The sequence below is a fragment of the Vitis vinifera genome, chromosome 15 (genome assembly GCF_030704535.1).
Source record: "Vitis vinifera cultivar Pinot Noir 40024 chromosome 15, ASM3070453v1".
NCBI classification, from domain to species: domain Eukaryota; kingdom Viridiplantae; phylum Streptophyta; class Magnoliopsida; order Vitales; family Vitaceae; genus Vitis; species Vitis vinifera.
In genome coordinates this window covers 6,411,986-6,472,933 of record NC_081819.1, presented here as the reverse complement: position 1 = coordinate 6,472,933, position 60,948 = coordinate 6,411,986, and the positions used below count along the sequence as shown (strand labels likewise).

The following is a 60,948-nucleotide window of genomic DNA, read 5'->3' as shown; positions in this document are numbered from 1 at the left end:
TGGAGAAATAGAAAGAAGAGATTGAACTTTGATAGACATAGTGAGATTGGTGATTGGTTTCTCATTACTTCCCATATTATTTGGGGATATATCTTAGAGACTGTGTAATACCTCTTTTTCTAAAGAGGTGTATCAATTTATAGGATATTTAAGAGGATTTTAGGATCATTACTTTATAGTCAGATAATCAGAAGGTATTTGTTGCTACAAATACCATATTTCTGATGAAGACTATATGATATGTAATAAGGCAAACAATAATATAGATTGGAGAATACTATGGATCCAGTACCAACCATTCCCATTTCTAGTACACTGATGCCTCATCATAGTGGGTGTTTTATTAAATAACTAAACCGATTCATGTATTTAAGAGAGTCTTTCAAGGCCATTCTAAAGGAACATGAGATCGATCCCATAGATTACGATGAAACAATGAGTGATTTGGATGCACTCTTTTTGAAAAAGGTTATGGAGGTAGAGTTAGAATCCTTATGATTCTAATGTAGTCTGGGTTCCTATAGAAGCACTTGAAGGGATAAAACCCATGGGTGTAAGTTGGTCTACAAGAGGAACAAAGGAGTAGATGGAAAAGTTGAGATTTATATGGCTAGGTTGTAGCTAAAGGTCATAGTTTGAATCATTATTTCAACTATAGGAAACCTTTTCACCAGTAGCCATACTCAAATCCATTAGAGTACTCCTATCCATTGCGGAGTATCTCATTAATGAGATATTGCAATAGGATGTCAAGATAGTATCCTTAAACAATTATCTTGAGATTAACATTTATAAGATGTAACTAGATCTTTTCATAGCAAAGGGCCTTGTGTGTACAAGAAACTGTAGGGAAGCATGGTAGTGTTCTAGGATCTTGTAGGTAGATGACGATCTACTCATTGAAAATGATGTAGGGATATTGTCATCAATCAAGATCTGGTTGTCTACTTGGTTCTAGATGAAAATCTAGAAGGGGCACAATATATTCATGGGTTTAAAGTCCTTAAGGATAACAAAAATAGGAAAATTGTGCTATGTCAAGCATATACTCAAATATCTTTTAAGAATGAGGGATTATGTGTTTTTGCTCCAAATTGTTGAGATAGCTTAAAGAGTGACGTGATGGTTGATAAAATACCATTTATGGAGAACCTAGTGGATCCCTTCATCAAGACATTAACAGAGAGAGTCTGTGTTGGTGATAGGGATGACATAGGTTTAAGATGAGTATTTGGCATGCCTTATAGGCATGATGCTTTGAGGACTAGTGGGAGAATGTTAGGATAGAGTCCTTAAAAGTAGAACATGATGTAATAAATTTGGAATTCGTTATTTATTTAATGATGTTCCAATTTCGATTTTATTAATCTTTATTTCATGTATTATACTTTATGAGTGTTCTTGTTTGCATATTTTGCATTGTATTGCACAATAGATCCAAGTCATGGGTTTAATGCAAATAAATGACTTGTTCATAACTGGTTCATGGGTCTAGGCAACTCATTAAAGGTTGTAGTGCACCATCTCCTAATTGGAAGGATGGTTGGTCTTGGCTATCGAGATGAGTTTCCCATGGTGTGTGCACCAGTGTGTATGGTTATACATTAGACAGGACCTATGGTGAGTCATGACTTAAGGCTATCAAGTAGTCATTACCTCACCAAGTTGCTTCATTGTGTTATCTATCAACCTTGAGAGAATATTGAGCTTGTGCTAAAGTTAGCAATGGCTTTGACCTATGGGTGAGATCGTAAGTTGATCATATATTCCCCATGGATTGGGTCACAGTTGATGAAAGCTGATAGCAATAGGTATTCTCAATAAAGGCACTATGATATCTCATGGGATTGAGAAAGTGTGTCCTCTTGAGTGATCCTAAGGAGGTGTGTTCATGGAAACTATGACCATAGTAGTTCCTTAAGTGGAACTTGACATAGGCTCTTTGAGAGCTAAGACATGTCAATTGAATACACAATAGGAGAATATGTAATTTAAGGATAGTAGAGGCAGTCTTGAAAGTTTGATAGATTTCACCTTGTTAGACTATAGACATTAGTTCATGGGGAGACTGGACACAATGGATAGTAGGTCACGGACCCGAGCACGTAGTGTCTCTTTGATATTTACATAGGATATTGGAGTTTAGTTGATTCTTTGTAGTGGGATGTTGAATCAACTTTAGAATTGAATTCTGAGGGAGCCAGTACTCCTATGGGTCCCAATGGTCCCCGCTCTAAGCTCATTTACTTTGTTGGCATGGATTATGAGGGTTGGATTAGCTCTAGGTTCACTTTTTTGCATAAGGACATTTTGGTAATTACGTAAGATTGCACAGGGGTAAGTGAATAGGGTCTCTGGATTGGGCTAATTGATTAATTTGTAGGTCCTATTGGGTTAATTAATCAATTATGACCCATTTTAGGCTATATTAAGTGACTCAAGCCCATGTGGGCTCAAGTCATTTAAGCCCAATTAGGAACCCTATAGATACCCCATAGGGGTTAGGGTTTCCATAACTTTTGTCTTCCATCATCCAGAGAGAAAGAGAGCCATAGATTACACCCTCCTTTTCTTCCTACCAGAAGTGTACCAAGAACAAGATTGAGTCATTGGGCGGAAGATTGTTGGTTGACGAGACTTCCCACAACTTGAAGGTTGTCTTCAACACTTGGAATTTAAGGTTTGGGAACATCCAAACCTAAAGGTTAGCACTTTAACCCTAAAAAATCATTTTTTTTTTTTAAATTGGTATTGCTTCCGTTTCTTAGATCTAAGATGCCAACAAATACAAGTATAAATAGCCCATCCAATTGTAAGGATTAGGAGTGATAGGGGGAGAGAGTTTGACAGTGTGGATGTTGACCTCTTTTGTGAGTTTAAAAGAATTAAACATGAGTTTTTAGCCCTTAGAACTCCTCAACATAATGGAGTGGCTGAAAGAAAAAATAGAGTCTTACAAGAAATGGCGTGGGTGATGATTCATATGCATAATTGATTACTACCCAAAAAGTGCTATTTTACACCTTTAATTCATTATGTTTTAAGCACTTTTGTATAGTAATTCTCCATCTTTATTCCAATTGGCATGTTAAGGACCTAGCAATGACTTCTAATCATATTTGTGGCTAGTTTTAGTGTTTTGACAGCCTTTTGGATCATTAAGACAAGCCAAGTAAAGGAGAGAAGCAAAGAGAAGCAAAGAGGAAAAGCAAGCAAAGTGAAGAGAAGCAAAGAGGACAGCAGCTTCAGTCTTCTTTCGTACTTTTGGAGCACTTCCCGAAGTCAATTTTCTACACGCTATATACCATTTCAAAGCTCAGGAAGTCAAGAATCCAACGCTTCAAACCGTGTACGATTTGGAGCTGAAATGAGGAAGATATGACCTTCGGAAGACAACTGCTCCAGACTTGTGCGAAATTTTCGCACAACACCTTGGTTGTGCGAACCTTGTGCGAAACTCGCACAACACTCGCACAACACCTTTAAAATTCGCACAACCCATGCGTGGTGCGAATTTTCCTTTGTTTTTGCCGACTCCACTTTAGATCTTTTCCTATGTAATTTTTGATGTAATTTCCTTTCTTATCCTTGTAACTAACCAATCACAAGCTTTTGCTTTTGTAAAGACTATATAAGGGGTAAAAATCACCTCTTGGGATATAGATGTTACGTTTTACACTTAGAAATATACAGAGCTCTCTCGTTTCTCTTTTTTCTTTACTATTTTATTTTTTCTTGGAAGCCAAACAACCTCTGAGGATGTTTTCTCGAAGGATGAGAGGCTAAACTTTTGGTTTCTTGGAGTGAAGGAAGCTAGGTGAAAAGTCCAGATGCAAAGGTGGAAAACTCCCGTGCATTAAATTCAGGTAGTTGGAGTTCATAAATGGCTTCTAAATCCAAAGTTTTGCTTTAAATCCCTTAGAATCAATTTGAATGGCCAATACATGGTAAGCTTCAGGTCTCTGTGGATGCTTATTGCTAGATCCATATCAGTCCATTAGTTATCATGTACGAGCCATTGGAAAGTGGTTCAAGGTGAAGACCCATAGTGTCTAAGGCCATTAATGGACCTTGACTACCATTTCTATTGACTTTTTATGGATTAAATCTTCATTGTTAAACCTATACTGGTTCGGGAAATAACTATAGGTTAAATCCCCAATGCGAGGAGAAAAATCCGAAATTTTCCACTTTGCATTCTGAACTTGATCCTAGCAACCCTTAGCTCTAGGAGACTTTCTTTCTTCCATTTTTACTTAGTTTTATGTTAGTTTAGTTTCAAACACCTTTCAAAACAAATTTTATTTTCTTTTAAACTTTAAGTTTTTGATAAAGGAAATCATTAAATTCGATTTCTAATCTTGAGTATATCACTGGTAGAATGAAAACCCATCCCAGAGTTCGACCCTAGAGCCACTATACTATAGTAGCTTTGCTACGCTAGTATGAGGTCATAGGTTTTATAAATGTTTTTGATTAAATGACCCAACTAGAGTTATACGCGGAATCAATAATACCCCTATGCAATTTTGGGTAGAAATTGTTAATACAACATGGTATACTGTCAATTGGATTTTTCTCAGGCTAGGAACAAAGAAGACATCTTATGGATTATGGACTGGGAGAAAACCTAATCTTAAATATTTTAGGACTTTTGGTAGTGAGTGTTATATACTTAGGGATGGCAAGAACTTAGGGAAGTTTGATGCTCAATCTGATGTAGGTATCTTCCTAGGCTATTCTACTTCCAGTAAAGCCTATAGGGTTTATAATCAAAATCCACAAATTATTCGAGATTCCTCTAATGTGGTTATAAATGATAATGGGTATGATTAGGATATAATTGAGAGACAAATTTTAACCCAAGAATCAATTGGGGATAACCCTAAAGATGTGGAGATCATGAAAGATAACCCCAACGATATCCCTAAAAGAGGCATTGATTCCAATAAGGATGAAATTGTACCTTTAAATGGCACTTCTAACAAAACGAGGAATAAGCATAGATCCAGAATACCCATTAACCACCTAATCTCAAATGTTATAAGTAATGTAAATGAACGTGTAGGCTTCTAAGAGACAATCAAGAATAAATGAGATGGGTCTTGTATGCTATACCTCCTAATTAGAGCCAAAGAATGTGGATGAAGCTTTAGGTGATGAGTCTTGGACTATCACACTCTACGAAGAGTTAAATCATTTCATTAGGAATGATGTGTGGTATTTAGTCCTTAGGCCTAAAGATAAACACGTCATAGGTACAAAATGGATCTTCAAGAACAAACAATATGAAAATGGGGTCATTGTGAGAAACAAAGCAAGGTTGGTTGCCTAAGTGAAAAATGGGTATTGCTTAAATACCACTTCAATAATAATAGAAAGTCCAATAGGGAACACCTAGAGGGAGGGTGTGTTGGTGATTTAAAAAAATTTAAATAAATTATTTATAAAATATGTCAAAACTTTATCTCAAGATTTCGTCTCAAATAAAGTGGGTTTTATGGTTAATTGATATCCAAAGATGAACAATATATGTTGAGATATGTTAGGGATAATAATAATAGCCACCAAAATAACCAAAACAACCAACTTAACAAAATTAACGATAATTTTAACAAATTAATCAATAATTTGTTATGGGTATAACTACCTCAACCACCAAGATAACAAATCAACTAACTCAATAACCAATTAACCAGTTAAACCAAGCTATTCAAAGTCATCAACTAGAAAATAAGTAGGAACAAATAGCTATGCACTTTTTAGGAAAACCCTACAATATATTAGGATTAATCAAATTAACCTAATCTAGATACTTTAAACATAATAACAAATATAAAGAAATAGACAATGAGGCACACCATTTTTTACGTGGAAAACCCCACAAACTTGTGGAGATAAAAAACCACAAGGTTGAAGACTCACCAATCTAAATCCACTATTCAAAATCAAGTTACATAGATTTACCTAGCCATTTTACCCTAAATACTTACTCTTCAGTACCTACAACTTGATCCATGTTCGTGATGCAACAACTCCTTGTTGCTCCCTAGTAGATCCTTTGGTTCCTCCGAAGGGATTTAGGTTTTCAACTAAAAATTCAAAGATCCAAATCCTTGAATAAGAGAATGAGAATGGTATGGAAATTAGGGTTTCTCTAAAGGAATCCTTCTTTAAAGAATGAGAGGTCTCTCAAATGATATATTTTCAATCTCTCAAAAACTTCACAATCTCTAAGCTTGAATCTCTAACCTTCAAAGGGTTATAAGAAAGGTATTTATGGGCAAAATTCATAAGGATTTGGGTATCTTAAGTTTCCAAATTTGAGTTTGAGTGAAATTCATTCAAAATATGTTTCTAAACTCAGTAGGACTGACATGACCGCTTGAGTAGACTTAAATCACTTGAGTGCTCTACTTGAGTGTTCCATGTTGAGCAGGCTAACCGCTTGAGCGGGATTGATTGTTTGAGCATCCCCTACTTTTGAAAAATCGTTTTAAAAAACATTTTAAGTCCAAAAATGATAACGAACCTTTTTATACCTTAAAGAAGCCTTATATGACATAAGCCAAACCTTTTTAGATGTACAGTGACTTCTCGATTGGAAGAACAACAACCCTTGATTTCAATGGAGAGCAAGTCACTATCTAAAAAGACTTCTATAGTCAGACATAAATTGGAACAAAATTTCCAACATATAAACAAGACTCAATGTCCTAACACCAAGGATACTCAGATTGGTTATGAAGAGACATTTGCACCTATAGACAAATTAGAATCAATTAGGATACTTTTGGTAATAGCATGCTCCTTGAGGATAAAGCTTTACCAAAAGGATGTCAATAGTGCTTTTTTGAATGAGATTTTTAATGAAGAGGTTTATGTTGAGCAACCTAAGGGTTTTGAGGATCCAAAATTCCCCAGTCATGTCTATAGGTTAAAGAAAGCCCCTAATGGATTAAAGCAAGCTCCTAGAGCTTGGTATGGGAGGCTCACAACTTATCTTTTAGAGAAAAAGTTTGACAATGGGGAAGTTGACAAAACCTTGTTTATATAAAGGTCCAACGATGAGTTGTTAGTGGCACAAATTTATGTAGATGATATAGTTTTTGGAGCCACCTTTAGTGATCTTGCCCTTAATATTTATGAGGAAATGAAATCTGAATTCAAAATGAGTATGGTAGGTGAAGTAACCTTCTTCCTATGATTGCAAATTAGGCAACTAAAACATAGGATATTTTTTTCTCAATCCAAGTATGCTAGGGAGTTAGTTAAGAAATTCAATCTAGAATCCACCAAGCACTCTAAGACACCTATGAGCACTACCGCTAAGCTTAGCAAGGATGCATTTGGAATAGATGTTGAGGAAAAACTCTATAGAAGTATGATAGGAAGCTTCTTTACCTCATAACAAGTCATCTTAACATATCCTTTAATGTTGCAACTTGTGCTAGGTACCAAACAAATCCCAAAGAGTTACACTTCATAAATATTAAAAGAATTATTCGTTATATAAATGGGACTCTTGATTATGGTTTATGGTATCCCAATGATTCTTCTCTTGTGATTGCTAGTTATTTTGATGATGACTTGGTAAAAAATGACGAGGATAGAAAAAACACATATGGTGTTTGTTTTTTTTTATTGGTGATTGTCTTTTGGCTTGGCTTAGTAAGAAACAAAATTCTCTATCTTTATCTACTACCAAAGCTAAATATATTCTTGCTGAAAGTTTTTGTACACAACTCTTATGGATGAAGCAAATGCTTAAAGACTATGAAATTGAGCAAGGGACCATGAACATACATTGTGACAACTCTAGTGCTATAAATAACTAAACATATTGAAAATTTTCATCATTTCATTAGGGATCTAGTTGAAGAAAAGGTTGTCTCTCTAGAGTTTGTCCCCATTGAACATCAATTGTTAGATATTCTTACCAAACCCTTTGATTCTCTTTGGTTTGAGTTCCTTAGGAAATTCCTGGGCATATGACTAATCGACTGATCTTCAAAAGTTATAGGCTTCAAAGGTTTTTAGCTTATTGTCTATTTTCCGTTTGTTTCTTTTAGCTTTATTTTAGTTTAGCTTGGGCATATGATTTTTGTTTAATTACTTGATATATTAGCATGATCTATAATATCTTGAGTTTGTGAACTAGAGAAATATACTAGATCTATAAGACTTGATGTGGATTAATTCATGGAAATTTGTTAATCACTATTGACGTACTTGATTCCTGATAATTAAAAGTCTTTGTATGGTGACATTTCAATCTTACTTACATTTTGTGCTTGATCTAGAGAGAGACTTCTTAAGTTTAACTCATAAAGTAGACTTTGTTCACTTCGGAAGAATCCTTTGTCATGGAAAAATCTTATTATCTACAGGCTTTGTTTGACTAAGATCATTATAATTATTTCCCGAAGTGAGTCAGTGCAAAATATTGAATCATGTGTTAAGCATAAATCTCATACTCTTTCCAACATTCATGTTCTTAACTGTAAGTTGCTGCTCACTTGCAACACTTAGACACAACCCCAAAATGGATACAAAGGCAACCATGAATGAAAAAAAAAAAAAAAATGAAAAATCAATATTGATCATGGTGTACAATACCTCAACTTTCAAAATAAAAAGAAAAATGGTGTTAAATTAAGGGGAGTCAAGTTGTGCTATATGCAAATCAACGACGTTGTATTAAATAGAAATTTGGCAATCTTAAATCAAAATGACTAGATGTGTACTTTAATTCGACCTAAAGGATGATTAGATCTTTTCTAAGTTATCGGCCTCGAAATATAAAACTAGATAGTAAGTCGTATTTCCTTGAACTGATATACTTATGTTTCTATGTTGACCATTTTATACATTGATGGTTATGCATTGAGTTTTGAAACTAAGATTATGATTAACTTTGACCTTTGAACTTGAAACCTCATTCTTGATGGATTGATGTGTAATATCTAAAGTAACTCGATTTATTAATGATTAAACTAATCTTGTGAGTTCTTGAACATGATGATCTACCTAAGTTGTTTGCTTTTAGGTTTCTTGTGTCATTTTCACTATTTCATAGTTTCTAATTAACTTTGTTCAGTTTCTTAGTTCCCTTGGCTTGCTTTGAACTATTTTGTGGCTTCAAGTGCTCGAGCTTTGTTGCCAATGTTCATGTGCTCTATCTAACGCTATTAGCGATCAAATGCTATAAGTTGTTTCCAATGCTTCTTTGAGGAGTTAAACCGCTTGAGCTCTATAAGTCATATCTAGCGCTACTTCTAGTGTTCATGACACTTGAGTGCTAATCTGGATTGAGTGCTCCTGTAGGCTATTTAAAGCCATCCATGTGCCATTTGTTCATTTCACTCTTTCCAAGTTGTTTCAAGTGCTCTATGTTTTTTATTCTTTACCTTTTGAGGTTAGTTCATTTCATATTTCTCATTTCTGTTTGCATAGTATTGTTTTGGGCATCATTTTTAATATTCCTAGTAGTTTAGTTTTCCTTTGGATTGCTATCAATTTTATTGCTTTTTCAGTGTCCTTTCATACTTCACTTTATTTATGGTTAGTCATAGATGGTAGAGAGAGGTGACTCTTCCTAGGTCAATTGAGCCCATCCAAGTCATTCCGTTCTAGGGTCTTTTCAACATAGGAACTCTTTCTTTCAAATGCTTTCATTGACTCCTCACCCTATTCTATCTTATATTATGATTGTTGACTTCTCCAAGCCAGCATGGTTGCTTGCTACTTTTTTTACCTACTCCTTCTACTTGTCTGCTCATCGGACCCAGATCCGTCAATCGTTTGCTCGATTCATTTCATACTCTCTAACCAACAATTCGACATTGGCCAATTGATTTTGGACATAATGACTCCTCTTCATGATCCATCTTTCCGAGGAGACATTCTTCCTTTCACCCTCTCGATCTCTCGTATCTTGGAGGAAGTAGGCTTTGAGATTAACTCAACTCTAGGGGTCCAAGCTACACATGCCCTTTCAGATGGGAGCTCCTAAGCCAAGCACTATAGCCATGTGTATGCACTGGTGACTCCTCCAACTCACCATGTCCATAGGATGCAGCCTAGCAGGCTAATCAAGAGGTAAGAACTGAGAAGGATGAGCTCCAAGCTATGGAGTAAGGCGTAGTTCCCAAGGCAAAGTATTCCAAGCCTACTGCGAGGGCTCGATTTAGTCGAGGTCGTGCAAGTTCTTCTCAAGCTACTCACGAGGCATCTTCTTTTGTTAACCCCACTGCCCAAGAAATAGAATTCCCTAGCTCATCTCCATCAGAGAATAGACTCACGGGATCTTTAGCTTCGTGAGATTTGAGGACAACTTGATTACATCATTTCCTGGATCCACTCTTAGGGTGCCTCGAGCTCTGCTTCTCCACTTCCACCTAATGCCTAGTTGTTCATCTTATATATTTATTTTGTATATTTGATTTGAATGCATTTTGTATTGCATATCTTTGTATCCAAAATTACATTTTGTTATATATATATATATATATATATATATATATATATATATGAACTTATTTCTCTTTATCTCTTGTGTGCTTTTCAATGTTTATAATTCATATACTTTTCCATTTTTATGACAAAAAAGGGGAGATCATTAAACATATTAACATTTGATTCACCTAAATAGGGAGGAGCATATACATTAAGATAATAGAGAAAATATAAAAAAAACTCTTACAAAAATAAGGAAAGTTAATAATTTTTGAATTATTTATTTAATTCATTATTTTATTCATTTAATTCTTAGGGAAAATTAATTGAAATATTAGAGGAAATTAAAACTAAGACATTAGAGAAAATTAAATCAACTAATTAAAGAAAGTACAACTTAGAAGTTTAGGAGAGATACCTAATACATATGTTTCCTGCAAGATATTTATGTTTGAATTGTCCGTCTCTATAACTATTTTGAATCATGGAAGCTTCTTCACATGATTTTCACTGCCTATTTTCTAGTTGGAGATAGACCTCAAGGCATTATTGTTGATCTATTGTATCTTATCAAGTTTTTATTATATTTAGTTGAATTGCATAAATATATATTCCTCTTGAGCTTAGTTATGTACCTTGGTGTCACTATAGGGATCTGTTCCTCTTATATGCTTTCACAATGCATAAAGCAAAATCTCCAACTATCCTATTTTGCTATGTTGATCATATCTTATCCTACACATTACTTTACCTTTGGTATAATTTTTTGTATGTGTGCAGGTTATAGGGTTGGAATATAAGTATTACAAGATGATGCAAAGCATTCTCTTAGTTGATTTTTAATTGAGCATTAATGTATGTTATGTAAACTCTGAGTTCAGGTGTGTTTATGTAACGATGTTTTATCACAAAATTGCCAAAGGAGGAGATTGTTAGGACATTGACTCTTGTTTATATGTTGACAATTTTTTCCTTTTAATGCTTGGCCATTAAGTCTCCTATAGTAACATTACTATCATCTTTAGAATGAATTTTAATTTTATCTTCTATTATAATCAAAACTTTAGATTTAGTTCCAAATTAAAGTCTCTTCTAAAATTTTCACCCAATTATGAAAATAATTATTTTGTCCTTGGTAGGATTATAGGAAAATTAATAACAAATTTTGATACACTTTAATGGTATTTTCCTACTCTACTTGGTGATTATGACATTTCAATTGACATTTAGACTCATAATGTCCACACCTCTTACATCCAAGACATTATATATGAGACTTCTATTTTTGTTTTGTTTTGCTTTGTTTATTTTTTTAGTTTTTAAGTTTTAGGAGTGTTTCTCCTTCTTCTAGAAGAAGTTTTACCTCCATCTCAATCTCTATTGATGGAGTTATTATCTCCTTCTCAACCTCATCTACAACCATGACCTTTGCAACTTTTTTTGCTACCACTACTTATAAATACTCTATTTTGCAAAGCCTGCTTCAAATTAGTAGTTTTAACTTTTTTATTTATCATTTTTTTCATGTGAACATAATAAACCCACCAATCCATCAATTGTGAGCATATAAACCTAAAGAAATCAATAACTTTTACAAATTTTAAAATAACCAATGCAAGGATCCAAACCTTATTCTATAATAACCAAAACTGAAATAGACCGACCCTTGGTCTAAAATTTTCTTCTTCAATGATTGTAACAACACATTCAAATTTTGTATTTAGAAAATGTTTATCACATGATTTTCCTTACTATTTTTTTTTTCATCATCAAACTTCTCATTATTAACTTGTAATTGATTTAGAAAGGTTTATACATAATTAAAATAATCTAAGATTGATTTAAAGTCATTCATGCATAGAAACTCAAATTCTTCTCTTAGTATCTTGAACTTCTTTTGCTTGAAATGATCATCAACTTCGTATGATTTTTGTAGAGTATTTCATGCCTTTGATATTTCTACTTCTCTAAATTTTTCAAAGGTGGATTTACTATTACTGTTTGAAATATTGCACAAAGTGCTTTATTATCTTTTTTTTTTTTCTAGAATCTTTCAATAATTTTTTTTATCCTTTAATTGTGCCTTGAAATCTATTTGATTAGTCACTTCATTGTACTCATCAGCTATTCACTAGATCCCATTAACCTTGAGATCTAAACAATGCACCCAATTGCATGGACCAATTGTCAAAATTCTTACCAATGAATTCTAGAGTTTGTGATTGGATTGAATTATTTGCCGTCATGGCCTCCCCTACAAAAAAAAAATGCAACTTTCTTGAGATTTTACAAATTTCCTTGGTATCCTAGCCCTGATCTATAAATTTTACACTTTTCATGAATTTTTTATTATGCACCGTGTTAGAAGCACAAATTTTTGGGTATTGACAATAATTTCACTAATTTTTATGAATAAACAATTAATTGACATGCTAACAAGTCTATATTTATAATAAATTAATCGTAATTGTACTATGATAAATTTAATTCATAATTAAATTATGATTCCTAAATAACACAAGAAATATAAATATATAACAATTTCTTACACTTCTCAAAATTTTAAAATTCTTACAATCTAACTTTGAAGTCAGATTATTATTTTCAATAGTTTTCAGTATATCATACTGTCCAAAATATCATTGATTTAATAACATGCATGAAATACGAGTGTATGCACTAGAAAATAACTTAGAAAATGTTATTATTTTCCATTCTTTGTTGAACATTAATAAACTTTCCCTAATATCCAAATCTGTAGATTTGTAGTACGTTATCTTGTAGAACGAATGTGCTTTGTCTAAAACAAGAAGAGTTCTATACAATACAATAGGGAGATTAATCTGTCTCTATTTTATTGTGGGGAAAATTTACGTGTCCATTCCCAATTATGACAGGATTCTAACTGATCACCTATGAGTTGTGGAAATATTTGGTTTGGGCTTGGCCATTATTAGACTATGGCTCTTATTACTGAGGATGGGTTGAGACTTCGTCCCCCATAGGGTCGCTTGGAGGTGGTCTATGGCCCTGGCCATCTTTTGGTTATGTGCCACAGTCAGAGACTGGCCAGCCTTGGCCTTGGGTGGGCAGGAGTTGGCTAGTGCAGCCTAAACCAAAAGTCTGCTCAGCCCCTTGCATAAATTACTGCAGCATAAATCAAATGAGATCGATCATTGTCCCATTGATACAAATTTGTGTTTTCACGAAGAGATTCCAAGATTTCTTATCACAACTTTGTTTAAATAATAGTATGTTACAAACTCATGCATAAAATTGGAGAGTTAATTCATACCATCTGATGCCTGCAACGTTCCTCTACTTCTTGCATGCATGGTGTAAACAAACGAAACAAAAATAGCACTAACCATTGTACAATGAAAATCAAATGTTTTTTCCCTTTCTGAAGTTTGGATTGCATCTAAATGGTTAAAAGCATTACATGGAATGAACTATATCTCTAGCTCCCCCTTTTTACATACATCACCCCTCCGATCTATAGTCTCTTCATCATCACCAACAAGTTGGAAAATAGGACAATTCCTCCAAAACATCTCCCCCTTTTGCTGACTTTTTCGACATGGGAGACAACTTTTCATCCCAATGATACTGCCGTACGTACACATTCTTGTTAGGTCATTTATTTATCACATGGTTCCAAAAGGCCTCAAAGTTGCACCATATGATAAAGACAAAACACACATTTTCAAGCACCATATCAAGAAAAGATAGAGAAAGTGCTAATAGCAAATTTCACATCCCCTGGAAATATTGTAACTTCCCATCATTTTGTATGATACCGTTACTTTAATGGAGATCAGTGCTATGGCTCCCTGCTATCTGCATTGTTATCGGCTTCCCCATGGCTAATATCACCGTCCTCTCCCACCACGATAACAGCCCCAAAATGCACCCGGCGCTCGCTACCAGAAGAATTTGCCTGAGATTCTGTCTGTGCAGTAGTAGTCGCTGGGCTTGAGGATGCAGCATTGGGTGCAACATGGTTAAACCCCTTAGCAAATTTTCGTTCTTCCTGAATGTGTTGGAAGCCAGTTTTGAAACATCTATAGCAATAGGTTAAAAGCCAGAAGAGCCATGGGATGCCCACAAGAATGAAGCCTACAATCGGGTACCAAGAAGTGTGTTGTGCTCCCGGGAGAAAAATGTACAGGCAAAGGCATGTTCCACCTGCAACTATGCAAACAAAGAAGGTCCCTGTGATGAGATGAACTCGAAAATCGTCTTTTCTTACCTCCATTGAAGATGAGGAATCTGGTGGATGGGAGTTGTGGACGAATTCAAAGCAGAAAACAAAGTAAGAGCGATGAATTCGGGTCTGTTGCAATGTCCTTAACAAATATGGCATACGATGTGCAATCTGGATTAGGTTATTATTTTTATCTTTCTTTTGTTCTTTTTCAATAATTAGAAATTAATATATTTTTTTAAAATTTTAATTTCATCATCTCGAATAATATTTTAGAAAAAGTGGAGTGGAATGTCCTATTGCTCTTTGGATACATTCCTGTTTTAATTATTTTTAAACTTAAAAAATATATATTATATTTCAATCATTTCTAAAATTTTGTTATAAATGCTCAACATGTTTTGTACTCATTTTTATTTTCTATTTTAAAAAATTGCTTTTAAAAATAAAAAGTAGAAACATATTTGCTAATTATAAAACAAAAATTAATAAAAATTATTTTTTCAATGGGATTCAATGAGGTGAGGTACTGGTTTGATAGAGAAGAATATATATTGTTGGTGTGTTTTCCTCTTTTAAAATCTACCTAAAAAAAATTTGACAATGAAAAATCTTGTGATACTTTTCTTTCTTTTTCTTCTATTATTTTTTAAATTAAATAAATTAGGGATCAATTTTTAACAAATAATTATGAAAGCAATTTTGGAATTAGTGTGGCCTCCATGACCACATAAAGTTAATCCAAAATTATTATAAAGGTTCATGACCAAGTCATGAACCTAATGTATTTACATTTCCCATACTATACATTTAATGTATGTGGGAAAATTAAATGTAAATGACACATGGAAAAATATAAGGTATCATGACCAAAGTCATGAACTAACCAAGTTGTGTACAAGGTACAATGACCAAAGACATGTAATTACATTAAAATTTTCATATACCTTGAATACTACATGGGATTAAAAAAAAAAAAAAAAAGAATTCATATATTTAGAAGGAAGTGTTCATTTGTGACTTTTGATAGAATGTCACTTGAAACGATATAAAAGGGTTCTTGGTCCCTCTCTCCACTCACCCTAAGTTTATGAGATTTCTCATCATGTTTATACAAACATCGAGTGTGAGAGAGTAAGGAAAGGGAAGATACAAGGTGTCAATACCCATTCAAGAGATATAAGTTGTTACCAAAGTGACTAAACATTGTAAACAATCTATATAAGATGATCTTTATCACAATGTCACAAGATTAGTTTACAGATCTATTTTGGTTCATTAAACTAGAATTGAAAGATGGTATTTACTTAATTTTCTAACAAGCAAAAGTTAAAACAATGGAAGTGCAACCAAGATAATCTCATCAATGAAAATATTTTGAATATTTCGGTCTTCGAATCTAACCTTTTGCCTTGCTTGGGGAGTGGGTGAGGCTATGCCTATTTATGTAACTGTCCCTAATACAAATCTTATGTTGTTTTCTCCCTCTCCAAAATCCAATAAATAAATAAATAAAATAATAATAATGATAAATAAATCTTAATGATCTCCATTCAAATTTAATATTTATCAAGCTATAACATATTGCAAATATAAAACTCACCATGATAATATCTTCAATTTTTTAGGTAAAATATAAACTTACAAAAATAGTTACAAACCTTTTTAAAACTGATATATAAAAAAAAGCAAAATATAATAACATAATTATCATTTTTTTATATTTAAAATTAAGTACTTTTACCTCTTTGATCATTATTTAGGTTTTAAATAATTTCTTGTGTTTGAAAGTATTAAAATTCAATAAAATACAATTCTTATTTGTTAATTAATGTATAGTATTCATTTTATTTTTATGGATTTATAATAACAAACCCAACTAATTTTATCTAGTACTAATAGATAAACAGGAATTGTGGGGAAATGAGAGGGGATTCTAATGGAAGAAATGTGACGTAGTAGAATTTTTAAAATGATTAGTTAATTTGTTTTTATAAGTACAACTCTTGTACACAAAAAAAGCCTGCCTTTAAATGGAATGAATGTGGGATCCAATAGAATGAAACTTCATTAGGAGGTTTTTTTGTTCTTTCTTAGTAAGAGAAGGAAAACTATACCCATAGTTGATCTTCCAAGCTCTCCCCCCGAGAGAGGAGGAAATCATTCTGTTTGGATACTTCAATGATAAGGAGTAAGAGAGCAATTATTTTAGTACATGAATCCCAGTCTAAAAAATAAATGATGGATTTGAAAAATCTCATGATAGAGAATTAATGATAAGAAGGGTTATCAAAATAACTTTGAAAAGTTTCAATAATTTAATGGAGACATAAATTATTTTGAAAATACTTTCTAAAATAGATTGTTTAATTCCTTTTTGGAAATAAAAATTTTGGGAGTTTTTATAGAGAATATTTGATCAATTAAGGAATTACTAAAAGGTTCTATTTTTGGTAGTATTTAATTGAATAAATTATTATGAAATTTTCATAGAAATATTTATTATCTTGAAAAAGTGTAAGGAATAAAGAAAGTAAATCTTATGAGGATTTTTGAATATGAGAACCAAAGTTCCTTTCTTGGATAAGGTGCTCTCAAGATTATTCAAAATCTCATAAATTGGTAATTACATTAGTACACGAGTTTCCAATTTGAAAAATAAATATTTTGAAAATTTTCTTTAGAGATAATTTATCATTAAAAGATTATTACCAAAAGTCTTATAAATTAGATGGAAATAAATTTCTTTGAAACATTTCCTAGATAAAATATTTATTAATTTGAATTGTGTATAGAAAGAGAATTCTATGAAAATAGATTTTTAAATTTTGAGAGTGGATATTTTATTAAAATTCTTTTTGAAAATTACTCTCATGGAAATTTTAGATTTTTCATGATGGTATTCTCCTATTATACTAGGTTTCCAATTAGGAAATAAATATTTTTGGAAAATTTAAAAGTATGTAATTTATTCATCAGGGAAATTACTAATGGTTTTAAAATGCTCTTTTATTTCTCAAAATATTAACTGGGAGAGGGCCTTAGGCAAGCCCAAGGCCTCCATTGTCGAGCCTATCTTGATTTGGGTTCAGTACCAACCCCACAGTGGGTTAGCCCTAAGAATCAGGAGATATAATGGACTCTCTACATCGACGAGACTAGATATATCTGTAGTGGGAGTGACCACCCCCACGGTGGGGTTCTTTACTTAGTGACATTGATAGTATAAGGACAATGGTTATACACTTGACATTGGATATAAAGTGGTAGAATTGCCCCATGTGGTCCCACCTGCATAGTCCATGAGCCAAATAAAAGTTATGTTGATCTTGCATTTAGATACCTTTATGGTTAAGGCGAGGAGATCAATCTAAGAGGGTCTCTAACTAGTGATAAGGTCATGACCTGCCCCACATAGACTTGATTCTTATGATACTAAGAGACCTAGCAAAAGGACATGTAGTATGAGAGCACTACATTTTTGCTAAATTAATTACCAAATGCCTTGAATGCTCAATTAGGTCATATGCTTGGCTATATTCTTTATTACAAATATCATGTTGGTTCTATTATCACTCTCTTTCTCATAATAGGCCAAGCCCAACTAATCAAATGGACTAATTTTATTCTGGATATAGTAACTAATTGCGTAGAATTTAGTTTAGAAAGAGTTAGCTATTCCTTATGAACTAACCTAACAAAATGAAAGAGTAGTACATCAAGGTGCTATTAGATGGATCAGAAGACCAAGTGACTAATACTTAGATCTTTCGATGATGTGTTGCAATAGAAACACATGTCTATTACTAGAGACTTTGATATTCTTTCAAGTTTGCAATGGTTATTTGGTGATAAGGGTAGGTTAGCTTTGAAAGGCTACTCTTAGGACTGTAATGAACACTAGTGTTCATATGATCTTAGAGACCTTGCCATTTTCCTTCAAAATGGCTAAGGGGATTCTCAAAGATTATAGGGTGTTCATAAGGAAGTCAAAGGTTCTTTAGGTTCTTTTACCAAGAAGAAGAAAAACAAAACCAAATAAGGAAAGTACAAGAGAAGGAATAAGAAAGCAAGCTCAGGGGTAAGTGATTCCTTTGTGACCTTTTATGACACTTGGAAAGGAATGTTCTATTTACCTAAAGGAAAAAGGAAAGCATACATTATTTTCTCATTGTTGAGTATTTAGTGGTGGATTTCACCATTTATGGTGGATATATAGGTTCCAAGCCCATTGTCTGTAAGTCCTTATAGGATATTCAACAAGTGAGAAGGTTAAATGATGGGATTATAATTACCTTAGCTTCAAATACAAGGTTAGTTATGCAGGTAAGTGGGAGGTAATATCTTTATCTATATATATATATATATATATATATATATATATATATATGTATTCCATTATCACTTTGCCAAGTGATGAGAATAGTCAGATCTCAGGATTAAACCTAGCACTAATTAAACATTTGGTTTCTAAACCTAGGTCATATTTGTTGGGAATCATCGATTTCTCCATTCCCTTATCCTGAATCATATAGGTGCATGCAAAACTACTTTAAGCCTATAGATCCTATGCAATGGAAGCAAAAAATAGATTTTTACAATTCTATGATCAAGAGGAAAGCCATTAAAGGACTTTAGCTTTGATTTGGATGTTCCTAAATCAATTTTGCTCGGAGAAGATGGAGAATAATGAATCTGAATGTCTCGTACACCCAAGATCTTGCGCCCGATGACTCGAACCATGATTTTGACACTCTAAAGTGTGGACTTTGGAAGGGATGATATTTTGGTTCTCACTATCTCTCTCTTTATTTGGAGGTGGAAGACAAAGTCTCTCTAAAAGTTATAAAAACCCTAGCCCTATGGGGGTATTTATAGGCAATGATGAAAATATCGATAATTATGGATATATTGGTACTTCGATTTTATAGATATATCGAATATATTGATGAATATTTTGACACAAAATATCGGTGAACCTAACATTGATCAAAACTTATAGAAATGTATAAAAAAAAAACCAAAAAAAAAAAAAAAAAAAAACTCTTAAAAATGAAATTAGAAGTATAATAGATATTTTAAAGTTGTTTTGTTCAAGAAATTGATATATGCATAATATAATTTATCGTATTTCATAATAATATTGTATGCATTGATAAAAAATATAAATTTTATAAGTGTGCATTTATTATTAAATTATATCAAATATTATTTGACAATAATATTGTAATATTTGATTATAATATGTCTAATTTAAAAATATATTTACTATTAAAATTATAATCCATTTAATATATGTATAATTTTTAACATTTAATTAATATATTAATGATATTAAAAACACTATGAAGAAAGTTATCATGATAATTTTTATATTTTTTGGTAATCAATTAAATGAAAATTTTTTATTTAATAATAAAATAATTATAATTAATTTGTTCATTAAAATATCATTTTAATATTATGTTTATATGATGAGTTTTAATATATATATGTTTGGTGCGGCATATATATCAAGAGGCAAACGTGGCCTAGTGGTTGGCCCAACTGCATGTTGAATTTATTGGCTAGGGTTTGAGTCCCCTCAATGGCAAAAAAATCAACATAGTTTTTACCTTTGATCATCATCCTGCATTGATCGTGTTAACCACCTCAAAATATCGCAAAAAAATGGTGAAAATTTGATAAATTTCGAAATATTGGCAAAATTCTTGATAAATTATCGAAATATTGGGGTATCGATATTTCTCTCTTATGTATCTTGTCGAGGTCCATCAATACACGATATTTCGGCAATATATCACCAAAAAATCATGATATTTTAATTCATGTTTATAAGGTTCCCCTATTGGACTTAAGTGACTTGAGCCCACCAAGGCTTGGATCACTTAATCTAGCCCAAAATGGGTTCTAATTGATTAATTAACCACACAAGGCTATCTAATTAATTAATTAGCCCAATCCTATAGAACTTGTTCACTATTCCTTGTGCAACCTTCCGTAATTACCAAAACACTCTTATGCATAAGAATGAACCAAGAGTCAATTCAACCCTCCTAAACTATGCCATCTTGGTATATGAGCTCAGAGCGGGGACCACTAGAACTCATAGGAGTACTAGCTCCCTCATAATCCAATTCTGAAGTTGATTCAACATTCCACTAAAGAGAGTCAATTGCAATATCCTATGTAAATAACAACGAGACGAAGTTCGAAATTCGTGACCTACTATCAATTGTATGTAGACTCCCAATGAACCGGTGTCCATAATCTAACAAGGTAGTGCTATTACCTATCAAGATTACCTCTCCAATCCTTGAGTTAAAAATCCCACTTATTATGTGATCAATTGACAAACTCTACCTCTAAGGAGCATATGTCAAATTTCCACTAAAGGAAATGCTATGGCCATAGTCTTCTAGATGACATGTCCTTTAGATCACCCAGGGGGACACATCGTCTAAATCCATGAGATATCAAGGTGCCTTTATTGAGAATACCTATTGCCACCAGCCTCTATCAACAGTGACCTAATCCATAGGGATATATGACCACTTTAGGATCATCTCACCCATAGGTCAAAGCCTCATATTAACTTTTGCAGAAGCTCAATATTTTCTCAAGGTTGAGAGTCCATGCAGTATAGTAGCTTATTGAATCACGACAATTGATAGCCTTGTGTCATGATTCACCATAAGTCCTGTTCAATGTGCATCACATACACTAGTACACTCACCATGGGGAAACTATCCTAATAGTTAAGACAAACTATCCCTCCAATTAGGAGGTAGTGTACTACAATTTTAGATGGATAGCCCAAATCCATGAACCAACTATGGACAAGCCATCACTCTACAAGGAACCCATGACTTGGATCTTCTGTGTAATTCCTAATGCACCCAAGTCATGTACAATGTAAGTGATGTAGGGCATGTATGCTCAAATAACTAATTAATACAAAAGAGATATTTAAGGGAAACCAAGAAACATAAATAAATATCACTTTGCTGCCACTATTGCAAAACACAAAAGATGGATTGAAGGATTTAGAGTATGTGACTATGATTGAGATTCAAAGAGCTTGGCTACCACACGGTTTGTATCCAAGATATTCTTGGTGCAATAAAAACTGGTTCCGGAAAGGCTTTGGCTTTTCTTATTCGGGTAAGTCCGTTATAAAGTTTAGACTTTAGAGTGTGGGTTGTTTGGCTGTTGGGAAAGTGTGGTAATTTGTAAAAATTAAAAACTTATTTTGCTTTAAGTATAAGTTCTGAATGTCTTGTTCTGATATGGGTTTCAATACCCATTTTTGTTTTTGTCAATAATTATTACTCTTCAATCATGTGATCGTTTCAAATTAAATTTTTATCCATTCATCATAATGAGAATGATTCATCATGCATCTGTTATGGTTTGCCTCTTCAATGTCTAATGTATATATACTTTTTTTTGAAGATCAAATGACTACATGCTTTAAATCTTTCCCTTCTAACCTTCCAATGTTTTACCCACTTTCAATTGCAATATCTACTATCTATCTATTATTTACTGGTTTGATTGTTTTTCCCCTCTTTGTTGACAGGTATTGATTCTAAATAGAAAGAGAACATCTACTCCTAATTCGAGGCAATTTTCTATTCAATGATAAATGTATACTTAATCTGAATATGTTGCTTTAGTGCTAGAATTTGATTATGTTTTTGGAAAATTTGCATGTTATTTTTTTAGTTTATTGTAATTAAATAGTATCATAACATGTTATCTTGATGTCATTTTTCCCATTAAATTTTTTTAGGTTTGTTCTTTAATCTTTAGCACTATTGAAGTTAAAGAATTAAAGTCATTGTTTTTTTCCCTTCCTTTAATTGTTGTTGTTGTTGTTGTGTGTGTCATTGTGTGTTTTTTTTAAAATGAAAAATGATGTTGCATTTTTTGGGTATGTTTAATGGTGGTGATTCATGTTTGGTTTATGAGAAAATTTTGGAAAATATTCCTCTATATAATCTTTTGTTATCTTGAGTAATGCTTAAATGAGGGTTTTTGGAAAACAAATTTTGATTGTGGTTTTGGAAAATTTGCATTTTATCTTTTTAGTTTTTGGTATTAAATAGCATTGTGACATGTTATCTTCATGCCATTTTTCCCAGTAAATTTTTTGAGGTTTGTTTTTTGATCTTTAATGCACTATTGAAGTTAAAGAACATGTTATCTTGATGCCATTTTTCCCAGTAATTTTTTTTAGGTTTGTTTTTTGATCTTTAATGCACTATTGAAGTTAAAGAATCAGAATTATTGTTTTTTCCTTCCTTAAATTGTTGTTGTTGTTATGTGTGTGATTGTGTTTTTTTTTTTTTTAATGAAAAGTGATATTGCATTTTATGGGTATGTTTAATGGTGATTCATATTTGGTTGATGAGAAAATTGTGGAAAGTGATATAGGTGGGATATGAAGTGGGAATGGTTTTAGAGAAAGAAAAAAAGCTTTTTGTTTTCTTTTTTGTTTTCTTTTTTAATTTTAATGACAAATTCAAAGTTCTATTCATCTAAAATTAGGTTTAAAAAAAAAAGGTTTGGGAACAAAAAAACCTCATAATGGGCAAACAATTGTTCAGGGGTTGATTGGGTTTGTATTATATTGTTGATATTGTTTCTGGTTGTTTCTAGAGTTGTAATTACATTGAAATTAATTCATAAATTGCTATTTTTTCATTTAATATAAATCTTAAATTACATTTATAATTATCATTTTTTAAAATATATTTTTAAAAATGTCATTCAATTCATAAGACATAGAGCAATAGAAATACATTTTTCTCATGTAGTGCAGTATTATTATAGTTCTTTTTTTATAGGCATTATTGCAGTGTAATTTTCAACCTTTCAATTACACTCTTCTTCTATGCCATTACTAACATTGATAAAGAATAAAAATGTGGCTTTATTTTTTTCCCTTTGTTATGTTATGAATGTTTTATATTAATTTCATGAAGGCAATAAAGACTGTTAGAGGCTAGTAGGTTTTAACTTTAAACACAACCCTATTAGGCTTCCATGTTCAATAGTTTCAACCATGTAATTAAATACCCACATCACCCACTTTTCTATTCATCTCCCATTCACTTTGTGACTTGTGCAAACCTAAGTTAGTGTATGTTTGATCACCTTGAAATGAGTTTTTTTTTCAATGGTTTGAGTTGTTGGGTGAATATATATATATCAGGGATCATGGTGTTTAATTATTTGCAATATTACTAATGCCCATATGTTAGTATAATTAGTACTTGAGATTACTTCATGTTTTAATTTTTCAGATATTACATTGTTAAATGTAAATTTGTAAAGATTGTTATTTTATCACGTTTTCATATTTTTCTATTGTCTTCTATTTCGAAGTGTTGATTTTGGAGCTATATTCAATTTGTTGAGCTTGATTCCACAACCAAACATTTGCCAACAATTGGAGGTACTTTGATTTCTTACAATCAAGTTTTGATTTGATGGTTGAAATGCATGTGTGAGTATTTTTAGCAAGAGTTGAAAACAAAAAATTCCAAACAACTCTATGATGAAATTGTTTTTGCAAAAGCACTATTTTATGTCTCTTTTATGATATTAGTGTTTGAATTATATTTTCTACAATGTCTTTATAGATTTGAATTCTTGTCTTATGCCTTTTGTTAGACATTGTTAATTGATTTCTTTGATATTAATTTCTTTTTCTTTTTTTTAAAAAAAGAAAAAACTATTACAACCTTCTTATAAAACACATAAACAATCAATCCAACCCCCATAATTAAACTCAACCCAACCATTAATAACAACTCTGCTCATAGAAACCCAAAAAACCAAAATACCTTTACCAATTTACTACTGTAGGAGCATGGACAACTTGTTACAACAACTTGAAAAAAAATCCTTCTTTTAATATAAAAATCTCAAATAGTTAAGTCCTCTCTGTCATGCCCCAAAACGTACTCCAAGGGCATAACAGTCATTTCACACCTCAAGCCCAAAAGTTCAAAGTGGAAACAATACAAACATTTGTATTGTAATTGAAAATTTACCATTTACCAATTACCAAAATCCTGTTCAGAATAGTAGAACAAAAATTCTAAAATCTCCATATAACAATTTTTGAAACTTAACACATCAAACCAAGTGTTATTGTGCAAGTAACTCCAAACTCAAATAATTCTAATGGAAAATACATTTTAACATATAAACAATGCTAAAAAAAATAATGAGAGTTTTGGCAAATGTCCTAACAAGCTAATTTCCCTTTCTAATAATCACTCCTCGCCCGAACTGAGGGTACCAGGAAAGTTATCAACAAAGGGGGGATGAACTCAAAGCCCAATAAGGAATATTAACACAGTTTCATGGATCAAATATTTTCAATGATACTTACAACAGGAGATATAACATATACTCTATTTATAAAACTTTTGAGTGCTACTACATTTAAACTATTCAACCACACATTTTCATATATATATAAATATTTCATATCCATTTCAAAACAATTTCTCATCAAAACCAAATCGAATGCATTCAAAATATCTTTACTCTGGTTATCAAATAAAAAATAGTGCCAATTTAAGTGGGACTTTACAAATAGGTGGTTAGCCTCAAATGTTCCTTTTAAGGTGGACGAAACCAAACACTACTAGTACTAGTAACCTCTAACCAAACCCTAGAGGTTGGGGTTCAAATCAATTACATTTCCCACCACGAAAATGTAAAGGTCAACTATTATATCTCGTTGATAACAACAAAACAAACCAGAGTCAAATTCTTTATTTTATTTATTCCAACTTACAAAAGAAGAAAATCTCAAAGTGTTTCAATATAAACAAAATAAATGTTATAACACATTTTTCCATACAAAAAATATATTTGATCCATGCTTAAAAGCAAAATTAACTATTACACATTTCAAACAACATATATATATATATATATATATATATAAATTTTTTGTTTTTTGCAAAATTTGTATTAATTTCTCTTACCTCAAAAGAAGTCCTCAAAAACTTTGAAGGAAAATAATTCTGGAAAATCTACTTTTCACCTAACAAAGTATAAGAGAAATAACCATTACTATTTATCTAAAATTATAAGTTTGAAAATCCTAAAATTTAAGGTATTCAAATTAATGTTTTTAATTATGAAAGATAATTTAATCTATTCCCATTTTAGAAAAATTAGTAAATTTCTAATTCATATAAAACTTAAATTTTATTTTCAATTTATTTCTTAGGACACAACATAATTTAATTAAATTACAATTTATTTCACTAATTAAATTCTATGCTATTTATTAACTTACATCCATCATTAGTATAATTATAATACTAAAAACTTTACTTTACTTCCTTTTATTGATAAATTCTATTCTCTCACTTTCAATTCTTTTTTGTTTCATCAAACATAACCCTGTATACACAACAACTCTCCATCATTGTTAATATAATAATATATATATATATATATATATTTAACCACCAAACACACTTCGTACATTTCTTCCTTTATTATTAATATTTTTATTATTATTATTATTTTATTATTCTTATTTTTCCCATCATGCTCATTATTTTCCACACGCTCAACACCTAAGCTTGCATAATATATATATATATATATATATATATATTAAAAGCCTTCCTCCAATGCGCACACCCCCCCCCCCCCTAATATTTTCCAATCCCTTAAGCCACATATAATAATATATTTATTTACTCATTTAATTTTTGAAATTTCATTGCTTAGATCTATTCATCTAAGAAAATTTTGAATTTCCTTATTTTCATCAATGGGACAACCTATATTCATAATTTCAATATTTTGACCTAAAATTTTTAAATAGATTAACCCTAGCCTAAATTGAAATCTTCCAAATAATTTTTTTTTTCATCTAAAAACTTAAGATTTCCCCATTTCTAACAATAAATCAACCCATAATCTTAAATTTTCAATATTTTGATATTAAAAAGAATTAAATAAACTAACTCTAATCTAAATTTTTTTCAAGGAATATCTAGCTTGTTCAGAACTAACTAATGAATATATTATATTAATTTAGGGTTAGAATCTTACCTGAAAAAATCTGAACTTCAAATTTTGAACCTCCAAACCTTGAGCCCGATCTTCAATTCTTTAATTTTGGTTGATAGGGTTTTTTGAATAAAGAAGACAAGAGGAAAATCTAATTTATACCTAGGATTATTAATTGTAAAAGACTTTTTCACCTTTAATGAGTTTAATTAATTAATTAATTACTTTGTAATTTACTATTTTGCCCCTAAAGTTAATTTTGGGGTGTTACACTCTCAAATATAGAACTCAATAGATAATTGTCCAAGGACATAAAAAACTACAAAAACATTATTTTCTAAGAACAAAAAAATGCTTCTCTAACACACTCATGGCTCCATGGCCACAAGGTTAGACTTCCAATTAGCATGTTTATTCTCTAAATCCAAATGTAACTTCTATTCCCATTTAAATAAATAAATAAAAAAACTAAGATAGGTATTAAAATAGAAAAAAACACATCTTATTTGTCATCTCCATTCATACATACTATTAGTTTTGCTCTAACTAATTTATTCATTCATCATCTGCCAGCTTACAAAAAAAAAAAAAAAAGTTTTTTTTTTTTTTTGTTTTCCAAGAATTAATTTGTATTTTATGAAATTAATCAAATATTTTTTAGTTTTTAAGGCTTAATTATTTTCTTAAACAAGAATCATAATATACTATCAAAAAAACATAAAAATAATAATAAAAAAAAAAAATTGAATAAGAGAGGGATGGAGCAATAGCCCATCAAAACAAATCTAGATATAACCAATGATGAAAATTTTTGTTTTTTTGGCCGAAATTTTGTGTTTCGGGCGGCGGCGAAACAAAAGAGAGCGAAATGTCGACGGCAGAAATATCCATAAATTTCGCCAAAAATTAGAGAAATTTGGCGATTTTTTCAAAAAATTGCCTCTAGTTGGAAAATTTAGGAGAAAAAACGTTTTGTTTCGGTTTATTTCGGCGAATTTTCGTCGATTTTTTGAAAAAAGATTTGTACCTCTAATACCAGAATCTGAACGGACGTGTTAATGACGGGACCATCGATGGTGTGGTTAAGTTACACAGCGACGGCTCAGACGGTGGTGTTAGGGCTTGGAGGAGAGTGAGGGCAAGTGAAGAGTGGTTGATTTCATGGTAGAGAGAGAGTTGAGGCGATGGGTCCGGCGAGCAGCGGTGATGATGTTGGAGCCGGCTTTGGCGAGGTCAAGACAGAAGTCGCGACCGAGGGCAGAGGAAGCACCGGTGACCATGACCACCTTGCCTTCTAAGCGGTGCCATGGCTAGAGGTGGTTGGAGACTTTGTTCGCCATTGGGTCTCTGGCATCCATTAACATTCGCAGCAGTGGCAGCACATGTAATTGTGAGGGGTGCCTTGCACCTGTTGCTGATCCGACAGCTCCCAACTTCTCCGCGTTGATCTAACAGCCCAGATTTGGTCCGAGCTCCAACGATCAATTTTATGTACATCTGATGGTCCAAATTGAAGTTGGATGTGATCCAGTGGCCAGAATTGAACCCCGACGGCTATGTGATGATCCAATGGTTAGATTTCGCCCAGATTTCGATCAAACGACCAATTTTGTTTTCCAATGGTAAAATGAGATTTCAACAGCCTTTTTGGCCCAATTTTTTTTTTCTATAAATAGCTCATTTTTCACCAATTTCATCCACATTTCATATTTGATCTCTCATTGCTCCCAAGGTTACTCATTTTGTTTTTAAGGTATGTTTGTTTTAAATTTTTATTATTTTGTATTGAAGTGTAATTAATTAGTATATTATTTAAATCTTCAATTTTATTTATTTTCTTTTCAATTGTCATGAATTAATACATCAATGTTTTTTTCTTTTCATTTGTAATTAATTAGCACATTTGAATTAATTAGTACATATTTTAAATCTTGAATGAATTAGTAGATTTTCATAGAATTAATTTAGTTTAGTTAATTTATTAACTTAATTAACAATACTAGTAGCTTCCCAATTTTTTCAATTTTTTTATTTATTTTCATTCGTAATTAATTAGTACATTTGAATTAATTAGTACATTTTTTAAATCTTGAATGAATTAATAGATTTTCATAGAATTAATTTAGTTTAGTTAATTTATTAACTTAATTAACAATACTAGTAGCTTCCCAATTTTTTCAATTTTTTTTATATTTTCATTCATTAATTAGTACATTTGAATTAATTAGTACATTTTTTAAATCTTGAATGAATTAATAGATTTTCATAGAATTAATTTATTTTAGTTAATTTATTAACTTAATTAACAATATTAGTAGCTTCCCAATTTTTTCAATTTTTTTTTATATTTTCATTCCACTACTACAAAAATTAAAATTTATGACACTTCATTCCTTGGCACTTTCATAAAGCGTCATTATTTAGTTAATAATTGGATATGCAATGGCGCTTATTAGAAACGTCATTGTATAGTGTAATTTTTTTAATTATGTGGCTTATTTAGCTATAGTTGAGTGTACAACAACGCTTTTTCGAAGGGTCATAGTTTCATTACTCAATCTTGGCCCTTTTTTAAGCGTTATTGCAATAATCTGAAAACCTTAGCGCTTCTTATAAGCGTTATCTTCTATTCTACTTTATATACCCTCGTTTTCCAACTTAAAAATATTCTCAAACCCCACCTTCACATCCTACCCAGGAATCCGACAAACCCTAGACGTTTGAAGACCTTACACATACCGAGAACTCCAAAGGGCAAAACTACTGACGAGTTGTGATTGGAAAACTTCACTAGCACTTCTAGCCAGCACTCACAGTCATCATCTTCGGTTAATGAGCCTCCACAAGTTTTATAGGCAACTAGAAGCTCACAAGTCGTTGAGACTTTTGGACTAGCAAGCTACCAATGAGCTAAGTTCAAGAAACTCCACCAAATCATGATTCTCTATTTGGTAAGCTTTTGATTGATTTAGTTTTCTCTCCTTACACAGTTTTTTTATTTTTTATTATGTTATTATGGTTTTTTTTTTTTTTTTTGTTGCTAATTTGGGATTGTGCGGATTAATTAGGAAAATCCTTCAAATTGTGGGGAATAGATTCCAAAGAAGGGGTAATATTCTGCTTCATCTGAAGTGGTTGGAAGCCCACAAAACATTGGAGATCTCGGTAAGTAGGTGCTTTGCTTCTAGAACTAGTTTCATGAGATTGGTTTCTGCGTTTAGGAAGTTTGTACTCTGTTTGGTTGGTAAGAAAACTTAAGGGTAAAAAAGGAGTGAATTTCCAAATCCATGGGCGGGAATAACGACATCTCCATTTGAAAAAAATGGGTCTTTTGTGTGTTGGCTTCACGTTCACACGCTTCTCTCTCTTTTTCCTACTATTTTGAATGAATGAATAAAAAAAGGTAAAGATATATATATTTGAATATCTCTACAATTCCCATATCTCTACTGACATTCCATAGATCTCTGCACTTCAGAGCTTGTTCTCCTTTTCTTTATATTCATTAATTTACTGGGATTGCTTAGGGTGTTAGGGCTTGCTTTTGGAGAAAGTCAAAGGTATTTCATATTTCATATTTGAAATGGGTATTAGGTATTTCTCAGGTCGCTGAATTGGATATCGACTGTTTCTTTTTTTCATGATGCAATTAGAAATGGACACTACTCTCGGTTCTGCTATCATTTTGAAATGGGTATCCACTATTTCTTAGCTTTCAATGATAAGTTTTAGCGAGTGTTGTCAATTTCTCAGTTTTTTGAAGTTATTTTGAAATGGGTATTCACTCTCTTCTAGTTTCCTGAGATAATCTTTGGTGGGTATTAGCCACTTGTCAATTCTGTATGGTACTCCCTCTCTCTATGCTTAAAGTTTGGAGGACTTGGTAGGTGTCTGTTAAATAAGTTATTCAAAATTTGTTTTTCAAGTAATTACCAATTAATTTAGAGTTGGTTCAGAACGATTTATATACTCCCACTCCAATTTCATATTTCAGGTATTATTATTATTATTTTTCTTTTCTGTTTGGAGATAGGGTTTTTAAAGCTTAAAACTATTGATAGAGACTGGATGGTTGGGGAGTGAATTCAAAGCAAAGCTGAGAATGACCAGAATAACCCCTCTGGTTTCTTGTTGGACAGTTATAGGAGGATTGATCTTTCTACTTCTGGGATTCTGCTTTCATTCTTTTGAATAAGTGTTTGGTTTTGTTCTATGGTATTTGTTAGTGACCCTTCAAATAGTATTGATTTCTTTCTTTTGAAATCTATGCAACAAAGCCCATTTGTGAGAAATTGAAAAACATAATCTTTCCTTTTGTCTACTACTTCATCTGGTTGCTTCATAAATTAAGGATCAGAAAAGGTATGCTTTTATTTCTTTCTAAAGATTTTATGAGTTGTATGTTTAATCTTCAGTAATTAACAATTTGTTCTCATACTCTGTTTTCTCTATTGATAAAATATTAAATATTGGGCACATTGTTTAGTGAGGAAAATGAGTCTAGTGTCTAGTCAGTTGACCCAAAAATAAGTACAAATGATTGATGAGAGCACAAACTTGAACTAGTTTCAGGATAATTGCCCATCTCTTGTTCCTCTAGTTGAAAAAACACAGCAAAATTGTGAGTAAATTGTAAATAACTAGCACATAGTTTGTACATTGCAAAAGACCTCTTGGAAAATAACAATTTATGGTTATTTGACTCTTTAAACCAAAACAATATCTAATAATTTTCCTTATTGTTATTATTCTTTTTTTTTTTCTAGAATATTATATTTAAGTATTTTCCTATTGCAATGACTAGATTTTTAGCTCATTTCTCTTAGATTTCGTTTCTGCAAGCATAAGCAATTTAACCAATCTACAGAAGACGTAAGTAGCACAATAATAGGGTGGTGTAGCAACTAAATGGGTATGCTTCTTTTCCTATTATTAGTTCTAATGGGTGTGTTGTTCTGCCCTTATTATATTTAGGCTCCTATTAAAAAAAGTTATTAATAATAATAAGTTCTAATGGGTGTGGTGTTCTACACTTATTATATTTAGGATCCTAATAAAATAATAATAATAATAATAATAATAATAATAATAATAATAATAATAATTAAAAAAATAAAATAATAATAATAATACTAATTGAGTTTAATAATAATTATTATTATGATTATGAATATTATTATGATTATGATTATGATTATGATTATGATTATTATTATTATTATTATTATCATTATTATGATTATGATTATTATTATTATTATGATTATGATTATTATTATGATTATGATTATAATTATGATTATGATTATTATTATTATTATTATTATTATTATTGGACCCTTATGGTTTGGGCTTTATTTCTATTGGATTTTGGGCCTTAGTCTTGGGCTTTGGTAAGGGCTTTATTTCTATTGGATTTTGGGCCTCAGTCTTGGGCTTATTATAATTATTATTATGGTTTGGGCTTTATTTCTATTGGATTTTGGACCTTAGTCTTGGGCTTTGGTAATCAGATTGGGTTTAATGTTGCACTTTATTGTAGCATTGGGCATTGAGCACTCCACTTCGGACATTAAACTTGAAACCATAAGTGTTGCTTCTGGATTCCATGAATTTGGATATTATTATTATTATGATTATGATTATTATTATTATTATTATTGGACCCTTATGGTTTGGGCTTTATTTCTATTGGATTTTGGGCCTTAGTATTGGGCTTTGGTAAGGGCTTTATTTTTATTGGATTTTGGGCCTCAGTCTTGGGCTTATTATAATTATTATTATGGTTTGGGCTTTATTTCTATTGGATTTTGGACCTTAGTTTTGGGCTTTGGTAATCAGATTGGGTTTAATGTTGCACTTTATTGTAGCATTGGGCATTGAGCACTCCACTTCGGACATTAAACTTGAAACCATAAATGTTGCTTCTGGATTCCATGAATTTGGATATTATTATTATTATGATTATGATTATTATTATTATTATTATTATTATTTTATTATATTATTTATTTATTATTTTTATTTTTTTATTAATTACTTTTTTTTTAATGGTTGTGAATTGGGGGAAGAAGCTTCTAAGGCAAGGGGTTAAATGTGTTTATCTCCTTCTAACATGGAATATATGTTTCCCGTCATTTTGTTATGGGTAGTGTATATTATTATTATTATTATTACTATTATTATTATTATTATTATTATTATTATTTTATTTATTTTTAATGGTTGTGAATTGGGGGAAGAAGCTTAAAAGGCAAGGGGTTAAATGTGTTTATCCCCTTCTAACATGCTTTAACATGGAATATATGTTTCCCGTCATTTTGTTATGGGTAGTGTATTTGTTGCCATATTAGGAAAATAAAGTATTCTAGTTTTGGATGATATTGGTCTATTAAAATCCTTATTATTATTATTATTATTATTATTATTATTATTATGGTATTAGTAGTCACTTATTTGTTCATGAAGTGATTATAGATCCTATACTAGCTTTGTTGAACTTTGATTTTCTATTACTCCATTGCTTAATGTAAATTGAGTTAGTCAATATTTAAAAATAAGCCCAAGCATTTCTAATATAATTATTATTATTATTATTATTATTATTATCACATTTTGGACTGATGGGTATTAGCAGTCACTTATTTGTTCATGAAGTGATTATACATCCTATACTAGCCTTGTTGAACTTTGATTTTCTATTACTCCATTGCTTAATGTAAATATTCATTATTCATTGTTCATTGTTCATTGTCGTATTATTTGTTTTGTAGGATAATTACTTGATAGAATGAGAGTTATGTTATTTTGTTGTAATAGTTCAATTAGTAATTGTGTTTTAATTGTACTCAACTACGCTTGCATGCAACCTTAGAGTTCCCGTTCAAGTATCATTGTGAGACAAAAGTTTTTGTTATTACATAGTAAAGACATTTTAGTTGTCAAAAGGTGAAAATAGTTTTATCTATGCTAGTTTCATGTTGACAACTTTTAAATTGTCTACCATGTGATAAAGATCTTTTCTTTACAAATGATGCTTGAATTGTCCGATTGGATAGTGTAAGAAAACATAATATCTATGAAGTTAATTGCTTGTTCTTAATTCATTTTAAATAAATTTTGGTACTCTTTCCTCTTGTTCTTTGGGTACATACTTGGACAAGGTGACATATTATGCCTTGTCCATTTTGTGTACTTGGAGAACCGTAGGGAAATGCTGTCGAAATTTCTTTAAAATGAAATTAAGTACATTGGCAATTGACACATAGGGATTATGTATTCCTATATGGGATAGGAACCACTACCTAATTAAGGATGTTGGAGATGTTAGAATGCATAAATCATGCATAAATCATTTGCTTCTATTGATTGACATCTTAGCTGCATTAGTTCACTATTTGAAATTTGAAATTGGTCGATTATATATTTTGAGGCTATTAATAGGATAACTATTAATAACTCTAATTGTTGTGGTATATAGGAGCTTTGTTTCTTTTTTGGACATAAAATGGACCGTTCTTGGATGTCAACGGATAGGGGATCAAAAGATTATACGGATGGGGTAGAAAGCTTTATCGTATTTGCATTACAACATTCCTCATAAAAAAACTCCATTAAATGTCCATGTCTTCAGTGTGGTAATATGATATTCCATACTTCTCAAAAAATTAGAGAGCATCTATTTTTCTATGGAATTGATCAAAGTTACCATACATGGTATTGGCATAGAGAAGCTGCTCCTAGTGGACCACCAACTAGTAGGGCAAAACGTCATGATAAGGTTCAATTTAATGATGTGGATAGTACAATAGAAATGGTTCAAGCTGCACATGATGATTGTAAGAATGACCCAGAATTGTTTCAAACATTACTTGAAGATTCTCAAAAACCTTTATATCCTGGTTGTAGAAACTTTACAAAGTTGTTTGCATTAGTCACATTATACAACCTAAAAGCATGATATGGATGGTTTGATAAAATCTTTTCATAGCTTTTAAGAATCCTTGGAGATTTTTTTCCTCTAAACAATGAGTTATCCTTGTCTATGTATGAAGCTAAAAAAACATTGAATACATTGGGAATGGAATATGAGAAAATACATGCTTGTCGTAATGATTGCATATTGTATAGGAATGAGTTGAATGATGCATCTTCATGTCCTACTTGTGGAACTTCAAGGTAGAAGTTAGATAGAACAAGAACTAAAAAAAGGAAGGGAGTCCCTGCAAAAGCGATGTGGTATTTTCCTCCTATTCCTAGATTTAAAAGATTGTTTCAGTCCCGAAAATTTGCAAAAGACCTCATATGGCATGCCCAAGAAAGAGAATTTGATGGAAAAATGTGTCATCCATCTGACTCCCCGTCATGGAAGATAGTTGATCACAGATGGCCTAATTTTGCTTCAAAACCTAGAAACCTTAGACTTGTCATTTCAGCAGATGGTATAAATCCTCATAGTTCAATGAGTAGCAGACACAGTTGTTGGCCTATTATAATGGTCATTTATAACCTTCCTCCTTGGTTGTGCATGAAAAGGAAGTTTATGATGCTATCTTTGTTAATATCAAGTCCTCGAAAACCTGGAAATGACATTGATGTTTATTTAGCACCATTATTGGATGCCCTAAAAATGTTGTGGGAGGAAGGGGTTGAATCTTATGATGCGCATCGGCAATAGCTCTTTACATTAAGAGTTGTTTTACTATGGACAATCAATGATTTCCCTGCATATGGAAACTTATCTGGTTGCGTAGTTAAAGGATATTTCGCATGTCCTATATGTGGGGAAGATACATATTCTCATAGATTAAAGCATGGGAAAAAGAACTCATATATAGGTCACAAACGTTTTCTTCCTTGCAATCATCCTTTTAGGAAACAAAAAAAGGCATTTAATGGTGAGCAAGAGTTTGGGTCAACTTCGCACCCATTGAGTGGAGAGGAAATTCTAAGGAAAATTGATGTCATTTGTAATTCGTGGGGAAAAAATAAGATCACTCGAGGTAAGTTGAATGTATTGACTACAAATTGTTGGAAGAAGAAGTCCATATTCTTTGATCTTGAGTATTGGAAATACCTACATGTTCGCCATAACTTGGATGTCATGCACATAGAGAAAAATGTTTGTGAAAGCATCATCAGTACGTTACTCAACATTCCAGGTAAGACAAAGGATGGACTTAATTCTCGTTTAGACCTTATGGAGATGGTCTTAAGGTGTGAATTAGGGTCAAGGTTTGAATCAAATTGAACTTATCTCCCGCCTGCATGTTATACACTATCTAAAGTGAAGAAGAAGATTTTTTGTCAAACTTTATCCCAATTGAAGGTTCCTGAAGGTTATTACTCTAACATGAGAAACCTTGTGTCAATGGAAGACTTGAAGCTTTATGGTCTTAAATCCCATGACTATCATGCATTAATGCAACAATTATTACCAGTGTCATTACGATCAGTTTTGCCGAAACACGTAAGGCATGCTATTTGTAGATTGAGTTTTTTCTTCAATGCCCTTTGTAGCAAAGTGGTTGATGTGGCTGCATTGGATAAGTTACAAAATGATGTAGTAGTGACATTATGCTTGCTTGAGAAGTACTTCCCACCATCCTTCTTTGATATCATGCTTCATCTGACTGTGCATCTTGTAAGAGAGGTAAGACTTTGTGGACCTATTTACTTAAGATGGATGTACCCATTTGAAAGATTTATGAAAGTTTTGAAAGGTTATGTGCGAAATCGTAATCGCCTCGAAGGTTGCATCGTTGAATGCTATATTATAGAGGAAGCTATTGAATTTTGTACAGAGTACTTATTAAATATAGATGTAATCGGGATTCCTATTAGTGCAAACATTGACCAAAAAGTTGGGGAACCCATACCTGGAGGCCAAGTTGTGGTAGTCGATTCCTATTTGTGGTTGCATGCACATCATTATGTTTTAGAGAATACAACTATCGTCCAACCTTATATTGAGTAAGAACTAATACCACTTAATCTTTACATGTTATACTTAAAATAACTTTTTGACATTAACTATGAATTTCTTATAAATAATTACATAGAGAGCACATGGAATGGTTGAAATCGAAAAATCCTCATCAATCTAAAAGACAAAAATGGCTTCAGGATGAACACCTTCGAACTTTTACTTATTGGTTGCAAAAAAAGGCATTGGAGTGGTCCTAAAATATGAACTATTGTTTTTATTAATGTTGAACACATGTAGTAACAATTATTTATAATTATAGATTGAAGATGCAATTGGTGACAATGAACCCATATCTGAAACCCTTAAGTGGATAGCTCATCGTCCTAGCCATTATGTCTCCAAATATCATGGATGTCATTAATGGGTGTCGATACCATACCAATGAGCGTGATGACTTATGAGCTACCTAAAATAGTGGAGTTAGCATTATAGCTTCAACATTGCAAATTGCAAGTGCTAAGGATCAAAATCCAGTGTTTAGTGAGCTTTGTTTTTATAGGATTATTACCGAGATCTGGGACCTTGATTATACCATGTTTAGGATACCGGTTTTCAAGTGTGATTGGGTTGACAATAGGAATGGCATAAAAGTTGATGACCTTGGGTTTACATTAGTTGACTTTAATAAAACTGCTCATAAATCAAATCCTTTCATTTTGGCATCCCAAGCTAAGCAAGTATTTTATGTGCAAGACCAACATGATCCAAGATGGTCAGTTGTTTTGTCAACTCCTCAAAAAGATTTCTTGGATTGGGAGAGAGGTGATGACCTTGTGGACAATTTTATTAAACACAATCCCTTTATAGGGGCATTGCCACAAGTTGAAGCGTTTGATGCAATGGATGACTCAGATGCAATATGTATGCGAGGTGACTGTGAGAGGATTTGGATTGAAAACAAATCCTCTATGTAGCTGAATCGTAAACTTTTGATAATGATGTATGAATAAAGTATGCGGAATGGGTTGCAGATCCCACAAAACAGGTAACTTTTATTCTTTATGTTCTTTTTTTTTTTTTTCTACAGAACATTCAATTGATTTATTTGAAACAAAATTATCATGAAGAAATTTTTAAACATATTCATAGTGAAGTTTTGGATATTTTAAACTATCAAATGGTGTTGCTAAAGTCTCTCTCTAGGCCCACTACAATTCTTGCAGTTTATCACCATGGATATTAAATTTATAATAAACTTTGGTTATGAATATTAATTTGATTTAGAGAAATGTAGGAATTAGTAACCTTTTATGTATTGTTGTTTTGATGACTTACAATTCATTTTTACTCTTATTAGAGGTATAACATTAGTAAAAGCAAGACATGTAGGTGATGACTACTAATTTATACTTTGTAGGGTATGTGTGGTGAATACAAAAAATAAAGGGTATATGGTCTTTTGGAAAATGTAAAAACTAAAATTTAGATTTATTTTTTATTTTATTTTATTTTATTTATAATGAGTATGCATGTTGTGTTGTCCAAACTTAATCCATAAATCAATAGTCCAAAAACCTTCAACAATTCATGTGGACCAAATGAACCTATACAAACCACGTGTTCCTTTCATGTTGATTGTCATAGGAAATTCCCATGGTAGAATTAATCCTCTTATATATAGGCCCTTGGAGTTGTCTAAGTTGATGCTACTTGGATGTTATTTTTTTATTAGTGGCATTATACATTAGTAGTATTTCATTGTGCAATGACTAGGGATTGCTTTGTCTGAAATTTTCTTTTTACAACTCTTCTATGAGAAGGTTATATCTAATATTATTTTAACTAATCTTGATCAGTTTTGTTTTTGCTAACTGTTTTGTTTTTTTACAAGAATGGATGCAGAGGAAGGAGAAAAACCCACAAAAAAGAAGCACAGAAGAATGACACGAAAGTCAATGCTTATCAAAAATAGAAGCAAAGGGATCAAGTTGTTGATTAAGTACAATCTTGATGGCATTTTTATAGGAGAATCAGTTGTTCATCTAACAAGCTACTTAGGCGTATTAGCACGCACTATGGTGCCAATAACATATAAAACTTGGCACGTTGTACCTAAAGAGTTGAAAGATAAGTTATGGGACTGCATTGAGGTAACCCTTTTTTAACTACATTAGCTTTATGCAAAACATCTTTCATTCCTAACCATATGAAGTTGCTAATAAGTATGATATTAATGTGTAGGCTTCTTTTTCATTAAATAAAAAAAGCAGGAGGAATTGTATGCTAACAATTGGAAAGTGATTTTGGTCATTTAAGAGCATGCTAACTGTGAAGTATATTCTTCCTTTCAAATACCAATCAGAGCTCCCCAAATGACCACCAATTAAATATACTTTTATTCGGGATGAAGAATGGACAATGTTTGTCAAAGATAGATTGTCTGAGAACTTTAAGGTAAAATTACAACTCTTTGCATACCTCTTATTTACATTCATTAATTATACATTTTTAAATTTATAGGACTATCGAGAAGTTCAAAAAGAAAGAAGAAAAAAACACATTTATAATCACCATCTAAGTAGGAAAGGATATGCTAGTCTTGAGGAAGAGATGGTTGCAAGTGGGTTAATTGAAACTATTGATCGAAGCATATTGTGGAAGAAAGCAAGGGAAAAAAATGATGGCACCTTTGATGAAGTGGCCATACCAGTGATTGAGAAAATAATAAGTAGACATTTTCAAACTGTAATTTCATTTATTTATAATAGCTTATTTATGATAAAAAATTTGTAATTGAACTTCATAATAAATATTTGTTTTTAAGGACAAGCTATTGAAAGAGTCTGAAGAGAATGGTAGAAGTGTCAATGGGAGTAATGATATACTTGTAGAAGCATTGGGTACTCCTGAGTATAATGGTCGAGTTAGGGCTAAAGGGAAGCATCACACACCTCATCAGTATTTTAATACTACTGCAAATCGTGCTGTTAGGGATTTTATAGCAACATCTCAAGAAGAACAGAGAAGATTTCAGGCAGAAATGCTAGCAAAACTCTCTCAAGTAGGAGTTGTCACTCCCCATTCAGATGTTAGTAGTTCGAACATGAAACAAAAACAGCTTTTCCTACCAGAAGTAGTAGAGAAGCCAATCCGTAGAGTTGAAGATGCAACCTCACCAATGCCAATAGAACCCCAAAGCAAGGTATTTATCTAATTAAAGTTAATTTGGTGATAGAGTTTGGTCCAATAGGAGACATAATTAATGTAAATTTTGTTGTTTGAATTGAATTCACTTGTTGGTGGTAGCATATATGGTCTTTTTTTTATGTGTTGCAATATAAGAAAATCAAGCAGTTCTCAAAATATTATTTTACCATATTCTGCTTTCACAAAAAAAGATAATATAATTATGTTGGTTGATCCTATGGGATTTTTATTTCATATATTACGAAACTTTTTAATAATTTGATAATTATTTTGAGTTATTATGCATTACTAGCATCTTTTATTTTAAGAATAACTATTCTTTATAAAACCACATAATAATTGTCATGTATCATTTCAAAATTTTCAATGTTATTTCACTTACTTCATATTTCAAATTTTTGCATCTACCTTGTAGATGCAAATTTAATCTTCACTAGTGTTAATTTGAAGATGTAGAGTTGAAGGTATGGAATAGGGAAATAATGGCTCATATCTAATAATATAACTTGATTTTATAGGTTAGAAAATGTGAGCTGGCCATGGGGACAAAGGAAAATAAAGTGGGTGGCAGAACAATTATACTTGAATGTGGTCCCAACTATCTAGTAGTTGTTGATGTTCCTTATGATGCAAGTGCACCACTTCCCATTCCTGTTCCTGGACAAACTACTACTGTTGGGGTTGCAATTGGTTGCCAAGTTTTGTGGCCAGCTCATTTGGTCAGCATCCATACTCCCGTCTTGGTAAGTAAATTTAATTACCAAACTTTATTATACCCCATATATATATATATTCAATTAACTACTTAATTTGATTTGTACCATGGTTCTTAATTATACAGGCATTTAAGAAAGGAAAGAAATAAACAGTAAATGAAGTTGAAGTGAAATCCAAAAGTGAAAAACCACAAGATATCAAGAATTTTGAGGCATTGGTTGGCCTTATGCTTGCAACCTCGAGAGCACAATCTATAGACTTCCTAAATGATGTTTTTGGTGAGAGTTTCAAAACCTTCCTAATGAAAGAAGATATGGACATGATTATATCATCAAAAGAAGTATCATCCAATTGTATCTTATACTACATCTGGTGAGGGATTTTATAATTTTTTAATGACTCTTCACACTCTTTTGAGGTAAAAAATTATTTACTAATGACCTATATGATTGTTGATAACTTGTTATGTGAAGTTTAATTAGGCACTTGCATAGAAAGTTGATTGATGCAAAGCAAGTTGAACGATATGTTTTTGTCAATCCAGTATTGGTTTTGAAAGCTGGAATGGGAGAAGGAAGCAAAGAAAACATGTCAAGAGTTATTGCAGATCGACTAAGGAATACAAAGCATGCTGAATATATGTTTATTCCATACAATCCAGAGTAACCTTTTACCCCAAATGTCAATATGGTGTATGTAAGTTAGTTTGTGATGTATTAATTTATGGATAATACGTTAATACCTTGATCCAATGGCTTCTCAACCATGTGATGATCTTAAGGAGATAGTTAACATGTAAGTGTGTATCTTCTCATATTTTAATACAATGCATAGGGGTTGAAGAACATTATTTTTTTTTTATAGGGCAATTAGAATCAACCCACCAGAAAAATAGAAAACATCAAAGAGGGAGCCAACTTAGGTCAAAGTGGTTGTAAGTACTTATTCATTTAGATTAAAATATATTGTTTGACCACTTACTTTGTTACACAAAATTAGGAAATGGATGGTTATTAATATGATCATTGGCTAGATATTAAAGAAGTAAGAATATCATTCTATTGTTTGTTGTAATTGTTGATACTTTTATCATAGTGTCCAAGACAATCGGGTAGTGTGGAATGTGGGTATTACGTGATGAGATACATGAAGGAAATCATTGCTAATCCAAACCAACTAACAGCAAAGGTTTGTACTCAATTCAATTCATTTGGTTGGTCATTTTACTATGGCATTTGAGTGGTCAATTAAACTTAATGAATGGTTTATGTTACTCCAATTCAGTTTGATGGAAGAAAATCATTCAGTGAAATGGAGATTAATGAAGTTTGCTTAGATTGGATTATGCTAATGACTCAATTAATCATTACTCATGCTTGAAGGTACCCCTTGTGACCTATAGTCTAATATAACTTCCTATTATTTTAAAGATCTATTGAATATTTTGTGAATGTTATTTCTATATATAATGGATTTATTCTTAGTCATAATTTTTTAAATATCTTGGTACTCCTAGTTGGCAGTGTTTTCAATGTGGATCATCTAATAATTGCTCTATTTCGATTGATGTGTAATTGGCAAATTGATGGATGAAGCTTAGTAAACATGGTGGGTATCACAACCTTTCATCCTTTCCTCTACACATTCTTGTTAGTTGGATTTATTGAAATCTCAGTATTGCACTGGTACAAAAATTCTTGCATTTTGAAGCTCATTTTTGTGAAGTCTTTAGCCTTATTACATGTGTGTGTATGTATTAGGAATATGTCTATCCTTTACAAAAGCTTTTTGGGTATTTGAGATCACTTGCTTTATAAATTTCTTCAATCTAAACTTGTAAAGGCCTCCTACTAAACTAATGGGCTTAAAGTCTATAATATCATGTACTTATATTTTCTTTGACATAAAAAATAAAATAAAATAAAATAAATAGGAAGTTAGATTAAGACTTCTTACAAATTAGCCTATGGGAAAAATAACACTTTTTTCTCCCTAAATAGGGCCTCTAGAGCTTCCTTGTCTGAGTAAGATATCAACTTGAATACTAGCCTCTTAACTTGAATACAATTGTAGGAAAGGAACTAGTCATTTTGACATAATAGTGTAACCAAGGTCATCTTACTTTTAACCTATTAATGACTTTTATAAAAAGAACCATTTTGTCCATATGATCTTTTTTTGTTGTCTTCGGAGTTATTTTATTCTTTTAATCAATAAAGTGTTGGCCATGTATAATTCTTCATGGATTCATTACATGTCAGATTGAAAAATTAATTTAATAATAATGTTATAGCTGAAATTAATTTCTCTTCAGTAGCATTCCTACTTTATTTATCTCAATTATTATATTGCCCTTGGCTACCAATCTTCTCTGAAATTAATAAGTAGTTTAAATATAATATGTTAAACAAACTTTTAAGAATCTAATTTGTTGCTAAATTGTTTATTATATATTCTTCAGGTTGTACAGAAAGGCATAGGTCATTCTCTTCAATACATCACTACTACTCTTGCTTATTCAGACCTGAAAATGATTAGTGACATGAAGGACACCCCGAAGCAGTTCAAAATTTTGCCCAAAGAATTTTGAGGTAACATGTTTGGGTTATTATTAGTTTTACAACATGAATTATAACATGAACTATACAAAATCAATTATTGCATTCAGCCCAAGTTTGATATACTAACAACATATTTTGATAATTGTGGCTGCAAGGCATCATTCACTCTTGGTTAGAACATGAATGATAACAAGAGTTGGACAAAAAAATTATTGCATTTAGCCCAAGTTAAATAAAATTAAATATTGCGTTTGGGAAAGCACCAGTAATAGTTTATTGTTGGTTTTCTTAAAATCAGAATAAGAGTTTCAAAAGTATTTTGAAATTTGGCATAACAATATTATTGGAGGTTGTTGACTTCTTCCAATATTTTGAAATGTATTGCAATGAAAGAAATATATATATTGGAAATTTAAAAAATTGGCATAGACACATTTCATTTACAAAGTTGTTTTTTATCAACTATTTGTCAATACTAATATGTAACCCTTTCAATTATTTTTGCAGATTAAGCATCTAGAAAGTGAGTTGCAACCATCTTTATGCAATTTGAAGAAAAACGATGTAGAACTAGATGCAGCAAAGGACCATGAACAACTCAATGTTGAAGAAGTTGTAAAATTTCTGGTTTATTAGACAACTTTAACTTAATTTAATGCTAAACAAATTCATAATTACTTATGTATGATGTTAATAGGTAAATTTTACTAGTGAAAAGAAACACCAGAATATTGCTACTTTTTGTCTATGCAGTTTCTTAAATTAATTTTTTATTGTTGAATTAATTGTTTGTGGAAACTTATAAAACAAGGCATAATCAGGACATTTCCTTTTCTAGCATATTACAATTTCAAATGAGAGAATATGATGTTTTTTAAAAGCATCATGGTAATTAGATAAAGGCAGAAAATGACGCTTTTCATAAGTGTTAAGGTTAAGGATACCAATAAAATGATGCTTTTCATAAGCATCAACGTTGAGGATCCAAGAAAATGACGTTTTTTTAAGCGTCAACGTTGAACATGCCATATAATGACACTTATTACGAGTGTCAATGTTGTTCCTACCTGTACAATGACACTTATTACGAGTGTCAATATTGTTTCTACCTGTACAATGACACTTATTACGAGTGTCAATATTGCTTCTACCTATACAATGACACTTTATCGAGTGTCAATATTGACATGACTGAAATTATAAACATATGATGACACTTAAAAAGCGCCAAGGTTTAAAATTATAACACGCACTATGAGTGTCATTATTGAGCTGAAAATAATATGGCGCTTCAGTCTAAAATATGACGCTTTTTGAAAAGCGTCATCTTATATCTATCTTGACGTTTAAAAAACGTCATCTTTTGACATTTTCCTTGTAGTGTTCGTTAATTAGTACATTTGAATTAATTAGTACATTTTTAAAATCTTGAATGAATTAATAGATTTTCATAAAATTAATTTAGTTTAGTTAATTTAGTAACAATAGAAAAGTCGGAGTCGCCACTTATTTTATTTTTATTTTAAAGGGAAAATAAAACAAGAAAGAAAAACCCTAAAATGTGACTCCATAATTTTTGGAAAAACATGTCTTTGAAAAACCCGAGTCTTGGTCCGGGGATCAGGTTACTTATTGGGAAGGTACCTCTAGGAGGTAGCACCCCTCTAAGCCCTCTAAAGGTCTCTACTAACTAAGTTAAGGGGAATGTGGCAATTAGTCGGTTAATTATGGATACCTAAGTAGGCTAGGTGATTTCAAATAATGCATGCCTAAAGAGAAAACAAACCATAAGAGAGAGTCGAAGTGCATACCTGAATGGCTTCTCAAGCGCTATCATAAAACATAAACAGTTAATTTAAACAATATATCACCCAACATGTATTTTATCGGAAATAATCAAACAATGAAACATGCATATCAGGACACTCAAGCATTATTAGACATAAGTATTATTTCACAATGACAAGCATATTCACAGAATTCAGAAAGTAGGTGATAGAGGACATACCTGGATAGCATAGATAATTTGTAACATGCTTCCTCAAGTTGTAAGGGGTTAGATAACAAATAATAAAATATAGAAATCCTAGCATGCTCATTATCTAATTATCATAGAAGAAATTATCAAAGTATATGAAAACAATAATTATCACACTCATCCTGTTTACAATTTCTAAAAAAAAAAAGATAGACATAATTTCAACAAGTGACAAAAATGGCAACAAAAATAATTTTTGAAAAGATTTTCTTATGTAGGGGTTTCACCAATTCCCCAATTGATATACACGAATTTAGCTCAGAATTATCCCATTTATGTGGGACCACAAGCTTTGATTCGTGTCTTCGTTCAAAACCAAAATTTTTGTTGAAAATCGAGAAGGATGCAAACCGAACAAGATATGGTTGCATATTATTTTTAAATAATAAAAAAAAAAAGGAGATTTTGATCCTGAGGACTCTAATGAGTTTTTGAAATAGATTTTTAAAATGATTTTTTTGAGAAAAGTATTTTATTTTAAAATAAAAGGAATTAATTTGGAAAAAAATAAAATATAAGAAATAAAATACCAAACAAAACAAAAATGAAACCTCAAAGTAAAATTTTTTTAGTAAGTAATAAAAATGATAATGGTGATGGTAGAGGCCAATCTTCATGATTTTCCAATGGCCTCAGAAAAAAAAATCAAATTAAATGAAGGATCACTAACAGGCAAGACATTCTAAATTAGACAAACTAATAAAGTATCAATTCATGAACTAACCGTTAGGATTTTAAAAGCATATAAGCTAAGATAAGGATGATCAGGAACTAACATTAATGATTTTGAAATAAAAACTAAAAAGTGATCAATTCGGGTAAGGAACTAAAACTATAGAAGTACCTAAACTAATTATAACGAGTTTGACTAAATTAAACTAAAAACATGAACTTTCAAACATAGAATTAATTTTACTAATGAACCAAAGCAAACTAAAAATATGTACTTTCAAGCATATAATTAATTTTATTGATGAACCAAAAATTGTGAAAGTGTCTAAACTAAATAGATGAATTAAATTAAATCAAAGTACACTAAAAACATGAACTTTTAAATAAAGAATCAATTTTATCAATAAGCTAATAAAACTATAAAAACACATAAACTAATTAAAATGAATGAAATTAAATCAAAGAATGCTAAAAATATGAACTTTCAAACATGGGATCAATTTTACTAATGAATTAAAACTATAAAAACACCTAAAAATAATGAATATAAATTATTAAATCAAAGCAAACTAAAAACTGAAACTTTAAAACATGGGATCAATTTCGTTAATGAACTAAACTATAACAAATACCTAAACTAAATATAATGAATCAAATTAAATTGAAACATCCCAAAAACGCAAACTTTCAAATAAAGGATCAATTTTAATAAAACTATAAAAACACATAAACTAATTAAAATGAACGAAATTAAATCAAAGAATATTAAAAATATGAACTTTCAAACATGGGATAAATTTTACTAATGAATTAAAACTATAAAAACACCTAAAAATGATGAATATAAATTATTAAATCAAAGCAAACTAAAAAACTGAAACTTTCAAACATGGGATCAATTTCATTAATGAACTAAACTATAACAAACATCTAAACTAAATATAATGAATCAAATTAAATTAAAACATCCTAAAAACGCAAACTTTCAAATATAGAATCAATTTTATCAATGAATTAGAATTATGAATAAAATAAATTAATAAACCAAATCGAAACCTAAATTGTACCTAAAAAAAGATTAATTAATTAAACTAGGAAATCAGAATCAATAACAAAACTAAGGAATGAATTAAGACAAAACTAATTAAATTAAACTCACAAACACATTTTAACTATCACATGGATTAAAACAAAATTAGCATGGACTTATGAATTACGAACAAAAATAATCAAAACTATTTCAAAAACTCACCTGTATTAACAAAAAAAATTTGTCTTTGATGCGTTAAGGTGGCTCCCCTCTTCGTGTGGATCTTTCTGCTCCTAAAAAAAAAATCCTCTCGCCTTTCTCCTTCTCAAGCCAAAAATCCTCCTCCAAAACCTTCCAAGGAGAGTCCCACTTTCCTTAAACTCCAATGGTAAGTCTCCTTGCAAAAACATGAAATTTTAGAAGTTAAATAATTGCATGAATAGATAAATAAGTAAATAAATTAGAAAATGGTAAAAATAATAAATAAATAAATAAGTTAAGGAAAATAATATAAAGAGGAAAATAAAATAAAATAAAATAAAAATAAACAAATTAACAAAAAATGGGCCCTACGAGCCATGCAAACACGCAAGTCATACAAAAAGTGAGTCTAAAAGTGCCTAATGAGCCAAGTGTGCCTAAATGGGCCTATGGTGAGACTGGGTGGGCCTAAGTAAACTACCTTAAAAGCTATCCTAAAAATGAATAAAAAACTAAGTCTAAAATAGGGTTGCCAAGGGTCACAATAAGGGGTCAGATAATCCCTTAACCAAAGTCTCTGAGGTGACTCAGAAAAAGGTAAGTGGTGAGTAGTACTGGGCCACCAAGGAACTACTGTGGAGCACTGAAAACGAACTTAAAGACATGTGCTAAAGGGACAGAATTGAAGGTCTACAAATATGCCCCTCTTCGGTATAGATCACGAGTGTAGAGAATGTGAGTAGAAACACGAGTAATGAGCGAAATGAAGTGAACTATACTGAAGAATTAAAGAAGGACCAAAGATTTTGTCCTAGCACATGAAGAGGTAAGATCAAAAGATGGGGTCTCAATGACATGGATGGGACAACTCTATGTGGGGAGGGAATGGCAATAAAGAGAGAAGGCATGTGGCGAGTAGCACAAGGATGGAAAGAAGTGAAAAGGATGATTAGTCATGGATGAGATGAATGAATTTGGATCATGGACAAGGTGAGCGACTCTGGATCTAAAATAGGATAAAAGACTCTAGGTCATGAGCTCTGGGCTCTAATCGGAAAGAATGACTCTGGGTCAAGCTGGAAAACGACTCTAGGTCGAGAGCCCTAGGCTCTAAATGGAAAGGAAATGACTTTGGGCCGTAATGGAAAATGACTCTGGGTAGAGAGCTCCAGGCTCTAAAATAGGAAAGAATGACTCTGGGTCGAAACGGAAAGTGACTCTGGGTCGAGAGCTCCAAGCTCTAAAATAGGAAAGAATGACTCTGGGTCGAAATGGAAAGTAACTCTAGGTCGAGAGCTCTGGGCTCTAAAATAGGAAAAAATGTCTTTGGGTCGAAATGGAAAGTGACTCTGGGTCGAGAGCTCCGGGCTCTAAAATAGGAAAGAATGTCTCTGGGTCGAAATGGAAAGTGACTCTAGGTCGAGAGCTCCGGGCTCTAAAATAGGAAATAATGACTTTGGGTCGAAATGGAAAGTGACTCTGGGTCGAGAGCTCCGGGCTCTAAATAGATAGCCGATCAGGATACTTTCCGACTCAAGGTGTCCGGTCGAGGCCACTCACAAGTGGCTAGAATGATGAAAACGAAACATCTCAGGGATGTGAATGATGCAAATGACTCCGGGTCGTGAGCTCAAGGCTCGGGGTGCTATGAATGACTCTGGGTCAAGAGGGAAAATGACTCTGGGTCGATGAATAGCTCAGGGCTATGAGCTTCGGGCTCTATGACTGATCGGCTAGAAGGAGAATGCGATACGCAAACTCCAGGTCAAACCACTCATGGGCGACCAAGTGATGAAAGCTCAGCTAAGAGCTGGAAAGACTCTGGGTCTATGGGAAATGATAGCTCAGGGCTAGCGGGCTCAGGGCCTAAGGGAAAAAGGATAGCTCAGGGCTATAAGACTCAGGGTCTAGAAGGAATGGATAGCTCACGGCTACGAGGCTTAGGGCCTGAAAAAAAAAAAAAAAAAAAAAAAAAAAAAAAAAAAAAAAAAAGATAGCTCAGGGCTAGCGGGCTCAAGGCCTAAGGGAAAAATAATGCTCAGGGCTATAAGACTCAAGGTCTAGAAGGAATGGATAGCTCATGACTACGAGGCTCAGGGCCTAAAAAGAGGATAGCTCAGGGCTACTAGGCTCAGGGCCCAAGGGAATAATAGAAAAGACCAACTCGAAAGCGGACATGAAATAAATTGGCTCAAAGCCATATACTCAAAATGTCAAGGGTCGAACTACTGAAACAAAGAAGGGAAATATGCCCCAGTATCTAGGGTGCTCACACTACTGAAACAACCAGTAAACCAATCATCGGCTAGAATCAATGGGTCAAGAACCAAATACATCATGACAAACCTCTGAAAAGTCAAAACTGAAAGAGGCCTCTGTGTCTGAAAAACTGCTATGTCAACGAACCTCAAAAGGCAAATCTCAAAGTGTGTATATCATGGCTCATCTAAAAGCAAATCTCAAAGTACACGAAAGTACTACTCATCTGGATAACCCAATATGTAAGGTAACAATGGCGGAAACAAATCTGTCTCATGAACATCTAGCTAAAAGATTCACCCACGCTCCTCGAGTGAAACCTGATGCGATCCATCTCTATCTCAACAAATCCATGTAAGGAGGCTCTGATACAATCGATCGTCGAAAGCTCTGGGCTAGTACTCAATCTAAAAACCAAGCTGGTCACTGTCTCAATCTCAAGGATACTCAAAGAAAATGGGGGAAATATGCCCCAGTATAAGATCTGATGTCAAAGTCGTGAGGCAAACAACAAACAATGATCATCCATCCTCATACCATTGCCCAAACACAATCTCATCAATAAGAGGGGAATATGCCCTAGTATGGATATCTGATGTACAATAAAGAGTCTGTCAAAATCAACCAAACATCTCTATAACCATGAATAAGGATAGTCATACCGCACAATAACAGATAGGAATCTCAAGGGAATGGGGGAATATGCCCTAGTGTGGGTATCTAATACACAACCAAAGGATGAATCCAACATCATCAATCAACTATCCTCAGCTCAACAATAATCTGCTAAGAAGTCAGAGTGATGTATCGACCAATGCCTCAAGGGGGACACTCTAAATCTAATCTCAAATGAATAGCCAAAATGATGAGGGATGTGGCAATTTCAAAAGGAGAAACATGTCTCTGATGAATCCCTGATTGAATCTGATAGGAATCTGGTAACCTCAAAATGGGGAAATATGCCCCAGTATGCTTGATCTATACACTATGCTGAAAACTGCCTCCAACTCAGTAATAATCCACTAGTCTATCTCAGAAGTACTCCGCGAATGGAACCACTAGGGGCTCAACGATGCTCCACTAGAACTGATATAGTCTCAACATACTCCACTAGGAATCTCGGATCAATGAAAATGTCCAAACTCAAAGAAAGTGCTCCACTAGGGGCTCATCTCAACCAAATGAAAGAGGAATATGCCCCAGTATGGATATCTAATGCACAACCAAAGGATGAATCCAATATCCTCAATGAACTGTTTCCAAACCCAAAAATCCATCAAACATCAATATGCCAAGCGAGAGAGAAACCAAATGCTTCCAAAAGTATCTTCCATAAAAGAGAACATAGTAACGACCATACTTCAACCAATCTACAAAAGCCTGTCCAAGTGAAGACTGTCAAAGATAACATCTGATCTCATGGTCTCAGGGTGGTCTTAAGACACAGGACGTAACGTTGGCCAAGGTGATAGGGTGAAAGAAATGAAAGGAAACTAGGCTCAAATACCCAATGATCAAAACCCATACCCTCGTGTACAAGATGTAATGCATAGAAAAATCTCATGAGTCATGGACTTAGAAGTAACCAAAGGGAATGTCGATAGCGAAATGAGAGAAAGGATGAATGGTCAAACCATCAATGAAATATGTGAATGATGTGAAGAAAGTATCAAATCAGTAATGGGTATCAATATGTAGGGAATGAATAAAAGGTGGAACAAAGATCTGAAAAGAGATAATGGGATGCCAAAGAAAGCAATGAGAAAGTGGAATGAGTGATGATCAACCCATGTTAGTACAATAAAGGAAATTCATATCACCAATGATGGAATGGTGGGTATAAGACAATGATCCGGGGACCCTAGTAAAAAGGTCACTCATCTCTCATACCTAATATGTATCAATCATGATCCAAACAGCATAGGATCTCATAGAACTCTCACATGAACCCTCGACACTCCAAATGTGTAACAAGAGTGGCTCAAGGACTGAAAAACTCATAAAAACTCACAAAAACCCACAATGAAAAATATACCCAATAAACAGACCTCAAAAGGTGATATGAGTGCCCAATGGAGCAAGATACCATATACAAACATGTCATTGCGCTTTTTCTTTCTTTTCTTTTCTTTTTGTTTTTTTTTTTTTTTTTTTTTTTGTTTTCGTTATTTTTTTTGTTTTTTTTTTTTTTTTTTTTTTTTTTTTTTTTTTTTTTTAGCGCATGCTCTGATCATCAATAAGTCAAAATCCAATGGGAAAGATACAAGAAATGAATAAACTCTCTCAAATCACTGATGAATACATGAACCCCAACCCATGAGACAACCTCTCAAACTAAAATCTCAAAATCAATGCCAAATGATGGGATGAATGGAGTGATATGACTGCCCTCTTTGCACTAAGATGTGAAGAATCATCAACCCAATGAAGAGAAGAGATAAAATGAAGCAAATAATGATAGAGACAAGAAAGAGAATGAATATATGATGATAATAAAATAGAACAAATAGGGTGATAAGAGGATGGTAACAAAATGAGAAGATAGACCTATAAGTCTAAAGCTCATGAGACTTTCCTAACAAAGCATGCATATACATCAAAGGGCCCCAACCCGGGTATAGAAATGGTAATCAAGGCTATAAGAAAGAAATAAGGCTATAACATACCACGCGAAGCTCAATGGGCTAGCAACGGTCTAATATATAGAGGTGATAAAGTATGAGGCTAACCGAAATGATGGCCACCCATCCTGCGACCATGGTCTCAAACATAATACTTCTTTAGCTGATCCACGTTGGTAGGCTCTGAAAATTGGTTTTCATCTAAGTCTGTCAACCATGCAGCCCCTTCTGGAGTCAACTCTCGGATAACATAAGGCCCACTCCAACTAGGTCTAAACTTTCCTCTAGGGTCTCCAATCAAACCTCTGAGAATCCTCAAAACTAAGTCCCCTTTTTGCAATGGTCTAGGCTTAACCCGTTTCTTGAAGGCACGAGCCATCTTTCTCTGATAGGCCTGAACATGATCTGCTGCTCTCAATCTCTTCTCATCTAAAAGGTTAAGCTGATCAAATCGAGCCTGAGCCCACTCTGTCTCAGAAATCTGCTGCTCAAGGGCTACTCTCAATGAGCCCATCTCTGTCTCGATTGGCAAAACAACCTCTATACCATACACTAGAGAGTAAGGTGTAGCTCCTATAGAAGTACGAAAAGAGGTACAATATGCCCACAATGCAAAAGGAAGCTTCTCTGACCAATCTCGAAAAGTCTAAACCATCTTCCTCAAAATCCTCTTAATATTCTTGTTTGCAGCCTCTACTGCCCCATTGGTCTGCGGCCTATATGCTGAAGATCTATGATGTCGGATGCCATACTCCTGCAACAAAGTGTCCACCTCAGCTCGAAAGTGCGCCCCTCTATCTGAAATCAACTCATGAGGAACCCCATAACGACAAATGATGTGTGATATGATGAAACTGGCAACCCTAGCGGATGTCAACCTTGCATATGATGCGGCTTCCACCCACTTGGTGAAATAATCTATGGCGACCAGGACGAACTCATGACCACTGGAAGATTTTGGTGAAACCTTCCCAATAATATCAATACCCCATACTGAGAATGGCCATGGCGAGGTCAAGGCGTGTAACTCTGATGGTGGTGCATGTATGAGATCACCATGAATCTGACACTCTAGGCATTTCTGGACAAACTAACAACAATCTGTCTCCATAGTCAACCAGAAATAGTCCATCCTCATAATCTTACGGGCTAGCATGTGTCCTCCCATATGCGGACCACAAACTCCTGAATGAACCTCTCTCATCACTCGATCTGCAGAGACTCGATCTAAACACAACAGAAGCATACCATCAGCTGATCGTCTGTACAAGGTATCTCCGCAAATCACAAATCTAGTGGCCAAATTCCTAAGTGCTCTCCAATCCTTGGCAGTGGCTACCTCAGGGCATGTGCCAGATCTGAGAAACTGATAAATGTCACGATACCAAGGTAGATCATCCTAGTCCTCCATCTCTCCAATCAAACAACAATAGGCGGGTGCAAACCTCGACTCAATCAGTAATGGACGTATGACTACATCAATCGGAATGTCCACGGAGGAAGCTAAAGTAGCTAAGGCGTCAGCAAATCGATTCTACGCTCTAGGCAGATGAACATATCTCAAGTCGTCAAATCTCGCAACCAACAACTCTAAATATGCATGATATGGTCTAAGCTTCACGTCCCTAGTCTTCCACTCTCCCTGAATCTGTCTGAGTACCAAATTGGAGTCACCAAATACCTCCATCTGTCTAATGCCAAGCTCCAATGCAGTCTCTAAACCCAGGATGCAAGCCTCATACTCAACTATGTTATTCGTGATAGGATGTCGATCATGGAACGCCAAACGAACAGATCTCGGAATATGATCGCCCTGAGGGGATACCAATAGAACACCTATCCCATACCTTGACTGATTGGCTGCACCATCGAAGTACATGCACCATCCTGATAAGCTGGTCATAGCAACAAACTCCTCATCTGGAAAATCATCATCAACTGGTCTATCCTCAGATGTCAGTAGTGAGGCTAAGTGATCGGCGAAAATACTTCCCTTAATAGACTTCTGAGAAACATACTAAATATCGAACTCTGTCAAAAGTACAAGTCATCTCATCAATCTACCAGTCAATGCAGGTCTATCAAACAAGTATCTCAACGGGTCCAGGCGGGATATCAAATGTACTGAGTACTCTATCATGTAATGCCTCAACCTCCTGGTAGCCCAAACTAGTGCTAAGCATAGGCGCTCAATCATAACATATTTCACTTCATACTCCAGCATCCTCTTACTCAAGTAGTAAATAGCCCGTTCCTTCCCTGAGTCATCAATCTGAGCTAACATACATCCCAAGGCCATGTCTAAAACTGACAAATATAGAAAAAGTGGACGTCCTGGCGTAGGAGGCACTAAAACAGGAGGAAAAAGCAAATACTCCTTGATCTTCTCAAATGCAAACTGACAGTCGTCATTCCAAATTGTTGGTTGGTTCTTCCTCAAAAGACGAAAGATAGGCTCACATATGTCTGTCAATCTGGCTATGAACCGACTAATGTACTGTAATCTGCCCAGAAAACCTCTAATCTCTTTCTCAGTCTTTGGTGCAAGCATGTCAAGTATGGCTTTGATTTTATCTGGGTCGACCTCTATGCCCCGCTCACTGACCATATGTCCCAATAACTTCCCAGAAGTCACTCCAAAGGTACACTTCTTGGGATTCAACCTCAATCTAAACTTCCGGATCCTCTCAAAGAATCTCTCTAGAGCCTCTAGGTGATCTGCTCTGCCTTGGGATTTCACAATCATATCATCCACATAAACTTCAACGTCCCTATGCATCATGTCATGAAACAAAGTAGTAGCGGCCCTTTGATAAGTGGCTCCTGCGTTCTTCAACCCGAATGGCATAACCTTGTAATAGTAGGTACCCCACTCAATAATAAAGGTTGTCTTCTCCATATCCTCTGGAGCCATCAAAATCTGATTATACCCTGAAAACCCATCCATGAAAGACAACATCGAATGGCCTGCAGTGCTATCAACTAACAAATCAATGTGTGGGAGAGGGAAGTCGTCTTTAGGACTGGCTTTATTAAGATCTCTGAAGTCCACACAAACTCTAACTTTGCCGTCCTTTTTGGGAACTGGGACGACATTAGCCAACCACTTTGGATACTCAACCACTGATATGAACCCAACACTGAGTTGTTTCTGAATCTCCTCTTTCACCTGCAGACTCCAACGTGGATGTAATCGTCTCAATTTCTGCTTAACTGGTCTGGCATGTGGTAGGATAGGTAAGTGGTGCTGAACTATAGAGGGATCAAGACCTGGCATGTCCTCATAAGACCATGCAAAGACATCCAAGTATGACCTGAGTAAATGGATGAGTCTATCTCTCTCATCTGTAGATAGGGGTGAACCAATCTTCAGCTCTCTAGGTTGATCCTCTGTGCCAAAATCAACAGTCTCAACGTCCCCTGCAGCAGGTGAAACTCTCTTATCTATGGGACCAGAGTCATGATCAAAAGAGTTCCTATCCGAACTGGGTTGTGCAATCTCATCATCTATATCAAATATATGTGAAGTGGGTGGGTGGGGTGCAGATATAGAGATACTATCACAAGAGACAGGCGAATACTCAAAAATGCTCAAATCCATAAATGAAGCAACAGAAACATCGTCAGAGCAGGAGACAAATCCCGATAAAACATCAAAAGAAAGAGGTGGGTCCACAAGGTCGGACGCTCCCTCAATTGGGCTAACAATGCCCTCAAACAAGCTACTATCATCCTCTGGAAGCTCTGGAACAGGAAGAGTCTGAGTCCCCTCAAAAACCTCAATGGTAGACACCCCAAACATATCAAATGCTGAAACAAGCTGAAGCTGAACAATGCTGGTAATCTGGCTCATGGTCATCATGTCCATCTCATCTCGGTACTCATCATGGGAAACAACTCCATCAATCATCTCAGTAGAATCAACCATCATCCCATCACCAGTGATCTCCTCTGGAAAGCATAGAGACAACATGCTAGCTCGATCTGAAGACGTGGGAGTAATCATCAAAAGGAAAGAAGAGTCAGGAGCCCCATGACTCAATTGTAGTTGGTGAAATAGATGCTGAAGATCGGTCTCTCTATCTGTATGAACCACACTACCAATCTCCTCTAGACGAGGTCGAGTCTCTGATCCTCTGACAAAGTAGTTAGCCAAACTCATCTTGTAGGGTCGAATAGTATAATCAAATGGTGTGTGGGATAAACAGGCTCTCACCCTCTCCTTGCACAGCCGCGCCATGTGATGGTAATCGGCCTCAGTAGGGATGAATCCAAGTCCAAATGTCGTATCATGGTCAATGGCAGCTATGAACTAGCTCGGTCCCTACTGATGTCGTCCTAACCCCATGCCAGGTAGAAAGGTCATACCCCTCATCATATCAAGGACCACTGTGCTACTGTGCTGATCAAATGACAGCCACAAAGTCTCTATGAAAATCCTCAATCTCGAGAGTCTGTATCTCATCAAAAGTAAATCCAATCAAAAATAGGTCATCCTCACTGTGACTAATCTGAAGTACTGGCTCGGAAGAGGCTAACATATCCCTGGTAGACTGTACTGTGATAACCTGCCCATCATGAATGAACTTCACCTTCTGATGAAGGGAAGAAGGAATAGTTCCAGCTACATGAATCCATGGTCGGCCCAGTAGCAGGTTAAAGGATGTAGGAATCCTCAAAACCTGGAACAAAGTGGAAAATGTGGCTGGACCAATCTGCAAATCAATCATCAAGGTACCCATAACCTCCCTCTTGGTGCTATCATACGCCCTGACCATCTGAGTAGAAGGACCAAAATCTAAAGGCGCGAAACCAAGGGCTATAGCAGTGGCTAAAGGGCAAACATTCAGGGCTGAGTCGTTGTCCAGTAGGACAGACGGGACTCTATGACCTGAACATCCAACTGTGATGTATAGAGGGCGCACGTGGTCTAAACCATCAGGTGGCAAGTCATCATCTGAAAATACAATGCAAGTGGCCCTGCCAGCCGTCATCATATGAATCAATCCCTCTGGAGTGGTGGTAGTTTCTACTCTGATTTGACTCAAGGCTCGAATCAAAGCATCTCTATGAGTACTGGATGATGCTAATAAACTCTAGATGGAAATACGAGCCTGAGTGCTCTGTAGTTGTCTCAAAACCTCATCATCCTCTCTCCTAACCTCCTCATGAGAGGTTGTGCCCTCAAATGGTCTGACTACTGGTGGTGGTGGCTGAGCTATCCTCCCACTACGAGTCACAATCTGTATCTCTCTCCCCTCTGAATCATCATCCTCTGGCCATAAAGTGAATGGGACAAAAGCATCCTGACATCCGATAACTAAGGGTGTAGGATGAGTCAACTGGAATGGTGTCTCGTCCGGGATCAAACTAAATGGTACAAGAGTCTGAGGGACCAATGAAACCCCATCAATCTCATAGTTGTCATGCAAAACAATCGGCTCGGGTAATCCATCATCCCAACTCAACATGTGTATATTGTCATCCTCTATAAGGTCCATGTGATGAATATCTCCTGGAGATGAAGACACTGCGTGTGTAGAATGAACAGGAAGAGGGTTAGTGGTCACACTTGGCTGCCCCAAGTTGACCAAACCCTGATCTATCAAATCCTGAATAGCATGTCTCAAAGCAGTGCAATGGTCCGTGTCATGCCCTGGTCCCTGATGGTAGGAACAATGTAAGTCCATCCTGAAGCGAGGTGGTATGGGTTAGGGTAAAGGCCTGGATGCTAATGGAATCAGTAATCCACCCTCTATGAGCTTCTGAAAAGCTCGACTCAAAGGCATACCCAACTGAGCAAACTGACGTGGTGGCCTCTGCACATAAGTAGTGGTCTGTGGAGCTCGGGGTCGAGTATATGGGGCAGGAGGCCTCTCTGCGACGTGTGCAGCAAAGACAGGCTGTGAGTCCGGATGCAGATAAGTAGGAGTCATAGGTCTGGAAGGAGTAGGTGGTCTGTAATGCGCATGAGGTGAAGGTGGATAGTAGTACCCAGGAATTTGCCCAACTGTCTGATAGCATCTAGGAGGCCTCATCCCTGCTGAACTGATAGCACCAACATCTCCTGATCTCTGTCCTCCTGAAGGCCTCTTCCCCTTAGAATCAGTAGGGGAAGACTCAGACCATAATCCTCTAGCAATGCCCTCCTCTATATCATACAAAGCCTATACCAAAGATCCAAAATCCATATGGGGAAATCCCATCAAGTGTCTAGCAAATCTAGGCTGCAAGCTCCTCATGATCATGCTAATCTGATCTCTCTCTGAAGGACGGTCCATAATCTGTGAAATCTTCTCCCTCCAACGAGAGATAAATGAAGTGACTGACTCCTCCGGCCTCTGTCTCAAAGCCTCCAACTCTCTCCTCGAAACATCAATGACAGTGTTAAATGCAAACTGTCTCAAAAACTCCTGGGCTAAGTCATCCCAAGTCCTACGGCGTGATACCTCCAATGAAGCGAACCAACGCTGTGCAGCACCACTCAATGACATAGGGAAGAGCATAACCATCTGGGCATCATCCAGTCCATGGGCCCTCATAACAGTACTATAGAGTCCTAAATGGATGCGAGGGCATCCTATGCCTGTGTATCTCTCAATCTCAGGCATCCTGAATTTGGCCGGTAGACTAGCCACTGGTGCTCCATCAAAATCCTCCCAAGTAATAGCTCCCTCTGAAGTCCTCATCTGTCTCAACTTCTGCTCAAGTTTATCCATACGAGCATGTGGGTCCTCTGAAGCCGGGATTGGCGATGTGATAGGAGGCGGGGCAACCTCGATCTGACTATGCAGAGTGAAAGGTATAGCCTGTGGTACTGACTAACTAGGCAGAGGTGGTGGCGGTACTGTGGTATCGAACTGGGTACTCTCCTGAACTGGGACCTGCTGGGTCTGCTGTCCATCTATCCTCTGACCAAGGTTAGCTATAGCCTCCTGGATAGAAGCCATGGCTGCGGCAAACTGGTCAACGGTAACTACCTGTGAGTCCATATCCCTCTGATCTGATCTCTGATCTGACTGGTCTGATACTCTGCTCAATCTACCTCCAACTCTAATCCACAAAGGAGAATCCAGATCGGTCACGGTAAACCCTCCTACAAATATGGAAACACTGAATAAGATGCAACTCGAAGGTGACTCTGTATGAATCAAAGGCGTAGAAGCAAAGCCCAAATATACTCAATCTGATATCCTCCTCTGATTACACCAAAAGGAGACTAAGGAAGGGATAACCAAATTCAATTGTGACCAAGGCAGCTCTGAAGGTCCACAGATGCACCCACGTGTAGGAATGAAATCTTAATTGGGTCTAGGCTAACCTACAAGGTTAAGGTGGCTCTATAAGATAAAATGGGTGGGTCAAAGGATCCCTAGCAGAAGCGATCGTACCCTCCGGCGGTACGCAACCCTCTACACGCCTCTAAGGAGACGGGGTGCTTCCATGCAAGGTGGTCATTACCTCCACACATGCACTTCCTCGCGTTCCCAGGGGGTTTCTTAAAGGTGAAGGCTCTCCCATCTCTCAACACTCGGGGATAATCTAAAGTGCACAATGAAGGATGTGGGTGCATCCGAAAAACCTAAGGTCTAAAGTGAGATAGTGAACGAAGACAAGCAATCATACGAACATGCAAGAGAAAGGGTTGTCATGGAACAAGCAGTCATGTGAAGCAGATAAATATCAAACAATCAAAGTCCTATCTAACATATGTGAGAGTGAATCATGCTAAAGTGAGCAAAACAATCAAGTGATCATCCAAGGCAATCAAACATGTTAAGATAGCAAACCAAACAAGCAAGCAAATCGAATCACCTTGCCTAAAAAAAGAGATACCCACTAATCGACCAATTAAACGCCACATTTTCCTCAACTAGTGTTCAAGCTTGATCCTCAAAGTCCCCAGTGGAGTCGCCAATTTGTGGACCCGCATTTTTCACGTGCGCCCCCACTCGATAGGCGAGACTCGCTTTTTATTTGTGAAAAATTAATTTTTAGAAAAGTCGGAGTCGCCACTTATTTTATTTTTATTTTAAAGGGAAAATAAAACAAGAAAGAAAAACCCTAAAATGTGACTCCATAATTTTTGGAAAAGCATGTCTTTGAAAAACCCGAGTCTTGGTCCGGGGATCAGGTTACTTATTGGGAAGGTACCTCTAGAAGGTAGCACCCCTCTAAGCCCTCTAAAGGTCTCTACTAACTAAGTTAAGGGGAATGTGGCAATTAGTCGGTTAATTATGGATACCTAAGTAGGCTAGGTGATTTCAAATATTGCATGCCTAAAGAGAAAACAAACCATAAGAGAGAGTCGAAGTGCGTACCTGAATGGCTTCTCAAGCGCTATCATAAAACATAAACGGTTAATTTAAACAATATATCACCCAACATGTATTTTATCGGAAATAATCAAACAATGAAACATGCATATCAGGACACTCAAGCATTATTAGACATAAGTATTATTTCACAATGACAAGCATATTCACAGAATTCAGAAAGTAGGTGATAGAGGACATATCTGGATAGCATAGATAATTTGTAACGTGCTTCCTCAAGTTGTAAGGGGTTAGATAACAAATAATAAAATATAGAAATCCTAGCATGCTCATTATCTAATTATCATAGAAGAAATTATCAAAGTATATGAAAACAATAATTATCACACTCATCCTGTATACAATTTCTATAAAAAAAGATAGACATAATTTCAACAAGTAACAAAAATGGCAACAAAAATAATTTTTGAAAAGATTTTCTTATGTAGGGGTTTCACCAATTCCCCAATTGATATACACGAATTTAGCTCAGAATTATCCCATTTATGTGGGACCACAAGCTTTGATTCGTGTCTTCGTTCAAAACCAAAATTTTTGTTGAAAACCGAGAAGGATGCAAACCGAACAAGATATGGTTGCATATTATTTTTAAATAATAAAAAAAAAGGAGATTTTGATCCTAAGGACTCTAATGAGTTTTTGAAATAGATTTTTAA

The 60,948-nt window shown here is 33.9% G+C and overlaps 1 protein-coding gene across 1 annotated transcript; it reads right to left on the bottom strand.

The window, feature by feature from the left end:
- Positions 1–14,281: 14,281 nt before the first annotated feature.
- On the bottom strand, positions 14,282–14,716 carry LOC104881791 (hypothetical protein). Its single transcript, XM_010663007.1, has one exon. It carries the CDS (start codon positions 14,714–14,716, stop codon positions 14,282–14,284), a length of 435 nt encoding a protein of 144 aa, XP_010661309.1.
- Positions 14,717–60,948: the final 46,232 nt, after the last annotated feature.

Coding starts and splice junctions, on each gene's coding strand:
- LOC104881791 (XM_010663007.1), bottom strand. CDS start 14,716: ATGGAGGTAAGAAAAGACGATTTTCGAGTTCATCTCATCACAGGGACC.